The 61,395-nt window shown below is 35.4% G+C and overlaps 3 protein-coding genes across 24 annotated transcripts; all 3 read right to left on the bottom strand.

The window, feature by feature from the left end:
• Positions 1-15,071: 15,071 nt before the first annotated feature.
• On the bottom strand, positions 15,072-18,046 carry LOC111791750 (putative protein phosphatase 2C 11). 22 transcript variants are annotated; one of them, XR_015421362.1, is made up of 6 exons: positions 17,820-18,046; positions 17,406-17,459; positions 16,385-16,403; positions 15,965-16,305; positions 15,523-15,699; positions 15,072-15,434 (listed from the first exon to the last, which is right to left on the bottom strand). XR_015421362.1 is itself a non-coding variant. In XM_087124607.1 (4 exons), the coding sequence occupies exons 1-4, from the start codon at positions 16,129-16,131 to the stop codon at positions 15,322-15,324; spliced, it is 318 nt and encodes a 105-aa protein (XP_086980733.1). In that variant the 5' UTR covers positions 16,132-17,393; the 3' UTR covers positions 15,072-15,321. The 22 variants fall into 22 exon arrangements, 1 of the variants encoding a protein (XP_086980733.1); XR_015421351.1 differs by having other exon boundaries at positions 15,965-16,403; XR_015421359.1 differs by lacking the exons at positions 17,406-17,459; positions 17,820-18,046 and having other exon boundaries at positions 15,965-16,020; positions 16,098-16,140; positions 16,220-17,395.
• A 17,801-nt stretch (positions 18,047-35,847) lies between these two features.
• On the bottom strand, positions 35,848-37,882 carry LOC111788256 (uncharacterized). Its single transcript, XM_087125073.1, has 2 exons — positions 36,504-37,882; positions 35,848-36,183 (listed from the first exon to the last, which is right to left on the bottom strand). The coding sequence occupies exons 1-2, from the start codon at positions 37,594-37,596 to the stop codon at positions 36,149-36,151; spliced, it is 1,128 nt and encodes a 375-aa protein (XP_086981199.1). The 5' UTR covers positions 37,597-37,882; the 3' UTR covers positions 35,848-36,148.
• A 449-nt stretch (positions 37,883-38,331) lies between these two features.
• LOC147792288 (uncharacterized) lies at positions 38,332-39,314 on the bottom strand. The gene is made up of 3 exons (XM_087124838.1): positions 39,225-39,314; positions 38,844-39,082; positions 38,332-38,748 (listed from the first exon to the last, which is right to left on the bottom strand). The coding sequence occupies exons 1-3, from the start codon at positions 39,312-39,314 to the stop codon at positions 38,484-38,486; spliced, it is 594 nt and encodes a 197-aa protein (XP_086980964.1). The 3' UTR covers positions 38,332-38,483.
• Between the last annotated feature and the right edge of the window lie 22,081 nt (positions 39,315-61,395).

Here is a 61,395-nt window from a genome sequence, read left to right as displayed (position 1 = left end):
GTTATGTATCATCGTCTGCTTCACGGTTTTAAAATGCGTCTCTAAGGAGAGATTTTCACCCTAAATTTTTCTATTTAACCTAAGACCGTTACTACAGATTTAACTTGACATTTAATGCGAAATTACTTTAATGAACCTTTATTATAAATTCCACATTAACTTTTTTTACCTCAAGAATAAACAAATACAAAGAAAGACATTATTGAATTAAATGTCCTATACTGACCAATGACCTAATAATTATAAATACAACTGAATCTATACTAACGTATACTTTATTAAATGCAAATACAACTCAACTTATAGTTTATTAAATGCAAATACAACTCAGCTCAGCCCATACTGACCTATACTATTGTCAAATGCAAATACAACTCAACCTATACTAATCTATACTATTCGAAAATGCTAACACAATGTAGAGGGAGGTCCATCAAATCAAGATCACAACCAATTGTTATTAGAAGACAGTCACGTTGTAGTAGTCCCATTTATTTAAGTTTTAAACTTTGAGAGAACTTAATGGTAAACGTTGGGTTTATATAAGGAAATGATAATACAAATATATGATATAAAAGGTACTTTACATTGTCGTAAATGATAAGGTAATAATATATACATTTTCATTGAGAAATGACATATTAGAGAAGGGAAATATGGACTTACCACAATAAGGCATTTCGCAACTCTATCATAGATGGTAAAATAACAATTTAAAGGTTCATTATTTTTAAAAAAAAATTGAAAAACAAGAGTTTCCAAAATTTCTAATTCATTTTGGATTAGAAAGAACAATAAACGATGTTTTCAAATAGTTATCAAATTGTTCCGTTGTTTAATATAAGAACTATTTCAAATGGACCTTGTTTTGCTGATCTAGATCTCTTGGTGGTTGTTTGGTTGAAGGTTTTGTTTATGATGCTTATGAATCAAATAATTATGTTTAGTTTGGAAAATGTTATAAGAAAAAGTGGACCTCACATATTCATGATACATAGATGTACGACATAGAGACTAGTGAAGAGTTAACAAATTCATCTTAGGATCATGTATAAAACTCTGGTTCATAAATACAATTTGAGGAGCCAAGTGATGAAATATGATATAACACCCCAAAAAATAAAGGAAACCAGCTCCAATAAGAACAAGAGGCCCATGTAAGATCCAAAGGATTCAAGGAAAGAAATTAAGAGGATTAAGCAAGAACAAGAGTCTTAAACAATTCATTTCTATAGTTTAAAAGTAATTTTAAGAATTTAAGGTATTTGGACAAAAATTGGAAAGAAAAAAGTAGGTGAAAAGAGCAAAAATGTCATTTTTCAATTTCCAAGGATCTTTCTTAATTTTTTAATTCCTTATCTAGAAAGATCGTAGATTTTTTCGAGAAAAATAATAATAAAATATTTCAAATGTCACAAATTACCAAAATACCCCTGAAGTTCCACTCAATTACAAAACTGCAATTAAAAATCTGCAACCAGATTTGGTTCTTGAAATGTTGTGCAGAAGAAAATCTATCTTGTATTAACATTCCACCATTGGATTGAGTTGTAATTTGGATATGTTTATGCAGATCCAACGGTTAAAGTTGAAAACCAATGTTGGTAGCACCTTCATCGTTGTAGATATTTTTTACTGACATTTTAGAAACGCTTAAAATAAAAAACGAGAAAAAATTCACCACAATTTTGGAACAATTAATGGCGGTGCAAGCTTAATCTATAAATACCAAGTTATGGGCAATGTTTTAAGACAAGAATCGAGTGATGAACATTCCAAAAATTCGAGTTTGAAGCTTTTAAATTATGGGTTTTTCTTCCTCGAAGATTTCTTCTAAATTCGATGGCTTTTCCGTCCTACAAACTCATACACATTTCATATAGGATTTCCAACAAGTTTCGTGAAGGAATCGAACAACGAAAAGCATTAGAATCGGTTGCCCCAAATAAAGGCAAAAACATATTTTTCAATGAACTTTGGAAGGCTATAACTCAAGCTATAGACCACGACAAGGTATGAAATTGGTCCTTACTTCTTCCTTGAAACTTCATCTAAACATTTTGTGAAGAAATTTAGCCCATTAGAGGTGTATATAGAGCGGTACAAAGGCAAAACCAAAGGGGTATGATAGGTAAAAATCGTTTGGACCTCTTTCAGACCAATAAAAGTCAAAGGTAGCCATATGTTGACCTTTCTACACCTCTTGATCAATTTGAACCTCTTTCAGACCCGTTCTCATGAATTTCTTTATGGTTCTTAAAACTAGACTCAAAGATGAATCTAGTAAAGATAATTTGAAATAATTCGGATAGCGGAAGCTCAAGAACGGAAGTCTCGAACATCGACACCGAGGTAAGTAGCCACCTTGGACTTTTCTTAAGAAATACTTGTTGGAATTACTTGGATTTCTACGTGAACCCTAAACCAAGTATGAATTAAGGATATAGAAAGAAAAAAAACTTAAAGAACCATGAGTTAAAGCCCTGAACGGATCAAATTTCTCGGGATTTAAGTAACATGAAAATAACCAACTAGATGAAGTTCGCTACCTATGAAATTTTAATGCTGAGCATATTATAACATGGGGACATTATATAAGAAATTTATGGTCATTGGATAAGGATAAGTAGGTAAACCAAGAAATGGTGCAAAATGACCATAATGCCCCTAAGGATGTGTACGTACGGTTCATCACCTAATGGACCTCCAAATTCCATTAAATTCTGTGGTAGACCTTATTGTGTGATGTTTGATGATGTGGAGAAGTTTGAAACCCATTGGAACACGTTAAGTAGCAAAACCAAGAATTAGGAGTGAAATGACCAAAATACCCCTAGGACTACTTATGAAAATTCAAAGTCTATACGTGCTCCAAATGACTTGCTACTTCTTATAAGGCGTATTCCTAAGGACAACAAGGTATGTTCAAGAGTTCAAGTTGATTAGAGCAAGCTTGTAACCTAAAGCAAGATAGGACCAAAGAAACACCTCAAGGAAACACCTCAAGACTCAAGGCCCTTTTAGAACTCTTTAAGGAATTTATTACGAATCTCTAACCTTCTGAACAACTCATGCTTGTTATTACGATGGATTCATCGTTTATAAATACATGTTACAACTTATGGCAAAAGGAACTATGAACCTTAGAAACTTACAAGATTGAGAACCAAGAACAATACCATACAAGCTCTACAACTACGAAAGCAAGAAGAATGCTAGGTACCACTCAAGGATAAGGGACCAAGGTCTTAAAACTCAAAAACTCAAGAAAAAAAATCATAAGACTACGCATGGTAAAACATGTTCTTGACTCAAAATACGCTGCTTGGAACGCATGAAGCCTTGAGCGTAAGTATTCAGATTATGCCTCTTGGAATGCATGAAAACTTGGGCATAGGTATTCATGCTGTAACATAGGGCAAGCACTGGGTGCTGGATTTTAGACTACGCTTCTTGGAACGCATGAAGCATTGAGCGTAAGTATTCAGACTATGCTGCTTTGAACGTATGAAGCCTTGGACATAGGTATTCAGACTGTATTATAGGGCAAGTCCTTGATGAAGAATTAGACTACATCATTTGGAACGTAAGAAGCCTTGGATGTAGGTTTTCACACTATGTCACTTGAAATGCATGAAGCCTTGGACATAGGTTTTCAAAACATATCGAAGAGCAAGCCTTGAGGTGCGGGTTAAGACTGTTTCGCTTGGAATGCATGAAGTCTTGGACACAGGATGTTAGGTTCATGTCTGATACCATAAATCTTCGAGGTAGTGTCTTGGAGAAAAAACTAAGAACCGAACAAGAACTTCGAAAGTACCAAGAACAAGAGAAAGATCAAGGACTAGAACATGGATCAAGAACCAAGTTCTAAGGACAAGAACCAATAACCATGAACCATAGTACTAAAGCCCTTAAAGGATAACCAAGGTTTCAGAATCCAATGATCAAGGTCGTTAGGAAAGATCATGATAAGAATCCCAAGTCAGAAACAGAACTGAGGGGCCTAAGTACTTACAAGAAAAACAAGAACAAGAAAAGAAAGAGTGCGGTATCCTAGCATATTAAAGACGCAATTAAAAGCCTACAAGTAGGCTACTTGCAGATGAGTCTTGTACTCCTTCCTTATTTTTCATTTTTTTTAAGTAATAAGAAGCTAGTCGAGTTCGAGAGCGGACTTTGGAGCAAATGTCATAGAAATGTCTCACCCGTATTCAACCCATTTGTTTTGAAATGTTTCGTGTTCGTTCCTTATTTTATTTTCTAAGTATTGTGTTGTGTTTTAATTACTCATATATGAACACTATTTTCTTTTATTTCGTGAAAGTTTACCCGTCTTGTTTGAGTATCGAGCTATTAAGCTAGGTCATGAGGCACTACGAAAATTAGACTAGGTAAAGGACACGTACGCCCATAACATAAAATTAATTTCCATATTATACTTTTTCATTTTTAATTCAAAATTTTAGAGAGCAATAACCCATAATTTGTTTCAAGCATATGTTTTTCAATTTAAAAAATAACACGTCAAGATTCTATTTTTGTTATAAACAATGTAACATCAGTTAAAAAAAAAATAATTAATTAATAATAATTAATCCTTTCCTTTGGCTAAACTCTCACGCAACTCCTGTGGTAAAATACTCAACAAACTACTCCTCACAAAACTATATGTTACAAAAAGAAAAGAAAGAAAGAAAAAAAAGATAGAATTAGAAATACAAACAAATGGGTTGGTTTATTTATTTATTTATTTTTGGGTTATTTATTTATTTAGAAATACAAACAAATACTCAACAAACTACTTCTCACAAAACCATATGTTACGGAATTGAATAGAGGGGTATGATAAGGAAAAATCGGGATTTTTCCCGTGACCAGTGAAGAAGATGAAGTCCAAAGTCAAATGTCAAAGTTTGACCAATATGTTGACCTTTCTGCACATTTTGATCCATTTGGACCCCTTCCAGACGGGTTCTCGTGAATTTCTTTATGGTTCCAGAAACTAGACTTAAAAATCAATCTAATAGAGATAATTTGGAATAATTTGGAATAATTTGGATACCGGAAGCTCAAGAACGAAAGTCTCAAACATCGATGCCGAGGTAAGTAGCCACCTTTGACTTTTCTTAAGAAATACTTGTTTGAATCGCTTGGATTTCTACATGAACCCTAAACCAAGTATGAATTAAGGATATATAAAAGAAAAACTCAAAGAACCATGAGTTAAAGCCCTGAACCGATCAAATTGCTCGAGATTTAAGTAACATTCAAATAAAAAATTAGATGTACTTCGCTGCCTACGAAATTTTAATGCTGAGCATGTTGAGGTTATATATGAAATTTGGTGGTCATTGGATAAGGATAAGTAGATAAACCAAGAAATGATGCAAAATGACCATATTGCCCCTAAGAAAATCTACCTACCGTTGATGATCTAAAGAATCTCCAAAGCTATTAAATTTTGTGGTAGACCTTATTCTGTGATATCTATGGATGTGGTGAAGTTTGAAACCCATTGGAACACGTTGGGTAGCAAAACCAAGAATTAGGAGTAAAATGACCAAAATGGCCCTAGGACTACTTATTTAAATTCAAGGTCTATACATGCTCCAAATGACTTGCTACTACTTATAAGGCCTATTTCTAAGGACAAGAAGGTATGTTTAAGAGTTCAAGTTGATTAGAGCAAGCTTGGAACCGCAAGTTAGGACCAAAAAAACATATTGTAATAGAAGTGGTCATACAATTGATGAGTGTCGGTTCATAAGACAAAGTATCTCACCATAGGGGCTCCAGTACTCTTCGTCAAAAAGAAAGATGGGTCCTTACGGTTGTGTATAGACTATCGAGAGCTCAATGAGTTTACGATAAAGAACAAATACCCGCTCCCAAGGATTGACGACCTCTTCGATAACTCTAAGGGGCTTCAATATTTTTCAAGGTAGATTAAGGTCAATATATCACCAACTAAGAAGGAAAGAGAAAGACATACCTAAGATAGCCTTCAGAATAAGGTATGATCACTACGAATTCACGGCTATGTCCTCCAGACTAACTAACGCCCTTACAGCGTTCATGGACCTAATGAATAGTGTATTCAAGAACTTTCTTAACACATTTGTAATTATATTCACCGTCGATATCCTTATCTACTCTAAGATAGAGAAAAAAACATGAGTCTCACCTCAGAATGGTTTTGACAAGGTTACAAAACTAGCAGTTATACACCAAGTTTTCTAACCGCGAGTTTTGGCTTTTAGAGGTGGCCATCCTTGTGCATGTCATACCAAAAGAAGGAATTTCTGTAGACGCGACTAGAGCAGAAGCAGTAATGAAAATCCCTTAACCGAACACGATCATAGGAGTCCAAAGTTTCCTAGGGCTTGCAGGTTATTACAGAAGATTTGTAAAGAACTTCTCCAAAATATTACCACCTTTAAGCCAACTCACCAAGAAGTTTATGGCTCCAAACACGACACGTGGCACAATGAAGCATGGACGTGTGTTTTCTGGCGATTGAGTTTTTGAAGTGTGACCGATATAGAATCTGTCGTGCTACAATGAGACATGAACTAGTATTTTTTTGCGGTTGAGTTTTTGAGGTGGGACTGATATAAAATCTGTTTGTGTTTCATTTTCCAGAATGATGTATAATTTTCAAATTTAGTTCATTTTTATGCTTGAAAATTTTCGGTAAAATTTAGACTTTGATATTTACCTTGAGGACAATATTTTATTCTTCAATAACAACTTTAATATTTGATTCAATGTACTCATTTTTATATTAAAAGTTTCCATAGGTTTAAGAACTTAAATGATTAATAGACACTGTGTTATAGTACTATTACAGCAAGTACAAACATTGTGTAGAAATGACAAGATTTGATTTGAAGTAAGTCGATGGAGATGGATTTTTCTAAGAACTCTATGGATAAATGAACTCGAATACCTTTGTTTGACTATTATATAAAGAAAAATTCTTCTCATCTACACCCCAAATGTAGTGTCTATAGTTACATCGATCTTGAAGCCAAATTTTATTCTCTGGCCAAAAAACCTAGAATGAAAGTTTTCCATAATTGCTCCTAAAGTTACACCAATACAATGTTGTCTGCGACATGCTCTCTTTGAATTCCCAACTGTATTCCTGTTTGAACTGAAGAATATGCTTCTCTAAATCAGGTCAGATGGGCACAAATTCAATTGAAAAAATGAAAAAAATTAGAACAAGTTTATACAATTACATAGTAAAATGTTCAATTAAATAAAAATTTCCAAATACCTATTTGTTGGTCATTCAACTAGGTGAGACAATATATGCACCGATGAAGATGATAAGTACAATTCAAACTCACCCCACACATTTATTAACCAAAATAATAATAATAATAAATAAATAAATAAATAAAATAACCCCACCTAAAAGAACTTGTAATTAAATCCTTAAAAGATAAAAAATTAAAAAATTAAAAAATTATGACTATAATTTTTTAATAATAAAATTCATTATCAAGAATTTTTTTGATGTTAGATATTATACTTTTAAAATGTGTGGAGTTTTGAAATTCCACCCTAACCGTTAAATAAAAATAAAATAAACTATGAAATCCATAAATTTAGATATATATATATAATATAATATGGTCTCCATGAATAACTTATTGTGGTGTAACACCCTTATTTATCTAAGTCGTCATTTTTCGATCTGCAATGGGTCAGTAAAGATACGTCTTGATTATTATGAATGGTCACTTTCCAATGTGATTCATGATATTAGCTTGCAAAACAAGTAAAAACATTAGAAATTGATGCAGAAATAAACAACAAAATCATATAGAGATTATTCATGGCCTTCATTATTTATGGAGTTAGAATTTGTTTGTGTTTCATTTGGATCCTTTTGAACTAAATGTATATATACAATCATTGCACTCAAACACATTTTTAACCATTTTTTAAGATAGATTTATTTATTTATTTTTTATTTTATTATATTATGTAAAACACTAATAAAAGAAAATCCAAAAAAACTGAAGGGATATTAAGGGTGTTAGTCTGTTAAGTTAGGCTCTATTTAGCAAGGTATCACATCCAGATCCCAAATCTTAGGTTACACATACTTCTCCTAACTATATTGTCATTGTCTCCTTCTCAAGTTTCTTCTATTTTGGTGCTAGAAGTTTTTGAATAAAATCAAGACCGGTATATTCATTTTGAAGTCAGTATTTTACTTTTGGATGATAACTTGAATATTTCATTGCTATACATGCACTATTTTGTTCAAAGTCTATGTATAATTGAGAACTCAAATGTCAAATAGACTTGCTTTTATTAGATAAGTAGATAAGTATTGTAGTAAGCACACAACTTCGAAAGAAAGGAAAAGATTTGATGTGGAGTGGAGGAAAGGTTATGGTTTGGTCTAAGAACTCCATGAATGAGTGGGGTTGAATAACTTTGTTTGACTATTATATAAAGAAAAACCCTTCTCATCAATCCCCCAAATGCAGTGCCAATAGTTGCATCACTCTTGAAGCCAAAGTTCATTATCTAGCCAAAACACCACAAACAAAGCATGTCTACTAAAGTTGTACAAAAACAATGTAGTCTCCAAAAATTCTCCTTAATTCCAACTGTATTTATAACGGTTACAAATAAAAAGAATAATCTAGTCATCGAATCCTCGCACCCTCTACCTAGAATACGCCAAATAAAGCCACGCTCCACTCTGCCCTCATAACACATGCCTGCAATAGAGGAAATGCAAGTAATAGAGAGACGATGGATGGTCATTGTAGTTTTTCGATGGACGTAAATCGATTAAGGCAAACTGAAACCCCACCTCTCGTTTTAAAATCATCCTCAATCTCTCCTTGTTATACAAAAGATATCTCCATCGGTTGGAGAAGGAAGCACAGAAAAAAAGACCGACGTAAGGAGATCATATTCATGGGGGGAAATTTTTGGCAAGCGTCGAGTGTTTTGAAAAATCGAAACGAAATACAGGTCTACAATGGTAGTCACATCTATGGCTTCGTAAAGTCGTAGGAGAGAGAAAGGAAAGACAAGAAGAAGGAAGAAGGGATCAAAAGTCAACAACTATAAGCTCTTGAGAAGAGAGAAAATTTTCAAAAAATTCAAATACAGTCGGGTCGGGTCAAATTTTGGTAAACTACGATTACAATCCTGGCTTGAATTATGACAAACCCTAGCCTTGGCCCACAACCAAGGTGATGGCAAGTAGCAACGAACAAAGCCCCAAAGCCCACTTGCAATGTTTGGCCCGCCTACAACATCGATCGCTCCACCAACTGCAACTATTCAGCCCAACCGAGCCTAGTACCATCAACCACAACCTGCGCACAAAAGGAACCACTCGAGAGAATGACCCGAACTCTACGCCTTGACCCGTTTACAACCCATGCACGTCTTCACCACAAAGCGACATGGTTCATGCATGCAGACGTCGACGCCTTTTAAGCGATTATCTTGAAAACATAAAATATATTTTAAGCGATTAAAACAATGTTTGACTCTATATGGCACCGGCTCCTATTTGTGTCCATCGTCGACCAGCTTCTTCTTATCAGTTGAAAAACAAGAAAAATCTTGAATGAGTGCAAAAACTTAGTAAGTAGCTTACTTATAGGCTTTTAATCGTGTCGTTAAGGTGTGTTTGGTACAAATATTCAGTAGGTAGCCTATTTATATGCTCTTAATCGTGTCCTTAATGCGCACTATGATATCACACTCTTTTTTGTCATATTCTTGACTTAAGAACTTATGATCTTTAAGTTCAATTCTAGAGTTCTTGCTTTTAAGGGTCTTAGTTCCAAGGTTCTCTAATCTTAATAATGAGAACTTGGATCTCGATCCATGTTTTATTCCTCATCTTTAATTCTTAGTTATTTTCTTTGTCCTTCATTTTGTTCTTGGTTCCTATTCTTATTTCCCTAGGAATTATAGTACAAGACATGAACCTAATAACCTGTGTCCAAGAATTCATATATTCCAAGCAACACAATTTTAACCTATGTCCAATGCTTCATGCTTTTCAAGTGATGTAGTTTTAACCTATATTTAAGGTTTTATTCATTCCTTGCAATTCAATATGAAACCTACGCCATAGGCTTATTACATTCCATGCGGTGTAGTCTAAAACCTACATCCAAGGGTTCATATGTTCCAAGTGACGTTGCCTGGAATCCTGTGTGAAGGGAATGAATTCTTCATCCACATAGCGGAAACATTGGGAACCGTTTGATTTTTATTATGAATTAAAACAAGGTAATAAATAGGAGTGCAAGAATTCTACCTTTGTAGAAACCCTAGCTTGCAAAACTTCTTGAAGTATTCCAACCATGCAAAAGTTCTCCACCCTACCTAGGTTTCATAAATAAAAAACAAAAAACAAAGCAGTAGTATTCTACCAAGTATCTTGTATTCTCTTTTCGTTTGGTGTTAATAAAGAGTGTGAGTTTTTCTCACGAGTTATGTTCAACAATCTTGTATCAAAGTGAGGTCGGTGTAGGTTGTCTGATCTCTTGGAATTTTTAATATGCTTTGTAGTTGAAGCTTTGTCTGATCTTCCATATCAGAAATGATTTCTTGAGATTTTTTGTGAGTGAGTTTATTTGTGTCGTGAGTAGTCTGTGACTCTACAAGTATTGTATCGAAAAAGCTTATTTTGTATTACTAAGGTATAGCAAACATGATGGGTATTCCCGAATGCATGAGCACACATTAATTCACGAGGTCTCAATATTTTTCCATTTGAAACATTATTAAATATAACTCCACTATCATTTTATTCGTATCATACCATTTCTCATATTAGTTATCATATCGTTCATGTTTGTCAGTTATCATATCGTTCATGCTTGTACCAGGGTTATATTTCATACTATTTATCATTTTTCATGTCTTTCATTTCATGTTATACATGCAATTAAAAGACATAACGTAACATTTTCAAGCGTTCAACATAACATTTCGTAACGCGCAATTCATACAGTAAATACCTTACCAGTCACATAATGCAATTCGAACATAAAATATCACATCACATTATATCTTATATCAATTCATCTAACACAACATAACGACATTGTATAACATTTACGTATTAAATCATAGCAGTCTCAACATACAAATTATGAAACCAAAGGCATGTGCCACCATACAACGTACAATTTCACAACGGTAGGGCCACTTACTTGGTTGACCTAGGCCAAAGCTACTACGACTCCTTGATGCTAGCGCTACTTAACACTGCTCTCTGAAATTTAATTCCGTCTAATGTGTCCAACAATCATAAGTTAGTACTATGGGAGTTGACTCACTTAATCTTGCATGGAATAATTTTAAACATACTCCTAATGATTTAAACTGTTAAGGATATTTAGTAATAAAGTATAGTTTACCATATATATTATATTTGATATTTTATTATAAGGCAAATATCTAATATTTACCTTATTACTATAGCTATCTTTCTATTTATTGTTATTTCTATTTATTACTATGCCCATATCCTTGTAATTTATTTGATTATAAATAAGATAACTTTCACACCATTTAGGTGTGGTGGATTAATCAAACATTCTCATGGTATCAGAGCCCTTTCGATTTAACAACCTCGATCCTTTCTCATCTATGGCTTTTGAATCCTCTAATCTTCTTCTCCACCACCCCTGCTGGCTTTGACGCCGCAGGGGCAGTCTTCATGGCTGCCGCAGGCGGAGCCGATTGATTACTCTTCGGCTCCACCCTTTTGACCTCCAAATCATCCTTCGTCATACTCTGTACATACAACCTCACCTTTTCCAAACATAGCCTCTTTCATTTTCTTTCAAATTTTCCCTTCATCCTTCATCCTTCACAGAAACCCTAATCTTAGGATCTTCATCAGCGTTCTCTTCGAAAATATACAGAATCTCGATAAGCCCATCAACCTTATGCAGAGATTTACCTTTGGAATCTAGGCGCCGCACTGGCCTCTTCGCCAACCAAGTTGCCGCCGCCCTTCTCGCCAAAATTGGCTCCTTCACCCAATGTGGCGACTCTTCTGGCTGCCCTTCTCGCCAAAATTGGCTCCTTCGCCCAATGTGGCGACTCTTCCGGCTTCAACATTGTCTTAGTCCCTTGCTCTAGGTTTCCCCTTCTACTTCTTGGGGTTAGACATATTCTCACCAGAGCCAAGGTAGCATCGTCGCTAAGCGACAATCCCTCTTCATGGGTTAGACATATTCTCGTCGAAGCCAAGGCAGCATCGCCGCTGAGCGGCGATCCCTCTGCAATTTTCGATGGCAAAGAAAGTGTTTCTCTATGCCTCCTCTAAACCAGGTTGTTGACATCTTCACGAAAAGTGTTTCTCAACCACTTTGAATTTTTCAGATCCAAGCTTCACGTTCGTTCAAATCCGACGCTCAGCTTGCGGTGGGGTGTTAAGGATATTTAGTAATAAATTATAGTTTACCATATATATTATATTTGATATTTTATTATAAGGCAAATATCTAATATTTGCCTTATTACCATAGGTATCTTTCTATTTATTGTTATTTCTATTTATTACTATTTCCATATCCTTGTAATTTATTTGATTATAAATAAGATAACTTTCACACCATTTAGGTGTGGTGGATTAATCAAACATTCTCATAAACCATGCCTAATTATGCATAAACAATTTAAGTTTGATTCCATAAATTTAACTTGAGCGGCATAAAAACTCCATCCTAATAATTTAAACTAAGTTAATTGTGCATAAAAACTTACCCCCAATAATTTAAACTAAGATCAATTACACATAGAAACTTACTCCAAATAATTTAAACAAAACTTAATTATGCATAGAAACTTATTCCTAATAATTTAAACAAAGCCTAATTATGCAGAGAAATTTACTCCTAATAATTTAAACAAAGCTCAATTATGCATAAAAACTTTAAAATCGATTCAAAAAATTTAACTAGCCAAAAATTGGTCATACTAATTTAACTGCTTTCTAAAAATTGAAACGTGGAGGAAAGGGTACGAGCGAATCAAACCCACACTGGATCAGCCGAATCAAACCCACACTGGATCAGCCAAAATTTTGGCATTGAGCCATCAAAAAGTGTACTCTCTAACGGACTCGAATCGTTCATTTAAGATAATAAAATGAAGTGGGGGACCTCCTTTTTATAGTAGAGGCCAACCCCCCACTTCTCAGCTTTAACAATGTGGGACAAAGTTTCCCTTCTTTTATTTATTTCTTAGTTTTTTATTTACATTTTTTTTTTGGTTCATACATGGTCTAGAAAAAAATTAAGTGTCTTAATATTAGAATTACTTGGGAATTTCTCCTGGATCTTTCCCTATGTTTTCTCATAACAGTCTCTTAAAGATCTCTTCCATTTCATAAACTTTAATGATATTTTTTTAGGAAAAAATGTTGAGCTGATTGGTTTCATATTAAAAAGTGGAATTGACCATAATTTTTTTAAAGGAAAATTGACCCGACTTCTTTGCATACAGCCGATCTTAACCTTCCTATTTTCAATTATTATACATATTTTCTTTTCGTCCTTGTGACAGCCCAAACTCACCAATGATGGGCTTAGACGGTTGAAAATGGTAGAAGAAAATGAGAAACAAAGCATACATTGTAGGACTTGTAAACCACCATGTTAACAAAGCATACATTATAAGACTGGTAAACCACCATGTTAATTTCCTTCCCATTCTAAGTAAACTAGCTTCTTCATGTTCACGGTCTTTATGACCTTCGTTTCTCCTTTACTCTAGCAACTTTCTCTCTCCTCTGTAATGTCATTCAGACATTCGGTTCTCGCTATTTTCTTTTGGTTATTCAACGTTTCTTCTTTCTCTTCACCTCCCATATCATATTATGGGATGAAAATACCTACAACCACCAGATCTGTGATGACAACTATTTCGAGATTCGAACTCCCTTTTTTCAACGACAATTACATAGTTATTGTACAAGAACTCACCTCTTGTGCATGTACAAGTGTTGGTGGGATCTCTCGTCTTGTGGGATTGGTGTTTCGACGTTGTTTTTCATCTCGTTAAGCTCATTGGTGAGGGTTTAATTCTTTTTTTTTTCTCTCTTTCATTCTTTCTTTGTGCAGCAGTGTTTTGGGGCATGAGCTGAAGGATGGGAAGGAGTGTGGAGATTCTTGGGGGTCAAGAAAGCATGGTATGAGGCATTACAACGAGAATTCTTGCGCTCCCCATAATTCTCGGGTCTCGTTGGAGTTTTCGTCTTTTTTTTTTTTAATCCTCTGTCGTTACACTGATCTATGAGCTTAAAGTTGAAATCCTAATAAGAACCACACGGTGAAAAAAACTGAATTGGGGTTAATATTTTTCGACATTATTGTGACGAGTGTAACTCTCATAGTATGATATCATAATTGCACACTTTGGAATGTTCATGGGTTGCATTAGGTTGAGTTGAGACATTTTTTAGATCCAGTTCCATTGTTTGACTGTAAATTTTTTAACCTAAGCAACCCTTATTAAATAATGGAATCAACCCATCCACACCAATGGATATTTGTGTTGGGTAAGGTCGGGTCATTTGTTTAAATTTTATTTTCAATAAAAAATAAAATGTTAATATATTAAAAAAAGTCTATTTATTTATTTTAAAACATTGAATCACTACAACAAATAATAGATACGATAGCTTACGAAAAATGCTATCGTAGAATTTTTATAGCATTTTTCGTACGTCGTGACAGCCCATGTTATTAAAAGTCTGAGACTTTTTATAGCGTTTTTTTATAGCTATAATAGATGCTATAATAGAATGATGTTTGATAGCAATTTTTTTATAGCTATAATAGATGCTATAATAGAGTATAAATTTATAGCTTATAAACGTTGCTATAAAACATATTTTATAGCGTTTTATTGAAACTATATATAACTTTAAATTAATGTTATAATAAAATTAATTATTCATTTATAATCATTATAGTTACCATAATCAAATTTTAACTACATTTTTTAATAAAATTTAATTCAAATACTAAACAAACACATAAGATACTCATAGCATATTAAATACCATGACTTCCATTCATAGTTGAGATTTCATAATCTATTTCCATTACAAGAGTAGTATTCATCATTTCCTAAAATAAAGTTATACAAACTATACAAGTTAAAATATTCTCCACTACTTGCAATGATTTTCAAGGAACTGTTATCATGTCATGACTTTGAAGTGCTATCCCAGAATCATTTATTGACAGAAAAAAATAATAGGCAACCTGAACCAACTCTAGATGCAACTACTCTGGACTATTCAACATTAGCAACAAAGAGACGATCCCCTAATAGGACAGCAGTTGACCCGACATCTTTCTGCTGGCCTCTCTCTTCTTTAATATAGTCTGCATGTTTAAAAACCTCTGCTGCAAAATAAGTATTTGCTTAGTTTATGCTCCACTTGCAAGGCAACAGGAAAATATGAAATCATAGGCACAAATTATAACTTCTTACTAATAGTTGTCTTTGTGTCTTTGATAAAGTCTTGATGGCTACTTTGGTTATTGAAAAGATTGCGCTTAAGGTATTCAGTTGTTCTTGACCCAAGTACATCAATGTGTCTATTAAACTGGAGAAAAGAAGGAGCGTCCATGCATCACACTGGAAAGCTATCATATCGAGTAACATCATCTCCAATATTTCCAAAATTACCATTAATGTTAAAACAAACAAAAAGTAACTTATCATTCTTCCATCACATGTATCATCATTTTAAATTATAGAATAACACAACAATAATGATCAACAAAGAGTAAAAGGAGAAACATAAAAAGAAAAGGAAAAGGAACCTGCTCATAAGCGGAGAAGAAGATCCATTCAGGAAAATTATCCCCACATAATTTCTTTAAATGATCTCTACTGAGAAATTATGACAAGACAATGATTACATCCTTACCGATGATGATGAAGCAAGGTCTTCTGTATTGAGTAGTTTTGCAAGTCTAAAGTCCCCTGTACATAAATTCAAGATATTAGAAGAAATAACTAGTAAAGAAATTTCATCCGGTAAAAAATGGAAGCCATCGTACCAAGCCGGACATCATTGCTCTTCGCAAGAAACATATTGGAACACTAGAATAGAAGAAAATTTGAAAAAACAAAAAAATTTAGAACCATTAATGAGTTGGGTATGTTAATACATTATAGGTACCTTAAGATCTTTTTGTAGCACCCGATTGGAGTGCAGATAAACTACAGCTCAGCTAGTAACAACTATGCCAACCATTTGCAAACTTTCTGAGATAAAAAAAAAATTGACAATCAGAAAAAGATAATCACGGTTACGAACTTACTCAAGAAAGTATGTTCCTCTGACATTTTCTATCAATTCAGACCTGCTCAACAAAAGAAAACACGACATAGGATTAGGCTTGAGTTTTCTTCCCATCCCTTTGTCCTCTTCACTACATCTGGAAAACTAGTTTATCGATTCAATCCATATTGAACTTCCACAAAATGTTCTAACTTTTGTTCTTCACTTAGTTATAATTCTTTGGAGGAAAAATTGAAAGACATTGTTATAAAAGTTGAGTATTTTTTTTATTCAATCTAAAAATAAACAACCATTGAAGGTCATAAATGAAGCAAACTCCAAAAGGATGGAAAATTTAAATAAACATCATTTACATGTCTCCACCTTCCCTTCACAGTAGCAAGTTACAATGCATATATAATCCCCCTACACAAACGACCTTTTTACCAGAACAGTGAGGGTAAGAACTATGAGAAGGAGAAAAGGAAGAAAGGAAATAGAAGGCTTTGTAGCCTCATGAATAGGTGTAGTTTCATTCTGATACTAATCACCGACAACACGCTTTCTAGGGGGCACCATGTGCTTCCACTCCTCAGTGTTATCGCTTTAATCATGCATGCATTCCGAGTTTAGTTCAATGTGTTTGTCTAGATTAAGCATATTTAAACTCCAATTAATCAATCTAATCATACATATAAATTTCTCCCCAAATGCCCCAAATGCCTGAAATTTAGGGGTATGAATAAATAATTGATATAACTAAATAATGAAGTCTTTTAAAATGAAATAGTTCAGTAAGAAATAATACCACTTTAATTTGGTCCTCTAATCGAAGGAAGTAGTACATTCAATAGTTTAAGTTCATCCTCTTGTTCTACCATAATATTAAAGCATCACTCAAGTCGCAGAAAATGAAAGTGAGAAAGATGACAAATTAGACCAATTAAGAGAAACAAAGTGTTTAAATTTGTCAAAAGTATAGTTTTAGAACTTCAATTAGTAAGGATGATATGCTGATATATTGAAACAAACATGGGAAAAATCATGCCCACAAAATTGGAAGATCTACTAAAGTATAACTCACAAAGTTGAAATAGAGCCTTAGCTCCCCAAGTTGGTGCCATGAGTGAAACAAATTCTACAAGTAAAATAAACCACAACAAAATTATGTGAGAATTACACCCCTGAATTTAACTAAATCTCTTAAATTAATCAAAATGCTAGAAATCAAAAGCATCATCTCCAAAATTGAATATCCAAATTAATTGAGAAAATGAAAGGACCAAAACAGAGAGAACCAAACATCAAAACATAGAGAAACCTAAACCCTAGAACAAAAAAGAAGAAGTATCAATCCAAATGTTTAAGAAATGAGAAACCTAGATGCAAATCCACTCTTCTCATTCTCGTTTTAAAATGTAGGGTATTATGTACTCCTCCTTCAGGGCACAAATATTAAACTATGCTCAATAGATTAAACACACATGTGAATGCTAACCTCGATTAAGAGCTTTTTCATTTGGCCTAGATCAGCGACATTGACATGAGGATAGAGCAAAGACGAAGCTGCCATGGACAAAAATGGAATACAAAAGGAAGAAAAAGATGAAATACATGGGTTATAACTCCAAATCCGTAGATTATGGCAAAATGGAGCACAAGGGGAAGAGAGGAAATTGAGAGAAAAAAAAATCTAGCCTCCACCTGTCAATTAGGGCAAATGGAAGGGAGGAAGAGAGAGTAAATAAAAAGCTCACTATTTTAAAAAATATATCTAGCTTTTTTTTTTCTTTTTTTTGTGTCAACTTTTTTTATTTATTTTGTGTCTGCTTTTTTTTTTTTTTTTTTTTTTTCATAGCATGTTTGAGTAAATGCTATCTTCAAAAGCTATAGAAACGGTAATTATTACATTTAAATATATATTTTGAAAAATCACCCTCCAAATACTTCAAAAATTTATTTTAAGAGATAATAGAATAATTAATAAAAAAAATTCATTGAGTTTTTTAAACATTGATGAATTGATTACTTACTCAATATTGTTTAACTCATTCATGCTACTCTTGGGTGGAGTTTCCATAAGACCCATAATGAGTTTCAAATGAATATTTTTCAATTAAAAAACCCGGTTATCAAACATGGTTATATTTTTATAAACAATGAAGGAGAACTCGTTACCAAACATGTCCATAATTGCCCTCATTTACAACAAGAATATAAAATATTGAAACGTCATCCTTGTTCATCAACTTTAAATTTAAACGACCATTGCATTACACTTTAGAACAGGTGTTACCGCTAACCACAGATGGTTAACAATAGCTCCCATTGGTGGTTTTGAAAATAACTAAAATACTACTAATAATAAATAATAAAAAAATGTAAGCTTAATATGGTGGTGGTTACCCATTCCAATATAACAATAATATGTTTCATTAGTTTTAGTGGGAGTAATTGACAATTGAACCTAATTTTACTCATATAAAAGTGGAACAAACCCAACACAAATATTTTCATATTTACAAAATGAATTCATTTTCAACACTTTCACGGTCTCTCCTATTGTCATTGTTCTTTGCTACCCTATTTACTAATATCGATGGAAAAATATTCTGAAACCCACTGATTACAGTAAACATAACAAATGTTCTAAGAAGTCATGATCAGCTCACTATTCACTACAAATCAGGTGATGATGACTTAGGAGTCCATCATCTCCTACCTTTGAGCGGCTATGCTTTTAGTTTTCGACCAAACTTTTGGGGCTCAACACAGTTTTACTGCACCTTCCAGTGGTCTGGCTGGTCGCATTACTTTGATATATACAAGGATGATAGAGATAGAACCAAATGCAACGATACTTTGTGTTTGTGGATAGTTGTTGAACATGATATTTGTATGGTGATAGTTTTCACTCTTAGAAGCGAGAGTAAGTAACGTGACAATATTGTCAGAGGAATATTAGGGCCATTAAGTGCCAAATCCAGATTTTGAAACTTGAACAGGGTCCTTACAAATAGAAACTTGAAACCCAACCAAATTATCAACCTCAAAAGAACTATAAAATCCCAAAAGATTCCTCCCACTTTCATTAGACTTAAATATACAACATCTTAAGTCTATAAAGAAATCCCAAACTCTCTATAAAATTATTACATGTGAGAACAATCAAACATAAAAGAAAAAAAAAAAGAAGGTTTTGTGGGACCAAAATGAGTGAGGGAGATTTTACTTCATTTTTCCCAAGGGTGTATCAATTCAAACATTTGGGAAGGAACATTTTTTAAGTAAAATCCATCGTCAAACACTACCCAAATGCAGCTTTTAATGTCGCATCGTTCAGAAAGCCAATGTTGAATTGGGCTCCTTGGTTCAAAACAGGTTCGTTCAAATCGTCGTCTTTTGACTTCCAATGAGCATTTAAAACTGAGTTTGTTTGATAATTGTAATGTAAGGACGGGAACAAAATAATAATAATAATAATAGTAAGTAAATAATAATTAAAAAATAATAATAAATAAATTATCGACTCTCTCTCCACCTTCCCCAAATATCATCCCAGCACCTACAACTGCAAAATGATCTGTAAAAAAAGAAACAAAACAGAAACAAAAAACTAGCAGATTTTGGAAGGAAAAAATTGGAAATGGCTTCACTCCAACTAGATTTGATAGGAAGGGAAAGAGAGAGAAAATTTATGGGTAAGTTAGATCTCTCTTCTTTTATCTTGGCAGGAGATAGAAAAGTTATTTTAGATCTCTCTTTTCAATTATTTAGATTTTTGGATATCTGATCCAAAATCAAAATTGATTGAAAAATGGCTTTGTCAATTGCATGGATCATCATTCTTAAGAAAGAGAAGAAAATCATAATTGATTGATGCATATGCAGTTTTAGGAAGGAAAAATAGAATGGATTGAAAATTACTTCTTTGATTGGATAGTCATTGGCGAAAGAGAAAGAAAACGAGAATAGATTGAAAATGGTAGAGTAGTTTTTAGGAAAGAGAAGAAAACATAATAGATTGAAAATGGCTTTCTGTCAATTGGATAGTCATATTAGGATAGGGAGGAGAACAAAATTGATTGAAATTTGTTTTATAATTGCATAATCATTTGTAGGAAGAAAAAAAAAATACTGAGAGAAGAGAAACAAAGTGGTAGAAGAGAAGAGAAGAGAAGGAAAATGGAAGATGTGAAAAATTATTATTATTTGTATGAGAGAATATAATATTATAACAAACCATAGTTGAATTGAATGATTCAAAGGATTTAGAAAATTTAAAAACAATGAAAACATGGAATTCGATTTTTACTGAGACCGTTTTAGAGCCATATTTCACATTGTTAGTTGTATTATTAATTAAAATGTGAAATACTAACAAAAGGTGACGAACGGTGGGATATGAAGCGAACTCCAGCAACCTTTAGAGCAGCTCGTGAGGAACGGGAGCTTACGTTAATTAAATTAGGGAATACTTCGGCTAAGGCCAACCAGGTAAGTGGTCTTAGGATAGGCTAAAAATTGTTTGAGTTATGATGATGTAGAAGCCTGTAGTTTGAGATAGGGGACCCAGTATTCCTCAAGGTGGCACCTATGAAAGATGTCTTAAGGTTCGAACTTAAGGGCAAGTTAAGTCCTAAATTCATTGGACCATTCGAGATCCTAGAGCGAGTTGGTCCAGTAGCGTATAAGTTAGCCCTACCTCTAGCCCACTCAGGAGTACACGATGTATTTCATGTGTCAATGCTGAGGAAGTACATTACGGACCCTATCCACGAAATAGACTATGAACCACTCCAATTCAATGAAGATTTGAGCTATAAAGAAAAACTAGTAAACATCTTAGCCACAGAAGTAAAAACCTTACCCAACAGGAATATTGCGTTCGTTAAGGTACTGTGGCGGAATCACCACAGCGAGGAAGCCACGTGGGAGTGTGAGGACGAAATAAGAGAAAAATATCCCGACCTAGTACAAGAGTTTAAGACTTTTGAGGATGAAATTTTTTTTTAGGGGTAGATAATGCAACGACCCGAAAAAAGAAAAAGAATAATAGTAAGTAAATAATAATTAAAAAAATAAAAATAAATTATCGACTCTCTCTCCACCTTCCCCAAATATCTTGGGAACGCCTCCAACTGCAAAATGATCGGTAAAAGAAAGAAACAAAACTGAAACAAAAAACTGACAGATTTTGGGGAGGAAAAAATAGGAGAAAGAAACAAAAGAAAAGAAAGATATCACATTTTGGGAGAGAAAAATTGGAAATAGCTTCACTCAAGGAGAGAAAATTTATGGGTAAGTTAGATCTCCTCTTCTCTTATTCGGGCCGGAGATAGAAAAGTTATTTTAAATCTCTCCTTTCAATTATTTAGATTTTTGGATATCTTATGAAAAATCAAAATTAATTGAAAAATGGCTTTGTCAATTGCATGGATATCATTCTTAGTAAAGAGAAGAAAATCATAATTGATTGATGTATACAATGACTTCTTTGATTGGATAGTCATTTGGGAAAGAGAAAGAAAATAGAATAGATTGAAAATGGCTTCCGTTAATGATAATAGTTTTTAGGAAAGAGAAGAAAACATAATAGATTGAAAATGGCTTTATGTCAATTGGATAGTCATATTAGGTAGGACAGGAGAACAAAATTGATTGAAATTTGTTTTATAATTGCATAATCATTTGTAGGAAGAAAAAAAAAATACTGAGAGAAAGAGAAACAAAGTGGTAGAAGAGAAGAGAAGGAACATGGAAGATGTGAGAGGGAATATAATATTATAACAAACCATAATTGAATTGAATCATTCACAACATCATGAAATAATATTGATATATTTTCAATTTGAGTTTTAGAAAATTTAGAAACAATGAAAATTTGGAATTCGATTTTTACTGAGACTGTATTAGAGCCGTATTTCACATTGTTAGTTGGATTATTAATTAAAATGTGAAATACTAACAAAAGGTGACGAACGGGGGGATATGAAGCGAACTTCAGCAACCTTTAGAGCAGCTCTCGAGGAACGGGAGCTTACGTTAATTAAATTAGGGAATACTTCGGCTAAGGCTAACCAGGTAAGTGGTCTTACTATAGGATAGACTAAAAATTGTATGAGTTACGATAATGTATGAACTATGTCGTATGATGCGGTATATGAGTTATGATGATATATGACTTATGATAATGTATGAGTTATGATGATGTGTGGGTTACGATACTTGATGATGTGCAAAGTATATATATATTTTGATCAATGTCGTACTTGATATGTTTGATGCACTTTGTGCCAATATGATGAGTATGATGATTGTGTGATGTTTACCTTAATATGATGATGTTTTCCATATTGAGCATGCTATATGATGATGAGTGCCATATTGCATCATGTCATTAGATTGACATAGGAAACAATCCTAAGAGCGTGAAAATCATATTAATATAAATATCCACGAGTATGTGTTACCTAGAGTAACAAAGAGATGAGACTAGAGGGTTGTGTCAGAAGAGACATTATGATGGATTAGGAGGGACCTCATGCATATTGTATGTTCATAAGCATAGGGCTACTTCCCCTAGAGATGATGAGTGTGGACGCGCACCGTATGATGAGCGCAAATGCGCACAGGTGCGAAAGCACAAAGATGAGGGTGTTCATGAGGCGCATGACACTATGGGGTTCCGCTGACCTCCGAACGTCGCTACAGATTAGCTTGACCAGAGAGTCCAAGGGGTGTGCGAGCGCCCTGGAGATTCACACTCGCACGTGTGAGTCGTGTGTAGGGAAGTACTACACATCCAATTTGTCCGAGACTGGAGGCCACCCCTAAGATGATTAGAGATAGATCCCTAAATCATGATGGCATGTGTTTGCATTTGCATGGCCCCTATAGTGGGGCCATTTACTGAGTATTCTTTGAAATAGTCAGGCCATGTGCCACATCATTTTTCAGGTAAAGGCAAGGTGCACTTGTACGGAGGACGGCGGCATCGCGAGCAGAGACTGTGGCACGTGCATAGGGTAGACTCATATTTAAATTCTTAGTTTTAAGTTAGAATAGCTCGTTTTGCATTCCATTATTTTAAATTATTTTGTATTTGTTTTTATTTTCTCTAAATTTTAGTATTTTGTATTTAAACGCCGTAAGACCATGACTGTGTTTTCCAGAGAAGAAGTTGCTTTAAATGTATTTTGAAGTTCACGTTATAAATGACGTTCATGTAAGAGTTATATTTCCATATTATAGATGAGCATGAGACGTTAGTGGCGACTCTAGATATGTGGAAATTTAGGGTCGTTACATGTAAATAGTCATTTGCCATTTGCCTTCTGGTATATGCCCATTTTTCCCTACCGCTTGTATGTTGGATCCTGCAAAACATGCTTTAATAATAATGCTCGATTCCAAAGTAAACAATAAATTACAACCGACGCTTGTTAGAAGCTTCATTTCTTTTAAATACTCAAAGCTCTTTTGTTAATGCTTAATTATTTAGATTTTTGTTCATTATATAGAAGAAGAAAAAAAAAAACTTTGTGTTAAACAAGCTGTTAAAGTTATTGAAAAGATGATACTATGTTTTGAGGTTGGATATCATATTTGTTGCATACTATATTTTCTCCTCAATTAGCCTTCTAAAGAAAATTTAAGGTAGCAAAAAAATAAAAAATAAAATAATAATAAATAATAATAATAATAATAATAATAATAAAAGATTAAAAAAATAAAAAGGTAATAAAAGATAAAAAAAAGATTAAAAAAAAAAATTCGAGTGAAATTATTAATTAGCTTCTCTTTCAAGATTGGTTCTTATATATCTATTCTATTTTCAACATTTTTCTATTGCAATATTCTAAAAAAACCATCTGTCTATTGCAATATTGTAAAAATGATGGTACGATACTTTAATAATCATCTAGTTTTTTAAGTAAAAATGATCTTATGATACTTCAATTTATGTTTTTTTTTGCAAGAACATGAAACATAAACAACAAAAATAAACGGTGTGGTTTTCTAAATTGAAACATTTTATAATAATTAAAAATAAGAAAGGGACGTTATCAAAAAAATTTATTTGTTTTTCAAATTAAAAAAATGAAACAAGAAGTAATTACAGAACGATATCGATTGGACTATGAGGATAGCCAGATTGTGATGGGTTCTACAAATGACTCTGCAAATCTTTGAAACACTATGAAATCAAAAGAACGTCAACTTTGAAACACTCTGCAAACCTTTATCCTTTCTTTACACTTGACATAGCTAAGGCCCATTTCCTACGGTACTATCCTAACGGACAACTTGGATGTGTATCATATACTTTACGCATGGTCTATACGTGCAAGTATGGACCCATCAGTCAGTTCACACACCCTTGATCCCTTTCCTTGTCGGGTGAGCATGCTCTGGTAGCTCTCTATGCTAGATACTCGTTAGAAGTAGTAGCCATTACGACAGCATTATGTAAAACATAATGGTAGTTCTGCTGCCTAGTGGTGTATGCGCCCGTACCATCGTGAAGGAATACGAGTATCCCCGAATGCATGAACACACATTAATGCATGAGGTCCCAATATTTTTCCATTTTCAACATTATTAAATATAACCCTGCTATCATTTTATTCATATCATATCATTTCTCATACCACTTACCATATCGTCCATGCTTATACCGGGATTATATTTCATGCTATTTATCGGTCTTCATGTCATTCATATCATTCTATACATGCAATTCACAAGACATAACGTAAAATTTTCATATTTTCAACATAACGTTTCATAACGTATAAACTAGCTAAATCTTATTATGCATAAAAACTTACTCCTAATGCTTTAAAGTAAGTCTAATTATACATAAAAATTTACTCCCAATAATTTAAAATAAGCTCAATTATGGATAGAAACTTAGTTCTAATAATTTAAACTAAACCTAATATGGTATAGAAACTTACCCCTAATAATTTAAACTAGGCCTAATCATGCATAAATAATTTAAACTCGATTAAAAAAAATTAACTAGCTAGAAGGTAGTCATACTAACTTTGAACGCTTTCTAAAAATTGAAACTAGGAGGAAAGAGTACGAGCGAATCAAACTGAAGCAGGATCAGCTATAATTTTGGCCTTGAGTCGTCAGAAAGTGTACTCTCTGACTGGCTCGAGCCGTTCATTTAGGATGATAAAATGAAGTGGGGGACCTCCCTTTTACAGTAAATACCAACCCGCCACTTCTCAGCTTTAGCAATGTCGCACAAAGTTTCACTTCTTTTATTTATTTTTTATTTTTTGTTCATACGTCATACACGTCAAAAAGAAATTTTCGTCCTCGAAAGTGTCTTAATATTGGAATTACTCGCGTACTTCTCCTTGATCTCTTCTCTCTGTTTCCACATAGTTTCTTTAGTTTCATAGTCTTGTAAAGATCATTTTCCCTCTACATATTTTTATTTTCTTAATGAGCATAACAAATAATCTTTAATGATATTTTATACTAAAAAAATGTTATGCCATTTGGTTGGTTGGTTTCATATTAGAAAGTTGCAATTGACGTGAGTTCTTTGCATATATCGGTTTTATGATCTTAACCTTCCCATTTCTAATTATTATACATATTTTATTTTCGTCCTAATTTGTTACCCTTTCAATGTTAAAACGTGAAATATTCCTTACTCCTGAAAAGGTTTTGAGTAGAATGATACCCGAGTAAAAAAGAGTATATGAATGAACCAAGATTACATCCGATAAAGTGATCCAGAGTATAGATGACTAAGAAATGCTTAAAAAGAATTGAAACTTATTACCTAGATCAATGAGATGCACTTTCTTTTCTGTTGGCTTAATCATAAGAACTTCAAGATTAAATGTACTTTTCTTAGAGAAATTTTATGTTGGAAGACCTCTTGAGAATTTTTGTAGCAAACATGTGAGTGACGAAAAGACATGCTGGAAGAACTCATGTTTGTCCGTGGAGATAATTTTCACTCTTAGAAGCGAGAAGTAAATAACCTTACAATATTGTTAGGGGAATGTTAGGGCCATTAAGTGCCAAATCCAAAGTTAGAAAGCTTGCACATGAGTCCAAACAAGGAGAAATTTGAAACCCTACCAAATTAATTTGAAACCCTACTAAATTATCAACATCCAAAGAACTATAAATTTCCAAAAGATTCCTCCCACTTTTATCAGACTTAAATATAAACATCTTAACTCAGCACAACTCTCTATAGAATTATTACATGTGAAAGCAAGCCAACATATAAAAAAATAAAATAAAATAAAATAAATAAATAAATAAATAAGTTTTGTGGGACCAAAGTGAGCTAGAGAGGTTTTACTTGATTTTATCCATATGAAGATTTTTTTAAAGTAAAATCTATCATCAAATGTTGTCCAAATGCAGTTTTTAACGTTGCATGGTTGAGAAAGCAAATGCGAGTTCTCTGGCCAAAATACCTCAAACAAAGCATGTCCATTCAAATGGTTAAAATTGGACCAATACAAAGTCGTATACCAAAAATTCATTTCAAATCTATAGTGGAATTGGGCTAGCTTGTCCAAAACGCCTTCGTTTAAATCGTCGTCTTTTGACTTGCAATAAGCATTTAAAACTGAGTTTGTTTGATAATTGTAAATAGTCCCTTGCTATTTGCCTTATGATAAATACCAATTTTTCCCTATAGCTTGTCCATTGGATCGTGCAAAACAAGTGTTAATAATAATCATTCCAAAGCAAATAGTAAAATAATACTGAAGCTAGTTAGAGTCTTCATTTTCTTAAAATACTCAAATTTGTTTATGTTTAATCATTTGAATTTTGGTTCATTATCTACCAAAAAAAATAAAAAAAATACTTGTTTTAACAACGATATTAGAAGCTGATTTAAGGTTAATATCCCCTATAAAAATTAATTCCTATGAATGTTTTGAGGTTGGAAATCCATAGTTGTTGTACAGTTATAAATATCAATTCTTTTTTATTTGCTATTTTTGGTGGAGATGAAAAACAAAGTTATGTTAAATAAGACGTTTGCATTTTCTATATTTTCTTCTTAATTACCATTCTAAAGTAGATTTAATGCAGAGTTATAAATGGTTCTTTTAACCATGTTTATTAATTTTTTATTCTCTTTAAACGATAAACCAAAAGAAAAATAGATATGATAAATAAGAATGAAAGAATCACAACCACAACAAAATTTAAAACGTGTGGTCAAATGTTCAAACATCCAAATTCATCGCTAGTCGAAATTGTCCGCTTTGTCTATTTTGGCACGTTATGTATCATCGTCTGCTTCACAGTTTTAAAATGCATCTTTAAGGAGAGATTTCCACCTTAAATTTTCCTATTTAACCTAAGACCGTTATTACAGATTTAACCTAACGTTTAATGCGGAATTACTTTAATGAACCCTTCTTTTAAATTCCACATTAACTTTGTGCCTAATTTATTACCTCGGGAATAAAGAAATACAAAGAAAGAATGAAAAAAATTATTGAATTAAATGTTCTATACTAACCAACGACCTAATAATTATAAATACAACTGAACCTATACTAACATATTCTTTATTAAATGCAAATGCAACTCAACCTATAGTTTATTAAATGCAAATGCAACTCAGCCCATGCTGAATTATACTATTGTCAAATGCAAATACAACTCAACCTATATTATTAAATTTAAATGTGAAACCTATCCCTTGAATATGCATCGGACTCGTGGTTGCAAAGCCCCCGTCAGTCTTACAAAGGCGACTTCTATCGGGGTTATGATGCAAGAACATGCGAATGCAATGACAAGACGTAGCATTACAGTCTATTTTCCTACGGTACTATCCTAACGGGCAGCTTGGATTTGTACCATATACACATGGTCCATACATGCGAGTATGGACCCACGAGTCGGTTCGCACACCCCAGGCCCCTTTCCTTTTCGGGCGAGCATGCTATGTTAGATACCCATTAGAAACAGTAGTCGTCACGACAGCATTACGTAAAACATAATGGTAGTTCTTCTGCCTAGTGGTGTACGCGTCCGTACCATCGTAAAGGAATACGAGTATCCCCGAATGCATGAGCACACATTAATGCATGAGGTCTCAATATTTTTCATTTTCAACATTATTAAATATAATTCGTACTATCATTTTATTCATATCATATCATTTATCATATCGTTCATGCTTATACTAGGGGAAGCTGCTTATCAAAAGACATCAAGTTCTCTTCCAAGCCCTTGTGAACATAATTTAAAGAAAAGGAAATCAATCTAGCCCTTTCAAGAGAAAAAGGAAGAGTCGATTAAAAAAAGAAACAAACAAAGATTAAAAAAAAAAAAAAAAAAAAAAAAAAAAAAAAAAAAAGAAAGATGGTGAACATAATTAAAAGGGGAACGGACAATAAGTGAAAAAGAAAATATCTGGTAAATATTACAGAGTTTTGGATTGCATGAAAATAATAGTATAACAAAACTAAATAAATATTTTAAGAGTCTATTTATGCAAAGACTGTAATGTTAGCCTGAAGTTTAACACATGGATCAATGTACATCAGAAAAATAATTTTGTAGAAGTTTGAAGTTGAAACTGATGTTATAAGCTCACATAAGTCGACTTGGATTTCAAAGGGCAGAATCGAACTTTCATAAACGATAAATTTGTGACAACATTTTAAGCTAATCAGGTAAGTGGCCTTACTATCAGCTCGGTCGGAAGACTTGTCTTATGGATGGCGACAAGTGCCCAGTAACCCTTGCAAGTGTCATTTATGCTTTATGTTATATGATGATGTGATGATGTTATATGATGACGTGATGACGTTAGATGATGATGTGTTGATGTTGTATGATGATGTGTTGATGTTGTATGATGACTTGATGAAGTTAGATAATCATGCGATGATGTTATATAATCATGTGTTGATGTTATATGATGATGTGATAATGTCATGTGATGTCGTGATGACATTATATGATGATGTGATGATGTTATATGATAACTTGATGACATTAGATAATGATGTGATGATGTTGACATGGTGTTGATGATGAATAATAATAAGATGATGCGACACGTATGATAATGAAATGACTTAATATGACGATGTTCCATATATTAAGATGATGTGCATGTACTAAATGTCACGATACATTATGACGAATTTTTTTTAAAGACAACCTTGGTTAAACGAATGATGATGAATGTATGAAAGCCAATGCTTGCATGTTACTTAGAGTATGTGTGAAGGTTGTATAGGGTTGTGTCTTAAAGATGATTTAAAGATGAAAATTATAGGGACGTCATGCATTTTGTGTGTTCATATGCATTAGGATACTTCCTCATTGATGATGATGAGTGCAAACGCACACAATAAGATGATGAGTTCATGGGGAGCATGACACTATGGGGTTCCGCTGACATCCGAACTCGCTACAGATTAGCTTGACCAAAGAGGGTCCAGGGGGTGTGTGAGCCCCTTGGGGATTCGCACTCGCATGTGTGGGTTGTGTGTAGGGAAATACGACACATCCAATTTGTATGAGACTGGAGGCCACCCCTATGATGGTTTTTAAATGATAGGTCCGTGGATCATGAGTTGCATGTGTTTGCTTTCCCTGACCCCAATGGTGGGTCACTTACTGAGTATTTCTTAAAATACTCAAGCCACGTGCTACTTCTTTTCAGGTAAAGGCAAAGCGTTCCTGTACGGCTGATGATGACATCGCAACTTGAGACCATGACACATGCATAAGATAGTCGCATTTATTTTCTTAGACTTAGGCTAGAATATTATGTTTTTAATATAAAGGTTTATTTATTTTCTTTAGTCTTTTATCGTGTCGTTTTAAAGGTGTTTTCAAAACGTGTAAGTCCATGACTGTGTTTTAAGATGAAGGTTATGTTTTATGATGAAGTTTTTAAATGTTTAATTTCGCATACGAGTTTAGATGATGATGACGGTAGCGATTGTAGGTAAATGGAAATTTAGGGTCGTTATACCTCATGTATCATTGTGTGTTCATGCATTGGGGGATACCCCTTCATCTTTTACGATGGTATGAATCCATACACTACAAGGCAAGAAAACTATCATTATACTTGTTATAATTTTATGAAGTTCACTATTTGTAACGGGTGTCTTACATCAAAAACTCTCATATAATTCTCGCCTAACAAGAAAGGGGCCCAAGAGTTGTGCGAACTGACTGGTGGGTCCATACTCATACGTGTAGACCGTATGTAGAACAATAAATATACATCAAATTAACCCGCTTAGGATAGCTACCTATGAAATATAGACTGACATGATAGGTCCGACTCATGATTGTATGTGCTTGCATCTAACCTCAAGTCATATACTACTCTTATTTTTTCACATAAAGGCAAGGCTCCCCTGTACGGCTGATGGTGGCATCACAACCTAGGAGACCATGACACATGTATAGGGGAGTTTGCAAAATTTGAATTCCATAGACTATACGTTAGTATAAGTTGCATTTAATTTTGTAGCATATAGGTTAGTAGTATATGACAGTTTTACTTTATGTTATTTCACTTTTTGGTATTTTATTTTATGGACCTTCTAGAAAACATGTAAGCCCACAGAAACGTTTTATGATAAAGTTTTGAATGAAGTGTTTTAACATAAAATATTTATGATAGGTATACAATAACGACTTTAGGTTAAATAGGAATCTAGGGTCGTTACAGATTCTAAACACATCAAAAAATGAATGCTATGAATTGTCTTTATTTGATTTGTTGTTTACTTTTGCACCAAATTTTAATGTTTTCACTTGTTTGTCTCTCAAATCTCCAGGGTCACCTTGAAAAGTGAAGATTCTTAATTAAAAGGAAGGAGAACCTCTAACGATCTATTGCAAGTCGAAGGTCAATGATTTAGTTAATAAGGTTGTTGGATGATGCAAAATTTTCAACGACGACGCCATCTTTATATACATATATATATATATATATATATCTACAATCATATAATTGATAGTTTTTTTTTTCAAAAAAAAAAAAAGTTTAACCATTGGAAGTATAATGCACAACAGAAAAAAAGCCATTATCGATATTCAACTTCTATGGCGATTTTTAAAAAAATAATTATAGTTTGAATGTTGGAAGTTTAATACTTCAAGTTCCAGAGCTAAGAATTCTTTAATGCTTAATGATTAATACAACTTCATATGGTATGGGATATTATTTTTAATTTTTTTTAGTTCAAAAAAAATGAGTGGAAAGTTAAAATTTTTAACCTCTTATCCCATGACTGTGTAACTTAATTTGTACCCATCTTACATAAATTTCTAATACAAGGAGCATATCTTTCCTGTTTAAACAAGAATACTGTAACTACCCTATTTCTACTTATCTAAAGTTACTATCGCAATCATAACTTAATCATTTTGTGAAGAAATAAGCGTTTAAACTTCATCATAGAATATAGACTTCATCTTAAAACACTGCAATAGAGCTACGTGTTCGAAAACATCTTTGAAATGACACAACAAAATAATAAATAAAATAAATTAACATTATAATTAAAAACACTCTATTCGAATGTAACTCTAAGAAAATAAATACAACTAACCTTTGCATGTTTTATGGTCTCGAATGGCTATGTAGTCGTTAGTCGTACAGAGGTGCCTTGCCTTTACCTGAAATAGCAGTAGCACGTGACTTGAGTATTATAAGAAATACTCACTAAGCGACCCTGGGGTTAGCTGCAAATACATACAATCATGTGTAGGACCCATCGTATAAGTCTATATTCCTTAGGTGTTTATACTAAACGAGTTAATGAGATGTGTATTTACTGTTGTACAAACGATCCACACGTGCGAGTATGAATCCACCAGTCGGTTCGCACACCTCCTGGGCCCCTTTCATGATCTGGCGAGCATTCTCTAGAGTTGTTGATGTCGGACACCAGATAGGCATAACGACCGTTGTAACATTATGATAAACATAATGATCATTTTTCTACCTCGTAGTGTACGTGTCCGTTTCATAGTAAAAGAGGGGTATTCGTGGATGCATGAACGCACAATAATGCATGAGATCCCAACATTTTTATTCATTATCATGTAAGACGACCCCTTCCATTTTTCCTTCATATCATATAATCTTTATCATAGTTTCCTTACATAAATTGTGGTTGTGCATTATGTCCACACATTTTTGTGGTATATCATTCATATTATGCATCGTGTCATATCATGTCATATCATACATACATCATATCATCAGCATATCATGTACTATATCGCCAAACGTGTTATACCATTACATTTATCATATCATCAGTACATCATCATATCACGTGTGATCATAACATTCACGTACCATCTCATAGTCACGTTGTATCACGAACATATCATGGACTTATCATCTCGTAAACATATCATAACCATATTTTTTTGTAAACACATCACTGTCATATTGTTACATAAACAGAACTTAGTCATATTCTTTCATAAACATATCATCGTTATATCATTTCATAAACGTATCATAGTCATGTCATTTCATAAACATATTTTATCATATCGTTTCATAAATATATCATAGTCATCTCATTTCATAAACATATCTTAGTCATATTATTTCATACGCATATCCTAATTATATCGTTTCATAAACATATCATAGTCATGTCATTTTCTAAATGTATCCTAGTCTTATCGTTTCATAAACATATTCTAGCCATATCGTTTCATAAACATATCCTAGTCTGTTAAGAATGAGAAATAGAAATAGAATTGGGATCGAAAGTATGATCTTCATTCATGTTTACCATGTTTAAATAGGATACAAACTATCAACTAATACCTAAAAATAGAAAAAATATATATCTAACTAAATCTGGTAAATAAATAAAATATACGGTTAATCAAATCTATACTAACAACTCCCTAAATATGTGAGATATATTCTAACTAATTATCACCGCAAAATATCCTCTTAATACTCCCCCTCAAGTTGGAGAGTGTATGTCGATCACACCCAACTTGTCCTTCAAAAAGTCAAATTGTTGTCTTCCCAAAGCTTTAGTAAAAACATCTGCCAATTGCATTTTGGTCGATACATAATACGGTTTGATGATTCCAGCTTGTAACTTTTCTCGAACTATATGACAATCTATTTCAATGTGTTTCGTACGTTCATGAAAAACTGGATTGGCTGCTATATGTAATGCTGCTTGATTATCACAATATAATAATGCTGGTTCGGACAGTGGAACATTCAAGTCTTGAAGAATGTATCTTAACCAAGTTAACTCTAAACAAGTATTTGCCATAGCTCGATACTCGGCTTCTGCTGATGATCTGGACACATTAGTCTGCTTTTTAGACTTCCAAGAAATAATTGAATTTCCGAGGAAAATGCAGAACCCAGAAATAGATCGTCTGGAAGTTCGACAACCACCCCAGTCAGAATCGCAATATGCCTGTAATCTTAAATTGTTTTCAGATGGCAGTAGAAGTCCTTGACCAGGAGTGCCTTTGATGTACCTCAGAACTCGAAGAGCTGCCTCCCAATGTGGTTTTCTTGGTTCATGCATAAATTGGCTAAGCATACGAACTGAATAAGCTATGTCAGGCCTAGTGACGGTCAAATATATTAATCTGCCAATCAACCGTCTGTATTTACTTGGATCATTCAACTTCTCTCCTTCAGTTAAAGAAAGTTTTAGATTTTGCTCCATAGGAAATTTGTCTGGACGTGCTCCTGTAAGACCTGTGTCTTGAAGGATGTCTAGAGCATACTTCCTTTGAGACATAAAAATTCCTTTTCTAGATCGAGAAAATTCAATGCCTAGAAAATATTTCAAATTTCCTAAATCTTTGATAAGAAATTTCTGGAGTAAACTAGTCTTGAGATATTGAATTTCTTCGAGATCATTGCCTGTCAACAGAATATCATCAACATAGATTAGAACTGCAGTGAAAGAAGTACCTTTACTCTTAGTAAACAAAGAGTAATCTGCTTTGGACTGAGTGTAGCCTGCATTTTGTATAGTTGTAGAAAATATGGAGAACCAATTGCGAGAAGCCTGTTTTAATCCATAAAGAGATTTATGGAGCCGACATACTGTATTCTCCCCCTGTCGGCGAAGACCTGGTGGTAAAGACATATAAACTTCCTCGTCTAGATTACCATGGAGAAAGGCATTTTGAACATCCAACTGATGGGTGAACCATTTTCGAGCAGCAGCAACAGTGAGTAAGCAACGAAGTGTAGTAAGTTTCGCTGTAGGGGAAAATGTTTCTGTGTAATCAATACCTTCAACCTGAGTGTATCCCTTTGCTACTAGTCGAGCTTTATAACGTTCAACAGAACCATCAGAGTTGTATTTAATTTTGTACACCCAACGACAACCAATAGCTTTATGACCAAGTGGTAGAGGAACGAGAGACCATGTATGATTACGTTCCAAAGCTGCAATTTCATCATTCATAGCCTGCTGCCATAACGGGTCGCCAACTGCCTCGTCATAGGTTTTAGGTTCTGTCTGGGATGTAATAAGAGCTAGAAAAGCACGTTGAGTAGGAGAAAAATGAGAGAATGAAAGGTAATGATGAAGGGGATACCTGGTGCCAGTGCCGGGACTTGAGCTAGAGGTTAAATGATTGGCTCCAGAAGACATCTCATAATCCTTATGCCAAGCTGGAGGCTGTTTAGTACGAGTAGAACGTCGAAGTGGAGCTGATGTATCAGGTGGGATAGGATTGGAATTAGTGGGCGAATCTGGAGAAGGTGGAGGAGACGACGGAGTAGGAGGTGAAGGAATAGAAGGTGGAGGATGGATGTTTGAGTAGGATGGATCATGAAGTGGTACAACAGGAGTCGAAGGAGCTAATGTCGAAGTTTGTGAAGCTGATGAAAAAGGAAAATCATCTTCACAAAATTTGACATCACGGCTGATAAAGAATTTGTGAGATTGCATGTCATACAACTTGTAACCTTTATGACCACAAGGATATCCTACGAAAACACAAGGAGTTGCCCTAGGTTCAAATTTTTGCTTAGGATGTACTATAGTTGCATAACATTTACAACCAAAAACTTTAAGATGATGAAATGTAGGTGGTCGTTTGTAGAGTGCTTCAAAGGGTGTCTTGTTAGATAATAATGGTGATGGCGTTCTATTTATAAGATAAACAGCCGTTAAAATGCACTCTCCCCAAAAATTAAGTGGAACCTGTGACTGAAAAAGAAGAGACCTAGCTACATTTAGGATATGGCGATGCTTGCGTTCTACGACTCCATTTTGTTGTGGAGTATAGACACAAGTGCGCTGAAATTCAATACCACAAGAAGTAAAGAATGGTTGCAAAGATAGGAACTCAGTCCCATTGTCTGATCGAACTATCTTGATAGTAGTATGAAATTGAGTTTGAACAAATTTAACAAAGTTCATTAACAAATGATGTACTTCTGACTTATGTTGCATTAAAAAAACCCAAGTACATCGAGTAAAATCATCAACAATAGTGAGAAAAAAACGCAAACCAGAATGGGTAGGAATTTTATGTGGTCCCCAAACATCACAATGTATCAGATCAAAAGCAGAATGGGTTGTTATTGAACTTCTTGGGAAAGACAACCTAGTTTGTTTTGCTAACGGGCAGATACTACAATTATGAGAATAACTCGCATTATTAAGATGCAATTGATCAGCTAGAAATTTAAAACGAGAAAAGGAAGGATGACCTAGGCGTAAATGCCACAAATCAGATGACTGAGATACTTGATGAGCTGAAGATTTGATTGGAGATGAAGAAATATGATAGAGACCTCCAAATTGTTTACCCGAGCCAATCATCTTCCCCGTAGCCAAGTCCTGCATAACACAAGAATCAGGATAGAAGGTGACATAACATTTCAAGTTATTGGTAAGTTTGCTGATCGACATTAGGTTTAAATTGAATGAAGGCACACATAAAACGTTGTTTAATTGAAGGTTAGGGCTAAGAGAAATATTGCCAGTATGTGACACACGTGCTGTCTCTCCATTAGGCAAATTTATTGCAGACATGATGGCAGCCTTTGGTTCAGTCATAACAGAAGATTTTGATACTATATGATCCGTAGCTCCACTATCGAGAATCCATGAATTAGAACTCGCAGAGTTAATAGATAATGTAGATATGGGAAGCAAACCTGCAACATTGACGTGATTGTCGGAATTACCAGAAGGGTGATGATTGATTGCAGATAAGGCTTGTGCTATCTGTCGTAATTGCTCAGAAGAAAAATTTGGAATGGAATTAGGTGACTGTTCTTCTGTATTCAACTGTGAAACATCGGCCATATTTGCAGATGATCGATATCCACGGTTATTGTGTTGATTGTCTTGTCTTGTCCTTCCAGAATTATTTTTCTGTCGACACCGATCTTCTGTATGGCCCCTTCTATCACAAAAGTTACAGTGAAACTTAAGAATTCGACACTCATTGATTGTATGACCACTTTTATTGCAGTGTTCACACTTTTTGTCCTTGGCGAATTTTGAATATATTGTTTTCTTTTGCACTGCTGATGCAATCGAGAAATTCTCAGTAGGTTCGGAAGTTACCTGACGCTGCATCTCTTCTTGTACAAGTAATGAATAGGCTTGCCTCACATTAGGTAATGGAGACATCATCAATATGTTAGATCTCACCGTTTTATAAGACTGATTAAGCCCCATGAGCAATTGCATCAATTTGTCTTCTTCGCGTTGATCAATATGTATTTGACGTTGATTACAGGTAAATGGTGTGCGGTACGCTTCCAGTTCATCCCAAAGTGCTTTGAGCTTGGTGAAATATGTTGACAGCGCCATGGTTCCTTGTGACATCGTTGCTATCGAGTTTTGTATTTGAAAAATTGCTGGAGCATTCTTTTGTGAAAATTGATCGTGAAGATCAACCCACACTTGATGAGCTGTCTTGGCGTGAATAATGCCTTTAGCGATATCTGCTTCAACGGAATGAGTTAACCAAGATATTATCATACTGTTGCACTGATTCCAGAGTTCGAATTCGGTTGAATTTGCATCTTGGGACGGTTCCTCAATTGTGCCATCAATGAAGCCAATTTTCTTCTTGGCAATAAGAGCATGCATAACTGATTTACTCCAGGATTGGTAATTTGCTCCATTTAATTTGATTGGAACAAGTGAATATCCTGGCTGATCAGAGTGATGAATATAGTACGGATGTGTTAAATCAACATCCGAAATTTTGAAGCTGGATTTGGCTGATTCCGCCATAAAGGAAATTTTGATATTTAAGAACACCAAGATCGGTGCTCTGATACCATGTTAAGAATGAGAAATAGAAATAGAATTGGGATCGAAAGTATGATCTTCATTCATGTTTACCACGTTTAAATAGGATACAAACTATCAACTAATACCTAAAAATAGAAAAAATATATATCTAACTAAATCTGGTAAATAAATAAAATATACGGTTAATCAAATCTATACTAACAACTCCCTAAATATGTGAGATATATTCTAACTAATTATCACCGCAAAATATCCTCTTAATATAGTCGTATCGTTTCCTAAACGTATCCTAGTCATATCGTTTCATAAACATATTCCAGTCATATCATACCATAAAGATATCTTAGTCATATCGTTTTATACACACACAATAGTCACATCGTTCCGTAAACATTTCACATATATCAAGCATATATCATATATGGAACCACGAGGCACATGTCATCATACAAACATCAACTTTTAACCAAACCGATAGTAAGGTCACTTACTTGGTTTGCATTAGCAGGCTTTCTCCTTACACTCAAGTACAATTGATTACGTGAATTTTAGATCCCGACCTTAAGGCAAGTGCTACATATTAATTTATGTTATATTACTCAGTTCAAAACTACAAAATAATTTTATTTTTTTTTTACAATTATTATAGGTTACCACTCAAAATGAAAAATGTTGTCATTTGTTAATAAAGAGTGAAAATAAAAACTCATACAATTATGCTATAATTTTACATAGGAACATTCCTTGGAATATCATATTTACACGTAAGTCCTTACTTAATAGTCCATCACTAGTAAATCACAATAAAGTGAACCTGAATTATTAATTGTGAACCTGAATTATTATTCTCTCCAAACAAGGAAATTTCATGCGCTGTTCTTAAGAGCCTCAGCACTGTCTCCGTTTTCCTCTATTTCATCAAAGTAGTCCTCTCGAGCATTTCCAGCCAACATCAGGGCAACCAACCAGAAGAGGGATGAATCAAGGGATAGAAATGCACCACCACCCAGAAGACCGGTCTTAGCGGTTAGGCATGCTGTCTCGAGATTGTGATGAACATTGCGAGTCAAGTGAATTTGCTCGGTGACAGTAGGCCATACGAGCAAAGTTATAGCCAATCCAGTTGTGAACCTGCAAACACAGAGGTAGCTTGATTGATAACGTTTCGAAATAACTTTTTAGGTAACAATTAAGAGTAAAGGATGTAATTTAGAAAGAGAAGTTACAGGGCAATGTTGAAGAAAATAGAGAAACTGGTGCTCTTAAACAAGGCACCTCGAGGAACGGATTTTCGTTGGTAAGGATAGAACAAAGAAAAGTATCCTGCAATTGAAGAAGCAAGAAGAAACGCAACAGAAAGATATCCCAAGGCCACAGTTGGGTCCGCTGGATATTGACAGATAACAATGCCTTTGCCTGGGATGGGAGTTCCAGATGCAGGCTGCCCATAAGCAAACACAACAAGAAAGGACAGTGACCATCAATGAGGGTGCTTGGAAAGTTATATGATATTGCATGGGTTGAGAGGTTCTCATCTTGTTGTGATTGTTTCAAATGCACAAATATCTCCACAATAAGAATCAAACAATTTATGAATAGAAGCTTACCTTCTTATTCTCCGCTACAACTCCAAATATAAATGATATCACACCTAAAGTTGCGACAGTAAGAGACATTATCTTCATAGACACGGCCATTGATCCAAAGATAAATAGAAAAAAAGAGTTTTCAGAAAAATGGACAACAGAACCGGAAGAATATGGAATGAGATTAGTGAATGATTGATATTTATAATACTCATTATCTTCCCATGCATACCGTGGAAGGCTTAATTAAAATATGGAATTAAATAGTTTTTCTTTTGTTGGGTTGTTTTTTTTACTTTAATTAGGAATTTGTCGTTTTTTTAAATCCACATGGAAAATGATTCATTGAGAAATAAAAATGGACTTTTAAAAACTCACTTGGCGCCAGCTGGCATTGGTTTTAGAAAAAACAAAACAAAACAAAAAAAAAAAAAAAAACAAACAATGAACAATGTTCAAAATTACTTGTGAATAACTTAATCAATCTAACCTTTCTGATTTTAGTTTTTTATTTTTAAGGATATGTACGAGAAAAACATAAAACAAATCACTAAATGAAAGGTAGCAAGAGAGTCGACTGGTCGAGGGTGATTTCCATGCCAAATTATCATAGGTCCTATGTCTTCAGGTGTAAGTAACAAGCTCATGTCGACTAGATTAATGTGTCTGACTGTAATGATCCTACGAGAAAGGTATGGGTCGAAAAAAAACGAACAACAAAACGCACCGATTGATGCATGTGGGAGTGTTCAAAATTACTTGTGAACCACGGGATGAATCCTACCCAATTATTATAATTTGAGTTCTTATTTTAGCGTGCATAATAGAAAAAACATAAAAAAAAAAAAAAACGAAGTAATGCATAGATGGAAGGTGATAAGATGGTCGAATTGTGGAGGGTGATCCTCTAGCCAAGACATCAATCGTGTATGTTTTTAAGCGTGTGTAGCAAGTTCACGAGCTACCTAGTTGCACTTATGATCAACAAAAAAGATGGTCTTGGTCTCTACTGCATCGATGTTAGTTGCTGATAGAATCAACAAACGTTTGGAGGTTGTTTACTTATCAAAGTATTTTGTGCAAAAGGTTCGAGAGGATAGCCCGATATTCTTTAAGCAGTAAGAAATGAATACACACCTTTAATACTTTAGAAATACCTTCATGAAGAAATACTCTTTTGACAAGCTCGATACAACTAGCTAATATTATACTTTTTCCACTAGGGTCATGAACTGCAACACCAATGACCACTCCACTATTTCTTATAACTGTATTAAACCTCAATTTGATGGAGAAGGTTTATCGATCAACAACATGAACGACGGAATAGTAACGAGCTCTCATTATCAACTCATGAACTATCAAATGTTTGATGCTCAATCCCACTTTTTGATGTAAGATATAAAATTTTTCAATTTGGATAGCTCGATCATAAATACCCATACATGTATAATTAGGAAGCAAAAACAAACACAAAATATCTAATATTAAAAATATCTCGAAAAAAATGAAGGGTGAATAACACAAATCATATCTTCTTTTCTTTTCTATCTATATATAAAGGTTTGACTATAACGGCGAGGTTGTACATATGGATATAAAGGAAAAAAAAACTCTTAAATATGGCATTTATGCAAATTTTTCCCTTTCACTATAATGCTAGGTAGGCACGGGTTGAGTTGAAAAAATCTTTAAATTCTTAGACAAAACCATCACCTTCGTCTTCGTCTTACTGCACATAAAATCTTTTCTTAGACAAACAAAGATATTCCAACCAATTCATCCTTAAATTCTTAGACAAAACCATCACCTTCGTCTTACTGCACATAAAATCTTTTCTTTTCTACTCAAGTTGTGACTGCTTTATGTAATACTATTCTAATAAAAAGTCTATTAATAATATGAACTTTTAATTTAAAGAGTACATGTCAATAAAATATTGAAATTGTATTCTAACAATAAAATATAGACTTCAAGTTAAATATCAAAACTAAATTAAAGCCTTTCCACCCTAAAAGAAAATTGAAACTTTTTTCAAAATAACACCTTATATATGAATGGAAAGGAATTAACGGTTCATACACAAAAATGGTGGTTTACAAGTTTAACCCACCATGAATGAGTTTGGACTATCACGAGGATGAACAGAAAATATGTATAATAATTGGAAATGAGAAAGTTAAGATCAGAAAACTGATATATGCAAAGAACTCGATCAACTTTCCTTAAAAAAAAAAACTTAGTCAATTCCAACTTTCTAATATGAAACCAATCAAATGTGACAACATTTGTTTCCGTAAAAAATATTATTAAAGATTATTTTATAGGGGAGGTCCCCTATACAAAAATAAAAAAAATAAAAAATAAATAAAAGGGAGGTCCCACTTAATTTTATAGTCCCAAATGAACGGTTTGAGCAAGTTAGGGAGTACACTTCCAAGGCGTGGGTTTGATAGGCTCAAACCCTTTCTTCTTAGTTTCATTTTTTTTTTTTTAAGCTTTCAAGGTTAGTATTACTGTCTTTAGTTTAGAGTTTAAATTATTTATGCATAATTAGACTTAGTTTAAATTATTAAGAGTAAATTTTTATGAGTAATTAGGCTTAGTATAAATTATGAGTAAGTTTTTATGCTAAATTGTTCGTCGTAAGTTTTTATGCACAATTAAACTTAGTTTAAATTATTAAGAGTAAGTTTTTATGCAGAATTCGGCTTAGTTTAAGTTATTAGGAGTAAGTTTTTATGCATAATTAGGTTTAAGTTAAATTTTTGGAATCGAGTTTAAATTATTTATGCATAATTAGGAATAGTTAGATTAAATCATTAGAAGTAAGTTTTTATGCATAATTAAGCTTAGTTAGTTTAAATTATTAGGAGTATGTTTAAAATGATTTCATGCAAGATTAGGTGACGGCTACTATTTTTAATGGGTATCCGACATAGAGAGCTACCAGAGCATGCTCGCCCGACAAGGAAAGGGGCCAGAGATGTGCGAACCGACTGGTGGGTCCATACTCGTACATATGGGCCATGCGTAGAATATATGGTACACATCCAAGCAACCCGTTAGGTTAGTAACTTAGGAAAATAGACTGCTATGATAGGTCCATCATTGAATTCGCTTGTTCTTACATCATAACTTCGGTAGAAAGTTTCTTACCAAGTATTTTTAAAACACTCAAGACTCGTGCTACTATATTTTTCACATAAAGGAAAGGTGCCCTTGTAAGCCTGACGAATGCGTTGCAACCCCAAAATCATGACACCTGAATAGGATAGGTTCGCATTTCAAATTTAATAGTATAAATTAGTATAAATTGAGTTGTATTTGCATTTGAGAGTAGTATAGGTTAGTATAAGTTGGATTATATTTGCATTTGACAATAGTATAGGTTAATATAGATTGAGTTGTATTTACATTTAATAAACTATAGATTCAGTTAGTATTTGCATTTAACCAAGTATAAATTAGTATTGGTTCAGTTATATTTATAATTACTAGGCCAAAAGTTATAATTACTGGCCCATACATTAGTATAAGACATTTAGTTCACTAATGTTTTTGTTTCTTTCTTTGTATTTTTTTTCTTTGTATTTTTTTCTTCCCGAAGTAATAAATGAGACACGAAGTTAACGTGGAATTCATAATAAAGGTTTTTAAAAATAATTCCGCATTAAATGTCAGGTTAAATAGGAATATTTAAGGTGGAAATTTCTTCTTAAGGACGCGATTTAAAACCGTGAAGCAGACGACGATACATACCGTGTCAAAGTGGACAAAGCGGACAATATCGACTAGCGATGAAAAATATGTGGAGTGAAATGTTTGAACATTTGACCCCACCTTTTAAATTTTGATTTTGTTTTGATTCTCGTTCTTATTAATTGTAACGACCCAGATCCACCGCTAGCAGATATTGTCCTCGTTGGGCTTTCCCTTTCGAGCTTCCCCTCAAGGCTTTAAAACGCGTCTGCTAGGGGAAGGTTTCCACACCCTTGTAAATGGTGATTTGTTCTCCTCCCCAACCAATGTAGAACATCACAATCCACTCCCCTTCGGGGCCCAGCATCCCCGCTGGTACTCTTTCCTTCCTCCAATCGATGTGGGACCGCCCCAAAATCCACCCCCATTTGGGGCCCAACGTCCTTACTGGCACACCGCCTCGTCTCTACCCCCCCTTCGGGGAACAGCGAGAAGGCTGGGACATTGTCCGGTGACTGGCTCTGATACCACTGGTTGGGGAGGAGAACAAATCACTTTTTATAACGGTGTAGAAACCTTCCCCTAGCAGACGCGTTTTAAAGCCTTGAGGGGGAGCCTGAGAGGGAAAGCACAAAGAGGACAATATCTGCTAGCGGTGGATCTGGGTCGTTACATTAATCATATCTACTTTTCTTCCCATTTAATGTGAATAAAAAATTGATAAATATGGTTGAAAGAACCATTTATATCTTTACCTTAAATCTGCTTGATAATGCTAATTAAGGAGAAAGTACATGGGTTGGGTTAGAGGCCAAAGTAACTCTACCAGATTCCTTCGTCTTCCTTACTTGGAAAACCTCAAAAACCCTAATCGAAGATGCGCTGCCTCCACCGACGACATAGTCTTCTCCGTTTCCGATGAGGTCACGTAGTGTCCTCCTTCTTCGATTCCGACGACCTGCCTTCTTCGACACAGCGATCCCAAAGTCGATGCTTACTTCCACTTGATGCTCCCTCCAAATTAGCAACCCTGCTGATTCTAAGAACTCACCAAAAGACCAACAAACCAACCCACACAATTTCCTTTCGAACACCGTCAGTTCCCATTCTCTCAAACACACTCGAATACAAAAGGTGAGTTTGGAAACAAAAATCATTTCTAAGGGATGTAAAAGGTTGGGCATAAGAATAGAAGAAGAATCTCAAGATATTTCCAAGATATAATTGTCTCACCGAAAATCATGCATATTTTCCAGCGAAAATAAATGCTGCAACATAATATCGTGTCATTTTTGGAAATAAAAATAAAATTTTAAAAATAAGAAAAAATGAAAATATCTGAATCGTTACAATAACTTTGTGTAATCCCTTTGTACCATGATATAAGGCTACTCATCAAGATTCATGTCATTTAGAAGTCACTTTGGTCATAATTATAGGGGCATTTTAGTCATTTTACACCTACAATTGGTTTAGCCCATTATCATATTCTAATGGCCAATGAAATTTCATAACATATTGATTCTTCCTAAAATTTCATGAGCAACAGAACTCTCACTTAGTAGGTCGGTGACTTACGCACTTCATTGAAATAAATGTTCATGTGGGTAATAAGGTTGACAAATTTACTCAAATTTAATCCTACGATCCTCACCTTCTTCTTTTTTTTTTCTTTTTTTCTTTTTTTTTCTCTCATCATGATTCCATCAACTGGATCACTAGTTTTTACTAGTTTCCTACCTTACGTTGATCTCCAAGTCAAATTCTCTAAACTTTGCTAAAGGATCAATAATTAACCTTTTTGCCTATACATACTCAAAGTGTCATTTTAACAATTGTCCTTTATCCATAAGGGAAAGGCACCATAACCTTTTTTTTTTTTTTTTCTCGAACTCCTTTGTAATACCAAGTATGGGCTTAACAAATTTCTCTTCTAAAAATTGGCATCATATAAGCATAGTGGATATCCTTAGATGCCATAAAATTTGGAATGACAATCTTGAAATTTTAACTATGTGAATACATTTTAAATTACATAAATATATCATATCATTACATTTCATGTTTCCGGACATAACTATTTTCATCATATACATATCATATCATAACATATCGCATTACAATATATCATATCATAAACATGTCAATTTATCATATATCTCGTACCATAACATATCTCATATCATCTCATATCATATGCGAATATATATATATATATATATATACTTGTCATTCACATGTCGTATCATAATCATATCATATCGTAAACACTTTGTCATCATATCGTTCCCTAACATATCATAGCCTTTAACATTCTTATACCTATCACAGTCATATCATTACATGAACATACCTTAGTCATATCGTTATAGGAATGTATCCTAACGCTATCGTTCTATCAATCGATCATAATTCCATCCCTTTCTACCCATAATCTAATTGTATTCAATCAATTGATCGTGACCATATTGTTTTTATCAATCTCTCATATCCATAGCACTTCGATGCGTAACCTAACTTTAATGTCTCATGAACATATCTTACTCCTATTGTTACATTACGTTTAGTGCATCTTTCTCGTAACTTATCTCAAACATATCATTGAACACATCGTACTGTAAGTATTATCATACAATTCACATATCATAAGCATATCGATTCACAAACAATTCACACATATCAATATATATGACATGGGCAGAACAATGGAACATATTTCAACGCAGCGTGTGTTAGACTTCATGCGAGCATCAGAGACTTTATCTTAGAATATTATATATATATTATTTTATTTTTATTAATGATTTCCTTTTCTATTATTACTACTGTGTTTTCTAGAAGGCATAGTTACTGTATTATGCACTTTCTTGCAATATTTTAAGAGTAATTTATTTTTTAGGGTCGGTCATCTCTTATAAATTAGATTGTGTTTGGTCGATCACATATTCAATTTTTAAAATATAGTTTAAATCTCCAAATCTTCCATTTAATTCTATTCACAATTTACCTTTTTTTTTCTCTCTAAAAAAAATGCTATTACAATAACTAAAAATCTAAATAATTACAACAATATAAAAGAAAAAGGAGATCTTACTGACAAATTTTTCTGTCTCTTCTTTCCGAATCTACCTATCATGAATATGTGAGGTCCACTCTTTCTTATAACATTTTCCATACTACACCAAACATAATTATTTGATTCATAAGCATCATAAACAAAACCTTAAACCAAATGACACCCATAGATCTAGATTAGCTAAATAAGGTTCATTTGAAATAGTTCTTAGTTTTTTTTTATTAAAAGACCTAAAAAATTGATAACTATTTGAAAACCCCGTTTATTGTTCTTTCTTATCGGAAATGAATTAGAAATTTTGGAAACGCTTGTTTTTAAATTTGTTTTAAAAAATAATGAACCTTTAAATTGTTAGTTTACCATCTATGATGGAGTTGGGAAATGCCTTATTATGGTAAGTTCCTATTTCCCTCCTCTAATATTTTATTTTTCAATGAAAATGAATATATTATTACCTTATCATTTATCACATAATGTAAAGTGACTCTTATATCATATATTTGCACTATCATTTCATTATATAAACCCAACGTTTTACATCAATTTCTCTCAAAGTTGGAAAACTTAAATAAATGGGACTACTATAACGTGATTGTCTTCTAATAACAATTGGTTGTGAACTCGATTCGATGAACCTCCCTGTAAATTATTGTAACGCCCCTAATTTTCTAAACCTAATTAGTGACATCACTCATGCATACATAATTCATTATAGTGGAAGCTCATCATAAATAACCTTCGAAACAAAACAAAGTCTTTCATGAACATTCATAAATCCAAAACTAACCTATCTCCAAAAATAAACCTTCAATAACCGAATTTAAAAATGAATCTAAATAAAGCAATATTCATGTTATAACTTAAAAGAGCTCAATAAAGGTAAACTCCTAAACATATCTCATCTCCAACTTCCATGGTGTCCTCAGCTCCGCCGTCAACCGTACATTGGCGCCTTGCCTTTACCTGAAAAATGTAGGTAGCACATGGCTTGAGTATTTTATGAAATACTTAGTAAGTCACCCCATTGTTAGGGTTAGGAATGCAAACACATGCAACATATGAGCGGGACCTAACTTTTCATAAACTTTTCATACCCTTGGGCGCTTTCCTATTCTAGGTAGGGTTGGGTGTGTGGTACTCCTTCACACACGGCCCATGTACGTGTACATGGACCCACCAGGTAGGCTCGTAAACATACCCCCTGGGCCTGACTTGGTCGGGCACAATGTGTTACACGTAGCCGGACACCACAGAAGAGAAAAGGGCCTGCATGATATCATGGCGAACATAAATATCGTAATTCATTTTTTCGTATCATAAAGGGGAAGAATCCCGATGCATGTGACATACATATATGCATGAGGTCCCTTAACATATCTAACATGGCATTACATAAGCAGTGCTAACATCGCATATACGTTTCTTACATTACATGGCATCTCACATGACCTACATTACATGGCATACTACATAACATGAAAGTACATTCCAGTTGCATAAACATCTCATGACTCGATAATTCTACGTGTATCTATGGCATCAATCAACATATTCATGGCATATAATACTAACATCTCATTCATAACTTCACATAACATAAACAGTCAACAGTCAACATAATTCATACATCACATAACATACACAATCTGCCGTCAACACAATCTATACATCACATAATCATATCACATAAATATGGTGCATGCAGGGGCCACAGGGCACGCACCATCATACAACACGTAGTAAGCTAACTCCAACAGTAAGGTCACTTACCTTGATGGTCTTGGTTGGAGTCACTCACAATGAGCTAATCCCAGCGGTTAAATACATCCTATGATAACCACATAAAAATTTAGAACCTTTCATAAGGTACCCTAGCTAAACCTCATGCTATTTATCAAAATAAACCCTCGATCTAAGCTGTCTTTAACGTTAAGAAACCATACTAACCTCGGATGGTAAAACTAAGGGCAGAAACAGCTTCGGAAGGGCCAAAAACCTTGGAATCGATATATTATAGTGATACCTTGCGCTAAGCCTAGTTGCCGAGCCGGCCAACTAAGCCGCTAAGTCAAGCTGCAGGAATTGACGGAACCGAGCCGATTTCGTACACGTACGAGCCGACCTGCACTGTGTACGCGTGTGAAGCTGCTGGAGCTGCTGGGTGTGCGTTTGCAGCTCGACCTTATTCCAAAAACCTCGCCTTCCTTACCCGACAAGCAACAAAACCCTAGTTTTCGCCTCCCCGATTTCACCGACACGCCAACCGATCCCACAACATCCTCAACACCGATTTTCGACGGTCAACCTTCTTTGACACAATGATTCTCACATCAATACCTTACTTTCACTCGATTCTTCCTCCGAAGAGTAACCCCAATGTTCCGGAGGAAAGTTTGGAGAGAATCGTTTTCAAGGGATGTAAAAGGTTGGGCATAGGAATATAAAACTAATCTCAAGACATTTCCCAATAAGGCATACTAGGGTTTTAGGATACGAAAATTTAGAGAAATAGGAATGTTTCTATTAGGCCTCAGGAAATCCCTCAATTTCCGGGGAGATTACATTTAATTATTTATTCTAATTTTATTTGATTTTATTTTATTCCAGAAACCGAACCTGATACAATTTCTAATAACTTCCTTGTTTAAAATTGCACCTCTTCCGACGGGAATAAATGCATAACATAATATCTTGTCATTTATAAAAATAAAAATAAAATCTTAACAAATAAGGCAAAAATGGAAAATCTGAATCGTTACAATTGTGGTAGCATTTTCAAATACTGTCCAATCGTACTTAGGTTTTACCTGACTTTGTGGCTTCATTAGACTTTAGACAAGGTTCTTCACTAACCAAACATGACTTATATAGAAACTAAACTTTGTTCAATCATACATGTAACAACTCTAACCGACATGCCTCTACTCTAGGCCAAGCTAAAGGCTCTACCTTACCTTTACTCTAGGTCAAAATCCTTCCAATGCAATGTCGCATCTCATATAGTTGTTTTAATTATCAATCATGATTATAATTTATGTCTATAGGTTATTAAGATCGTTTATATTTCACTTATACCAATCATATCAAGCTTTAAAACAGAAATAAAAAAAAACATACCCACAAAAACAACATATCAAAAATATTTATTTATTTCAATATTAAAATAAAACTTTCAAATTTATGGATATATGGATTTTTTACATGACCAATTATAGCAAATATAATAATATTATCCGTTTTATAGTTGAACATATAGATAATTTGCTCACTCATATGCCACCAACATAGAGTACTTTCACAATTATCTCTATCTCTCTTATCTATGTAGTCATCAAAGAAATGAAACAAGCCAGGCCATTAGAAGGAACAGTAAAACAATGTTGAGCCCCATAAGTTTGGACAAAAACTGAAGTCGTAGCTGGTCCAAGGTGTCAGCTTGTGGACTCCTAAGTCATCATCGCCAGATTTGTAGTGAACAGTGAGCTGATTTTTAGATTATAGAACATTTTTTATCTTGATGGTAATATCTGGGTTTTGGATGAATGGTCCTTCGATGGTAGTTAGTTGGTTAGCAAATAATAAGAGTTATCTTGACGATAATATCTCGGTTTTGTTTTTGTAACATATGGTTGTGTGAGAAGGAGTTTGTTGAGTAAGGAAAGAAGTTGTGTGAGCAGAAGGGATTAGTTATTATTAATTAGTTTTCGTTTTTTACTTTTTTTTACTATTGTTACATTGTTTATAATAAAAATAGAACGGTGATGGATAACCATGTTATTTTTTAAATTGAAAAATATATGCTTGAACTTCATTATGGGTTATTTTATGTTATGGCCCACCGGTCCTTAACCTAGTCGAATTTTCATAGTTTCTCATTACCTAGCCTAATTGGGCTTTTATTTGGTCATCATATGTAAGGACCGGACTGAATCAATGACTCCAAAAAGACGGTAAACTTTCACAAAAAAAAAAAAAAAAAAAAAATAGTATTTAAAACATAACATTCATTAAAACAAAACAGTGTTGATACGTGAGTAATTAAAATACAACACACTAGTTAAAACACAAAATAAGGAATCAACATAAAAGATTTCAAAACAAATGGGTTGAAGACCATGAGTCAGGCTTGTCTATGGCACCGGATCAAAAGTTCGCTCTCGACCTTGACTAGCTCTTTATTACCTTAAAAAAATGGAAAATAAGAAATGAGTACAAGACGTAGCAAGTAGTCTACTTGTATGATTTTGATCATTTGATTCTGAAACATTGGTTATCCTTTAAGGGCTTTAGTACTATGGTTTTTGGTTATTGGTTCTTGTCCTTAGAACTTGGTTCTTGATCCATGTTCTAGTCCTAGATCTTTCTCTTGTTCTTGGTATTTTCGAAATTCTTGTTTGGTTCTTGGTTCTTTCTCGAAGACACTGCCCCTAAGATTTACGGTATCAGACATGAACCTGACATCCTGTGTCCAAGGCTTCATGCGTTCCAAGCGACATAGTGTTAACCCGCACCTCAGGGCTTGCCCTTCGATATGCTCTGAAAACCTATGCCCAAGGTTTCATGCATTTCAAGTGGCATAGTCTGAAAACCTACAAACAAGGCTTCTTATGTTCCAAGTGATGTAGTCTAATTATGCAACAAGGGTTTGCCCTATGATACAGTCTAAATACCTATGCCCAAGGCTTCATGTGTTCTAAGTGTCACAATCGCACTTTTGATGGCAGCGGACTTGTGATTGTGCGGCACTCACTTTCCAATGACAAGTGAGCTAAGACAATTTGTTCTTGCGTCGCCTACGACCAAGCGACGTTTGCTCGAGTTTCTAGTCTCGATTTTAAGAGAAGGTTTTAGAAAACGAGGGCAGATAGAGATTTTCGAAAGAGACGTTATATAAGCAAGCAAGAGAGAAATAACAACGGCTCACAGTATATAACCTTGTGTAGGGAGAAGTTGACAACTAGTCATATCCCCCTATAGTATATTCTGAGGCATTTCATGTCTGGCAGGCCTAGACATGATATTTCTGAAACGTCATACTTCCTAGAAATACAAAAGTAAAACACTAGAATATTAAAAGACATAAAGGGTTTGGCTAGTCAAGGGCATGCGGTCATGGGCAACATGCCTTGGACGAGCATGACCATGACATCCTCCCCCACCTAATTGGTTGACGTCCCTGTCAACCGACTACTTTCAAACCTTGCAATGTGGGTGGCGGCGGAGTCCAGATCTTGGGCGCGTTCCTAGCTGGTTTCCTTCATAGGGAGATTTTTCTATTTGACAAGGAATTCACGAATCGTCCGTACAGGTCTTCCTATCTTCCTAACCCTGTCGGCTAGGATCTCCTCTATTTCTTTGGTGTCTCTTTGTTTCAGATCGATGCTCGGTCTCGTGATTACATTTTGCTGGTCGTCGTCTGGGTCTGGGTTATAAGGCTTCAAGTTGCTCACATGAATTATCGGGTGGATTTTCATCCATGTGGGTAGCGCAACTCTGTAGGAGGTAGCCCCGATCTTTTTAAGGACTTCAACCGGGCCTTCATATTTTTGAACTAGTCTCTGGTCCTTTCGGCTGCGAAATCTGATCTGTTCTGGTCTCAACTTGATGAGGACTTGATCTCCTGCTCGGAATTGGAGGGGGCGGCGCTTCTTGTCCACCCACTTTTTCATATTCTTTGAAGCTTTCAATAAATATGTCCGGGCTATATCTGTTGTCTGCTTCCATTCTCTTGTGAAGTTTTGAGCTTGAGGGTTTTTTCCTGCATAAGGATGATCGATAATATGGGGCAGGCTAGTTATCGTCCACTTACAATTTCAAAGGGACCCTTTCGCGTAGACGAGCTCATTTGACAATTGAAACAGAATTGGGTGACATCTAGCAGTCATATCCAGTTCTTCTGGCGAGCGTCGATGAAGTGATGTAAGTATTCTTTAAGCAAGCAGTTGAACCATTCAATCTGTCCATCGGTTTGAGGGTGATTGCTCGAGATGTTTAAAGTCGTCCCCAAGAAGGCGAATAATTCAGTCCAGAATGTGCCAATGAATCTACCATCCCTATCACTGATGATGCTTGACGGAATGCCCCATAACTTTACAACGTGTTTGAAAAATAGTTAGGCTATTAGTTCAGCCGAGCATAATTTGGGAGTGGGGGCGAACGTTGCATATTTTGAGAACCGGTCTACGATGACCAAGCTGGCATTATATTCCTCGATTTTTGGGAGGTGTGTTATGAAGTCTAGAGACACACTTTCCCAAGGCCTTGTTGGCACAGGTAGAGGTTCCAAGAGTCCCAAGACTTTAGCTTTCTCGACTTTGTCCTATTGGCAGATGAGGCACGTCTTGGTGTACTGCATGATGTCGTCCCGCATATTTGGCCAGAAGTACCCCTTTTGGATTAGGACATATGTTCTTTGCCACCCAAGGTGTTCGACCCATAAAGTATCATGACATTTTTGAATGAGCTCCTTTTTCAGTTCTTTCGTTCTTGGAATGTATAATCTGTTTCCTTTAGTCATTAGAAGGTCTCCCCCGACCCAAAACTGTCCTGTCTTCCCAGCTTTAGCTAGTTCGACGACAGCTTTGGTCGATGGGTCTTTATGTAAATGTTCTTTGATGATGTCGCGCATCGATCCATCGATCTTACTTGAGTGAATATGGGCTAACATGCACAGGGCTGCATGTTGGCCCTTCCGACTCAGCGCGTCGGCTTCTTGATTACTCTTTCCTACCTTATATTCAAATTTGAAGTCGAATTTAGCCAACGACTCTTGCCACCGGGCTTGTTTTGCCATCAATTTTGGTTGATTGAAGAAGTGGCAAATGACGTTGTTATTCGTCTTCACTATGAACCACAACCAGCATTTCTTTTTCGGAGACAGTATATCTCCTTTCAGCATCATTGATCTTTCGACTTTTATAAGCAATGGGGTGGCCTTCATGAATAAGGACACCACCTAGGGCAAAGTCGGAAGCATCTGTCTCTATTTCAAATGGCTTTGTAACATCTACTAACCCGAGGACAGGACCCCTCGTCATTGTTGCCTTCAGATCTTCAAAGGCCATTTGACATTTATTCGACCACGACCAAGGGTGATCTTTCTTCAGGAGCCCTGTTAATGGGGCGGCTCGTCGTGAAAATCCTTCGACGAACTGCCTATAGTAATTTGCCAATCCTAGGAAGGATCGCACATCGGATATGGAAGTAAGGATTTTCACATTTGGATAGCTTTTATCTTATCGCTATCCATACCGATCTGTCCACAATTGATGACACGTCCAAGGAAGTTGATACATGTTTGTGCGAAGACACATTTTTCTTTCTTGATGTACAACTGATTCTGCCGCAGCTTGTCAAACACTAGCTTCAGGTGCACCTTGTGTTCCTCTAGGGTTGTGCTATATACAACTATGTCGTCGAGGTATACTACGACGAACTGATTCAAGTATTCGTGGAAAACCTGGTTCATTAACGTGCAAAATGTAGATGGGGCATTTGTCAAGCCATAGGGCATTACCAGGAACAAAAAGGCCCCATACCTCGTTACACACGTTGTCTTGGGCTCATCCCCTTCAGTGATACGTAATTGGTAGTACCCTGATCATAAGTCGAACTTCGTGAAGTATTTGGCCCCGTGAAATTGGTCGAACAAGTTGGATATTATCGGTAGTGGGTACTTGTTGCGTACCGTCACCTTTTTTAAGGCTCTATAATCTATGCATAGACGCAACGTCTCATCCTTCTTTTTCTGAAATAGTACGGGGGCTCCATAAGTCGCCTTTGCCGGGCAGATGAATCTTGCCGTCAACAACTCATCTAATAGTTTTCCCAATTCGGCCAGCTCAGGGGGAGCCATCCGGTATTCGTTCTTCGCTGAGGGTTTAACCCCGAGGAGGAGTTCAATTTCATGATTAATGCCTCGACGGGGTGGTAATGTTTAGGGTAAGCTCTCTGGCATTTGTTAGCTCAGTGGTCACTTCTTCCATAAGTGGTATAGCCATAAATGTAGGTTCCTCTCGTGCAAGTTATCTTTTCAATTGTATGGTCGAGATCATTATAAGATTACCTGGTTGCTTGATGTTTGCAGGTATTACTATGGGGTTGCGGTCGGTGATCACCAAGCATTTCGAAGTCGTCCAACAATGTCCAACTCTCCTGTCCAAGCCCCTAATTTGAAGGGGACTCTTTTGGAAACCCCCACAATAGGCAAAGCCTCGGAGTTGACAGTTTTCATTTTTTTGGGGTCCTTTTCTATGGTAAGTCCCAATCTTCGTGCTTCTTTATCGGCGATGAAGTTGTGGGTCGCTCCCGAGTCTATCAAGGTGCTCTTGCTTGGTCGAGAGTTTATTGTCGCATCTACGAACATGAGCCCTTTCTCTATTATCTCCTTTGGGTCGACCTTCTGTTGGAGGACTGACAAGAATTTGAGCGCACCCATTCGGGGGTTGTCTTGATCTTCCTTCTTGTCTGGCATAGTCTCGACTCCTGTGTCGTTGCTCTCTTGAATGGACATTTGGAGTGCACTGAGAGAGGCTCAATGAGAATAGTAGGACAGTCTGTGGGGGCCTTTACACAACAGGCATTGTAAAGGTGTCATCGGGTGGTTCTTTTGAGGGTAAGGTCCTCGAGATGTCCCCGCTTGATTGTTCTGAAGAGGTCTATCTGTCCACCTGCTTGGTCTTTCGTTACTTCTGTTTGGCCTATCGGGGCTTCCATTTCGATGACTTGGCGGTTTATATGTTTTGCCCCCAGTGTTTGGGGCCTGTGTTGTTCTTCTTTGGTAACCCACTTCGTTCCCAAAGACTAGGAGTCTCTCGTCACTGGCAATTGCGATAGCTAGGTCTTGGATCTTTTTCTCGTGTATTTTTGTTTTGGTCCACGGTTATAACCCATTTATAAAGAAGAATACCTTGTCCTTCTCTGATGTGCCCCTGATATCTAGCATCAAGGTCAAGAACTGTCTAACATAGTCCCTTATGCTTCCGGTTTGTTTTAGGGCTATTAATTTTTCTATTGCTAGATATTCTACGTTTTTGGGGATGAATTGGTCCCTCAACTCTCTTTTGAGGTCTTCCCATGAGTTGATGGTGCACAACCCATTCTCGATATCTTGCACATTCGTACGCCTCCAAAGTTTTGCACCGTCTATGGGATACATTGAGGCTACTGTCACTTTTATGTTATCGGTACAAGCCGTTTTGACTTTGAAGTACTGTTTGACATCAAAGATGAAGTTCTCCAACTCTTTGGCGTCCCGGTTCCCTTTGAAAGGTCTGGGGTCTGGGAACTTCAGTTTGTTGGATGCTGTATTAGTTTGCCCAGCCGTGACGTTCTCCACGGCTTTCATGGTCACCTCAATTCGGGTGTTCATGGCAGCCATCTTTTCTTGGATGTCATCGATCGTTGTTCTGAATTCGTCAGCTAATCCATTGAACAAACTCATCATTGTATTTTGTAGCACGTCAAAGTCTTTGTCACGTCCATCCTTGTGCCCGATAGAGCTATCGGGGCTACCAGACGGTCTTGGGCTGCTCTTAGGAGCAACTCTTTCTTCGAGCGAGGTCACTCGAAACATTCGTTTTGCGATTGGCAACCCATCAAGGCGGTTACCCATTGCGTCGATTTCTACGACTTTTCCATTCAATTCTGTCACTCGTGCTTCTAGGAAGCGGATGGTGTCAGGGACTTCTTTGAGGAATAGCATTTCCTCCTCTATTAAAGTAAGACAGTCGGCTTGTGATTTGGGTGTCGACTTTGTCGTCGATATGTTTTCGGTCTTTGCTATGTCACAAAGCTAACAAAGCTCTAATACCACTTGTCACAATCGCACTTTTGATAACAGCGGACTTGCGATTGTGCGGACTCACTTTCCAATGACAAGTGAGCTAAGCCAATTTCTTCTTGCGTCGACTACTGTTTAACTCTCTGTTTAACTCTCCATGCAAGAAAGCATTATTCATATCCATCTGCCATAATTTCCAATCTTTATTTACCGTAAGTACTGTAGGAACTTGTACGATAATGATCTTTGCCACTGGACTAAATGTTTCATCATAGTCTAGTCCATATTCTTTAGAGAACCCTGAATCTATAGTCTGAGCTTTGTATCTCACGATTGATCCATCCGGGGTACACATTATTTCGTAAGCCCACTTGCAAGAGATGAGTTTGGTATCTCTTGGTCTTGGCACTAACTCCCAAGTTTGATTTTGTTCCAAGGCTATAGTTTCTTCCTCCATTGCTTTCTGCCAAGTTGAGTTTTGTGATGCTTCTTCATATGTCTCCGGCTCATTAACTTCATCTTCTACTGCGTTGGCATACTCTGGATTTGCCTTTAGAATTATTTCTGAATGTCTGAGTTGTTGAGGTGTCATTTCATTTTCACTAGGCTCACTTGGTTGAGTCACTTCTTGCTCACCAACACTAGTGTCACTTGAATATTCAGGCACATCAGTACTTAAGCAAATGTGTACAATTTGCTCCCCCATCTTTTGTGGAAGAATCTCTTCAGTTTGCTCCTCTGTGTTCTGTAAAAGAATTTCTTCAGTTTGCTCCTCTGTGTTCTGTAAAAGAATTTCTTCAGTTTGCTCCCCCGTGTTCTGTAGAAGAATTTCTTCAATTTGTTCAAGGCCTGGTAATACATCCTTCTCTGAGGGCCACCCCTCTTCTATTGCACTATTTTGATCGTCAATCATGTAGTTTAAGCATCGTGAATCAATGATCCAGTCATCCTCATAATCGATATGCTCTTCCATTATTGCCATGAGTGTTAGCTCGTCTTCTACTATTGGACATAGTACCTCTGCATCCCATTCATCCTCTATCTTCTTTTTGGATATTGCCACATTGCTTTCAACCGACTTTTTCTTGGACCAACAATCTCTAGACATGTGGCCCTTTTTCCCGCAATTATAGCAAATACCTTCAAATCTCTTTCCTTGGAAACTCTTGTTGTCGTTCTTCTGAGAGAGCTCAGGTTGTGAAGTTCCTTGGTGGCTTCTTCTTTTGTCACCATTGTATCCACATTTGGTAGACGGCCTATTATTGCTCCGACTTTCACTTGTGTAGAGTGCTTTTTCTGCACCCTTCAATGTGATGCCTCCCATTTGTTTAGCCATGGCTTCTTGGTTGGCTAACAAATTTTCGAACTCTACAAGTGATGGTTGAGTGGGCCATCCTTGTACAGCAGTAATGAAGCTTCGATATTTCGGTCGCGATCCGTGGATTATAATCCTCTTCATTCGAGATTATACAATGGCAGACTTTGGGTCTAGTTCAGTAATCTCCCGACAGATCGATTTAACCTTGTGGAAGTATTGAGCAATCGTCATGTCACGTTGTGAAATTGACAACAACTCATTCTCCAGAAGTTGTAGCCTCGTATCATTCTTCTTTGAGAACAACATCACGAACGTGTCTCATGCTTCTTTCGGTGTCTTGTCACTCCAAATATGTTCTAACATCTCTTCTCCGATTGTGGTCTTCAAGGCAAACATTGCTTTGCCTGCTTTGATTCTCCATTTGCGCAATGCGCTGTTAGAATCCTCCTCTGGCGGCGTAGTTTCACACCCGCCAACGATCTCCCAAAGATCTTGTCCTTGTAAATAGGACATCATGCATGTTGTCCATGTGTTGTAGTTGTTGTTGCTGAGTTTCTTGATTCCTCCAACGATTTGGAAATCACCTATCGTGTTGGCCATACCTCAGTAATACCAAACAAGCTCTTTCGACACAAGACTTGCAGAATCACAGACTTCTCGTGACACAAAAGAAACTCACTCACCACTAATCTCAAGAAATCGTTTCTGATGTGGAAGATCAGACAGAGCTGCAACCACAGAGCATACTAAGGATTCCAAGAGATCAGATAACCTACACTAACCTCGCTCTGATACCAAATGTTGAACACAACTCACTGTGGGAAACACTCGCACTCTTTATTAACACCGATCGAGAAGAGAATACAAGACACTCTGTAGAATACTACTGCTTTTTATTGCTTTTGGATTTCTTTGATGAATAACCTAGGTAGGGTGGAGGGGTATTTATAGTATAGCGTACGCAATCTAGACCTAACAAATCTGAATCTTTTTCCTAAAACATCTAGATCTCTCTCTCCTAAAATCTCGAGGTATTTTTCTTAAATCTCTATTAAAATAAATATATGATGGGCTCGTACAATTATTGGGCTTGACTCTATTGGGCTCGTACAATTATTGGGCTTGATTCTATTGGGCTAGTACAATTATTGGGCTTGACCCTATTGGGCTAGTGATGATATTTCAACAAAAACCACTCTCACTTTATAATCCCGGTTGATGGGTCCATGGTTTGTGCTTTACCAATCTTCTCATATCAGACTGGACAAATTTAGATAAAAATCCTCCCATTTACATACCCAATTATGTAGGAGCCCGTTAATTAACACACTTTCCATACTTTTCAAATTGATTTATAGGTGACTAATATTTAATAAGCTTTGATGGAGAATATGATGGTTAAAATTCTTGTATATCACATTGAAGGTGTAATAGCCCAAAAAATAAACAAATAAACCAAGAAAAACAAAAGATTATTAAAAAAAAAAAAAGTCTCTTATATCGAGAATTGAACTTGAAATTAATGTCATGGGTCCACATAGTGTAAGGACCGGGTTGACTCGATGACTCTAAAAAGACGGGTAAATTTTTCAACAAAATAAAATAACCAAAACTTAAAACATATCAAACATTATATCAAAATAAAGTTTATACAAAGTATTTTAAAACACAACACAACAGTTAAAACACAAGTTAAGGGACGACACAAAAGGGTTGAAGGATGACGGGTGAGGTTTGTCTATGGCACCTGCTCCAGAGTCCGCTCCAGACCTCGACCAACTCCTTATTTCCTGAAAAAAAAATGGAGAATAAGGAATGAGTACAAGACTCAGTAAGCAGACTACTTGTAGGCTCTTAATCGTATCCTTGATATGCTAGGGTACCTCACTTTTTGTTTTCTTGTTCTTGTTCTTATTCTTGTTGTAAGTTCTTGTTATGTTTCTTAATTTGTTCTCCAAGACACTCCTCTTAAGATTGACGGTACTAGACATAAACTTGTCAACTTGTGTCCGAGGCTTCATACGTTCCAAGCGACACAGTCTTAATACCTACGCTCAAGGCTTCATATGTTCCAAGCAGCGTAGTCTAAGTCATAAACATGATGTACCATGGGAGGTCCTAGGAGGTTCTTAATTCATGGCTAGGATAACTTACTCTCTTCTTGCTCCATCGTGGCCATAGGTTACTCCCCATGATAAACCATAAAGGTCACGTGATCGATGCATGCATGAACATGGCATAGACCATAAAGGTCAGGTGATCGATGCATGCATGAACATGGCATAGACCATAAGGGTCGCATAATCTAACATAGACCATATAGGTCGCGTGATTGGTGCATACATGAACATGACATCCTGCAAATCATAACATGGCACAGGGCATCTCATCTAGGTGAGGGGAATGAGGCCAAACATGACATCCTGCAAAGCAAACACGGTACAGGGCATCCCACCTAGAAGAGGAAAAAGACCTCCTTAGAAGGCACCGTGTGGGGGGAGTTATGGGCCACAATTGGACATGCTTAGAGTATTATCTAGCATTCTTTAATTTTGAGTCTTGAGGACTTTGGTCCCTTATGTTTGAGTGGTACCTAGCATTCTTCTTGTCTTGGTAGTTGTATAGCTTGTTCTTGATTCTTAATCTTATAGTTTCTAAGATTCTTATTTTCTTGAGGCGTGAGTTGTTATGTACATTCGTGATCATATGAACCCATCGTAATAACTAGCATGAGTTATCCTAGAAGGTCATAAGTTCATAATGGGCTCCTTAATGGGTTCTAGAAGGGTCTTGAATCTTGACATGTTTCCTTTAGGCGTTTCTTAAGTTCCATCTTGGCTTATGTTCCAAACTTGCTCCAACCAACTTGAAATCTTGAGCTTATCCTCGTGTCATATAAAATAGACCTTATAGGACATGGTTGGTGATTTGGAGCATATTTAGACCTTGAGCTAGGATATGACTTCTTGTTTCGTTTTTAGGAACTAACCTTTAGAGGTTGTCATGTCATATATCGTGTTTTAGTCCTGAAAACACTTTCAAAGTAACCCTTTAGTTTTCTCTCCATGAGTGCATAGGTGACATTATCATAATCGTGGCATCCTGCTAGCATATCGTGTTGTAGGGCATCTCATTTAGGTGAGGAAAATAATAAGTCCATCATGACAACCTGCTCGTGGTACATACAGCAGGGCATCTCACCTAAAGAGGAATAGGGATCTCGTGGTACACTTCGTGATGGGAGATAATGGTTACTCTGGGCATGAATCCTAGCAACTTGTTAAGCATACCATCTACATTAACCTAGGTGTTTCCTTGTATTCTTGGGGATCCTAGGTTTATGCATAACACCTTGGGTCAAGCTTGGAACTTAAAGGTTCTTCCTAGGAATAGCCCAACGTAACCTTGTGCACTTAGAATCTTATTAGCAACCAAGGGTACCTATGGGGAATCTCTTATTTCATGGGTACCTCGTTAGTCGTCCTAGGAGGTAAAGTCATGTGGATCGTGATGTACATTTTTTTTTTCCATATCTTGGTTTCGCTATCTAACGTTTCTCAATGACTCTCAAACTTCATTACCTTATACAACATCATGAGATAAGGATTCATACAACATTTCATAATGTTGGGAGGTCATTTGCTTAACCCGTAGGTAGTCTTCCTTAGGGGCATTATGGTCATTTTAACCCTAATTCTTGGTTTTGCTACTTAACGCATCCTAGTGGCTTTCAAACTTCACCACCTCATCAATCATCATACAATAAGATCTACTATAGAGCTTCATAGCATTTGAAGGTCATCTAGATCATGAACCGTAGGTAGATATCCTTAAGGGTATTATGGTCATTTTGCCCCATTTCTTGGTTTACCTACTTATTCTTATCCATTGACCACTAAATTTCACACATAACCTAAACATGCTATAATATGCTTATCATTAAAATTTCATAGGCATCAGGGCTCATTTAGTGGGTTATTTTAATGTTCCTTAAATCCTAAGCAATTTGGTCGGTTTAGGGCCTTAACTTACGGTTCTTTGAGTTTTTCTTTCATAGATGCTTGTGTAATACTTGTTTTAGGGTTGAAAATCCAAGCGATTCCTACAAGTATTTCTTAAGAAAAGTCTAAGGTGGCTACTTACCTCATCGTCGATGTTCGGGACCTCCGTTCTTGAGCTTCCGGTATTCAAATTACTTCACATTTCCTTCCGTAGACTCCTTATTGTGTCTAGTTTCTGGAACCATAAAGTTTGTCATGAGAACCGGCCTGGAAGGGGGTTAAAATTGAGAAACATTGAGGGAAGGCCAGATTTT

Source organism: Cucurbita pepo, chromosome 6, assembly GCF_057944985.1.
Source record: "Cucurbita pepo subsp. pepo isolate OVF chromosome 6, ASM5794498v1, whole genome shotgun sequence".
Lineage (NCBI taxonomy): Eukaryota > Viridiplantae > Streptophyta > Magnoliopsida > Cucurbitales > Cucurbitaceae > Cucurbita > Cucurbita pepo.
Note: the sequence above shows the minus strand (reverse complement) of the source record. Positions and strands in the feature narration are given on the sequence as shown.

Bases quoted from the DNA above. Each gene is read 5' to 3' on its own strand.
- LOC111791750 (XM_087124607.1), bottom strand. From the start codon at position 16,131: ATGTTTCTTGCGAAGAGCAATGATGTCCGGCTTG. The intron at 16,021-16,097 runs GTACGATGGCTT...ATTTATGTACAG, and splicing joins GAGCAATGATGTCCGGCTTG to GGGACTTTAGACTTGCAAAA. The intron at 15,435-15,522 runs GTAAGAAGTTAT...CTTATTTTGCAG, and splicing joins AGACACAAAGACAACTATTA to CAGAGGTTTTTAAACATGCA.
- LOC111788256 (XM_087125073.1), bottom strand. From the start codon at position 37,596: ATGGCGGAATCAGCCAAATCCAGCTTCAAAATTTCGGATGTTGATTTA. The intron at 36,184-36,503 runs GTTTGCTTCCCA...TGTGTTATGCAG, and splicing joins CAATCACGTCAATGTTGCAG to GACTTGGCTACGGGGAAGAT.
- LOC147792288 (XM_087124838.1), bottom strand. From the start codon at position 39,314: ATGGCCGTGTCTATGAAGATAATGTCTCTTACTGTCGCAACTTTAGGT. The intron at 39,083-39,224 runs GTAAGCTTCTAT...TCACTGTCCTTT, and splicing joins TTGTAGCGGAGAATAAGAAG to CTTGTTGTGTTTGCTTATGG. The intron at 38,749-38,843 runs GTAACTTCTCTT...CTGTGTTTGCAG, and splicing joins ATTTTCTTCAACATTGCCCT to GTTCACAACTGGATTGGCTA.